The sequence below is a fragment of the Staurois parvus genome, unplaced genomic scaffold (genome assembly GCF_062004578.1).
Source record: "Staurois parvus isolate SC_StPar_1 unplaced genomic scaffold, SC_StPar_1.0 ptg000114l, whole genome shotgun sequence".
Taxonomy (NCBI): Eukaryota; Metazoa; Chordata; class Amphibia; order Anura; family Ranidae; genus Staurois; species Staurois parvus.
In genome coordinates, this window is record NW_028317910.1 from 167,935 (window position 1) to 240,023 (window position 72,089).

General features: G+C 42.1%; 1 protein-coding gene across 1 annotated transcript; it reads left to right on the forward strand.

Moving 5' to 3' along the window:
* The first annotated feature begins 12,487 nt into the window (after window positions 1–12,487).
* On the forward strand, window positions 12,488–60,104 carry SSPN (sarcospan). The gene is made up of 3 exons (XM_089671683.1): window positions 12,488–13,957; window positions 48,678–48,764; window positions 58,866–60,104. Exons 1-3 carry the CDS (start codon window positions 13,664–13,666, stop codon window positions 59,229–59,231), a joined length of 747 nt encoding a protein of 248 aa, XP_089527809.1. The 5' UTR covers window positions 12,488–13,663; the 3' UTR covers window positions 59,232–60,104.
* Window positions 60,105–72,089: the final 11,985 nt, after the last annotated feature.

The window sequence follows — 72,089 nt, forward strand, 5'->3', positions numbered from 1 at the left end:
CAGTTGCCTCCTTCAGATGTCCACCAGGCACTCTTCAGTGAGAGAGAAACTGAGCTCACAATACCACAGAACAGCTGGACACCCTCCTCCAACTTGGGCCAGAGGGTTCCTACTGTTGGACTGGACCCAGAACCAATAACCCCCCCCCCCCCATTTTCATTGCTCCAGGTTTCAGACATTTTATGGGTTCTCCAGCCACCAACGGAGCACATCTTCCCAGGGAATGTCTGGGTACCCATAAATAGTCACACTGCTTTTCTGCCTTTCCTCCCACTGTGATTCTGGAATCCTTTAGAACAGTGTTTCTCAACCTTTTTTCAGTCAAGGCACCCTTTAAGATTATGGACAGTCCCAAGGCACCCTTTAAAATTATGGACAGTTTTGAGGCACCCCATTCTAAAATGGGGTGCCTCAAGACTGTCCATAATTTTAAAAGGGTAACCCATTCTAAAATGTGAAAAGCTATTTTAATAGTCGTATATAATGCAGCAACATCCCCACACGTAGGACACCCAACATTAGAAGTGATTTATTCTTCCAAAGCAAATAAATGTTTTCACACTGATACGGAGTAGTATTCCAATGTTTCTCCTCTCCCTCAGTTTTTCTCCATCACTGAGCTAATGTGACCCCAGCCCTGATGGAGAGGGATGGGGGGGGGGGCGGTCAAACTAGGATGTTGTGCAGGCAACTGACATCCTCCTTATCAACTGATGATGTCACTGGTTGTCAGGACGCTGGCAGCTAGAAGGTAGTAATGATGCACAATGAAAACCTGTGGCTTTGCGTAACTAAGAGGCAGGCTTATTCCACCTGCTGGCTTTTTTAGACATTTTGCCAAGGCACCCCTGAAGGAACCTCAAGGCACCCAGGTTGAGAAAGGCTGCTCTAGAATGCAGGGGGGAATAGTCGAACAAGCAGCCTGTAAAACACTGAGCAGGATATAACAATCAACAACACCTCCACTGACTATGTAGCACCCTCCTAGGAAGGTACTAGGGTTAGATAGATAGATAGAATTAGTTGTGTTTTTTAATGATAAATTTAGTTGGCACTCTGTAGTCAAAGTGGCTGTAATTATTTGTTAGGTAAAAGCATAGTTGGCTCACTACACTTGGTGAGCTGTGATTGTTTACTTAGGTCTGCTCTGTGTGCTCAGGTGCTGCTAATCTGCCTAACATTCTCTGCATCCAGGAGACTGTGGAAGTTTCTGGATGATAGGTGTGGTGTTATGCAGATGGCAGCATGAATATAGATACAGCCTCAGCCTATCCCAGAGAGCCTGGCTCTGATGGCATGCTGGGTAACTGCATATATTCAGTGAGCATATCGGTCTCTTGGACTTTCCCGTATAGGATCGTTCCAGCCTGGGAGAGTGCACAATGCCCTCCCGGGCAACTGCTGACATCCCGCCTTAGGTGGACGACTTGAGGATCTGAATGCTGAGACCCGGATCCTACTATGTTGACTGAGGGGCTATCTACTGAAGATCTGGTCTGGTATCACAGAGGAAGGCATCCAGCTGCTTGTGGGCCTTGTGAGTACAGGCATCCCTAAAGGAATGTAGAGTGATGTTTAACCCCTTCTGGTGCTTGGAAGTCAGATTTGGGTCTAGCAAAGGGAACAGCGGCTTCTGAAGAGCTCTGTCCACTTGACCTACTCCTTAATGGGACACTGCTGTGGGGTTTTAAAGAGGTTACTGTTACTACTACTACTACTACTACTAATACTACTACTACTATGGCCCGTGCTATGTGGTAGTAAACTCATTTTTTTAAATTTACCTACAGGTAAGCTTATAGTAAAGCTTACCTGTAGGTAAAATGAATATCTCCTAAACATTCACCATGTAGGAGATATTCTCTCTTTCCTAAAGCCGGTGCATGCACTCTGAAGGAACGGCATACCCGTGATGTTCCTTCAGAGTCGTGGTCCGGGATTTCTAGTGTGCATGCATGGGAGTGACTACATCGCAGCCCAACCTATCAGACAGCCGGAGATCACAAACCCAGAAGAAGGACCGGGTGAAGATGGAGACCTCTGCAGCAGTGGCATTCGCCCCTGGAGGGTTTCATTTTAAGGTAGCTTTTACATAATGTGCTAGTACAGTATACAATGCATACTAGCACATTATGACATTTCCTTGCAGGGGACTTTTTTCGTTCTTACAGTATACTACCGCCTTAAGCTGAAGTCCACTGTTTGATTCAAGCAAGCTCTCCAACATAGCTTATAATAATAATTAAAGTCCTCAATGTACATCATTCCTATTTTTGGAGTATCCCACTCACCTCTCTCATCCCTATCCAAGTTTTCCAAAAATAAAAACAACAAAAATAACACCCCTAGACTGGTTATTGGAGAAACATGTGAATGGGCCTATGTGCCTGACTTCGGGGCAAAGTTACTGGGGAAGACCTGGACAGTATTCCTGCAGCTCCTGTGGGAGTACAGCTACATATATACTGGGAGCATGGTGACTTACAGTCATGACAAAAAATATTGGAACCCCTGCATTTCTGTCAGATAATGTTGTTATTGGAGAAACATGTGAATGAGCCTATGTGCCTGGCTTTGGGGCAAAGTTACTGGCGAAGACCTGGACAGTATTCCTGCAGCTCCTGTGGGAGTACAGCTACATATATACTGGGAGCATGGTGACTTACAGTCATGACAAAAAATATTGGAACCCCTGCATTTCTCTCAGATAATGTTGTTATTGGAGAAACATGTGAATGAGCCTATGTGCCTGGCTTTGGGGCAAAGTTACTGGCGAAGACCTGGACAGTATTCCTGCAGCTCCTGTGGGAGTAGAGCTACATATATACTGGGAGCATGGTGACTTACAGTCATGACAAAAAATATTGGAACCCCTGCATTTCTGTCAGATAATGTTCCACTTCGCCCAGAAAGTTTTTGCAATTGCAAATGTTTTGGCATTTTCCTGTTTATTTCTTATTTTGTATTTGTGTGACACAAAAAAGTGGAGAAGCAAAAAGCCAAATCTGACACATTACATGTAAAACCCCAAAAATGTACTGGACAAAACTATTGGCACCTTTTCAAAATTGTAAACTCACCTGTATCAATTAACAGGTGCTGACAATATAGAAATCACACTGGCAACCAGTTAAAATGGTGCAAAACTTGACTCAACCTTTCTGTTGTTTGTCTCTGTGTGCCACATGGAGCATGGAGAAGAGAAAGAGCAGCAAAGAAATTTCTGAGGATTTGAGAACAAATATTGTGGAAAAGCATGGATAAACTCAAGGTTACAAGTCCATCTCCAGAGGTCTTAATGTTCACTGTGCACAACATTGTCAAGAAGTTTACAGCCCATGGTACTGTAGCTAATCTCCCTGGATGTGGGCGAAAGAGAAAGATTGCAATGAAGGATTGTTCGAATGGTGGCTAAAGAACCTCAATCAACTTCCAGACAGATTCAAGCTGACTTTCAAGTACAGGGTACAACTGTGTCAGCTCGCACTATACGTCACAGTCTGAATAAAAAAACATGCTATGGTAGGAGACCCAGGAGGACCCCAATGCTGATACAGAAACATAAAAAAGCCAGATTGGAGTTTGCCAAAACTTACCTGAGGAAGCCAAAATTCTTCTAGGAAAATGTGCTGTGGACAGACGAAACAAAATTACAGCTTTTTGGTAAAGCCAAAGTCATTCTACTGTTTTCAGAAAAAGAAATGAGGCCTTTAAAGAAAAGAATACAGTCCCTACAGTCAAACATGGTGCAGGTTCACTGATGTTTTGGGACTGCTTTGCTTCTTCAGGCACTGGATGTCTTGACCATGTGCATGGCATTATGTAATCTGAAGACTACCAGAGAATTCTGGGATGCAATGCAGGGTAGTATAAAACTCTAAATTTTGGCCATGGAACCACAATGATTAAATTTGCTTGAAAAAAAAAAGAAAAAAATTGAAACTGAAAAAGAAACCGACCTTGGTTTCACATTCCCTATTGGCTCTGATGAATTTATCCAAAATGGGAAAAGTTTTCCAAAATGTTCTGATTTTGCGCTGACATTTTTTGGAAATTAGAATTCTCAGTTTTGCTCACCCTTACTCATTGGGGGTCAAGGATTGCATTCTCAGCAGGGGCTGTCAATTAAAATTCATTGGGAATCATGGATTACAGTGTCAGCAAGAGTCACCAGTTACCATTCATTGGGACTCAAGGATCAAAATCTCAGCAGGATCTGTCAATCAGCATTCCAGAGAGGAACAGTGCTTACTTGCTCACATTACATGTCTTGTGCTTTATTAGCCTACTGTTTACCAGGACAAGTAAGCAAAATCATCTGTTCTAGTCAATTTGTCCTTGAGCTACTGCTAATGCATTTTTACACAGTCATGTTGTCTTTTTCCCTGAAATCATTGCAGAGTTGTCCTCCTATCACTTTGCATTTGGTATACTTGACAAATAAGGTGAGAAACATTCCTGATGCTCCCTCTTGATGACTTTTACCTATCAAAACTCTTTTTAATTCTCACCCAGTGCGAAATTTCAGCATGAAACAGAATTATTTGGGAAAGAGCCGAGGGAAACGGTGACAGGGAGATTCTGAAATCCGGTTATCACTTCCCGCACACCCACTGGCATCATTCACCCTGAGAAAAACTGGAGCGTATCACTCTGTGAGGATTTATTGTGACGTTATTTTATGATCATTTTATAATGATATTCGCGGGTCGGTTTGAGCCACCAGAACTGCTTATATCCTAGTGCCACAATCCTTAAAGTTGAACTCCAGGCAAACAGCTCAATACACAGATGAAATGCAAATTGGAGAGCTGTGTTTCTGCTCTGCTTGTTTTTAAAATTACCAGGCTCTGGCAGGGCAGGAGACCTGATTTGTATCTGCTGCTATTATGTAACACTTACAAATCTTGTCCCTCTCCCAGTCTGTGACTGGACAGTGAAAGGAGAATCTGCAGACTGATGAGCTCATCACACTGTCACTTTGCTATCTCCTCCTATCAGCATGTTCCTTGTTGACACTGCAGCACAACTTATTGGCTCATTTAATGATGTATTAATGAGTGCATTAGAAAGAATAAAGCTGATGCTTCTAATATGCATACTTGTTCCAGGTCATAGACTAAGAAGTACTGAAGCCATTGGATCTGGCAGGGCAGGAAACCTGATTTGTATCTGCTGCAACTATATAATGCTTACAGATCTTGGCCCTCCCCAGCCTGTGAACGTTTTGTGCAATTCTAGAGGTTTCTTGTCATCTTCACACTTGGACCCACCTTTCCCACTTCACAAGTCTATCTATTGGCTGTTCTCCTGTCTCCTCACCTGATGTGGTGGACCCCTTAAAATAATCAAGGTGGTCAAAAGCTCCTTTGAGAAGGCTTGAAGAGGCGATATGGAGATAAGGAGGACAGAACTTGTATAACAACTTCATGCTGGGAGAGGCCAGGCGCCATCTTGCTGAGCTAACAGATCTACACTGTGTATGTGCATGCTGTGAATAGACCCTTGTACAGGTGAAACTCAAAAAATTAGAATATTGTACAAAAGTTTATTTATTTCAATAAAACAACTTAAAAGATGAAACTAATATATGAGATAGACTCATTACATGCAAAGCAAGATAGTTCAAGCTGTGATTTGTCATAATTGTGATGATTATGGCTTACAGCTCATGAAAACCCCAAATCCACAATCTCAGAACATTAGAATATTACATACAATCAATAAAACAAGGATTGTACATAGAACAATATCGGACCTCTGAAAATCATAAGCATGCATATGTACTCAGTACTTGGTTTGGGCCCCTTTTGCAGCAATTACTGCCTCAATGCGGCGTGGCATGGAAGCTATCAGCCTGTGGCACTGCTGAGGTGTTATGGAAGACCAGGATGCTTCAATAGCGGCCTTCAGCTCTTCTGCATTGTTCGGTCTCATGTCTCTCATCTTTCTCTTGGCAATGCCCCATAGATTCTCAATGGGGTTCAGGTCAGGCGAGTTTGCTGGCCAATCAAGCACAGTAATCCCATGGTCATTGAACCAGGTTTTTGTGCTTTTGGCAGTGTGGGCAGGTGCCAAGTCCTGCTGGAAAATGAAGTCAGCATCCCCATAAAGCTCGTCTGCGGAAGGAAGCATGAAGTGCTCCAAAATCTCCTGGTAGATGGCTGCGTTGACCCTGGACTTAATGAATCACAGTGGACCAACACCAGCAGATGACATGGCTCCCCAAATCAACACAGACTGTGGAAACGTCACACTGGACTTCAAGCATCTTGCATTGTGTGCCTCTCCATTCTTCCTCCATACTCTGGGTCCTTGGTTTCCAAATGAGATGCAAAAGTTGCTCTCATCAGAAAAGAGGACTTTGGACCACTTAGCAACAGACCAGGTCTGTTTTTCTTTAGCCCAGATAAGATGCTTCTGATGTTGTTTGTTGTTCAACGTCAACAAGAGGAATACGACATTTGAAGCCCATGACCAGGATACGTCTGTGTGTAGTGGCTCTTGATGCACTGACTCCAGCCTCAGTCCACTCCTTGTGAAAGTCCCCATCACTTTTGAATGGCCTTTTCCTGACAATCCTCTCCAGGCTGCGGTCATCCCTGCTGCTTGTGCACCTTTTTCTTCCACACTTTTTCCTTCCACATAACTTTCTATTATTGTGTTTTGATACAGCACTTTGGGAACATCCAACTTCTTTTGTAATTACCTTTTGAGGCTTTCCCTCCTTATAGAGGGTGTCAATGATGGTTTTCTGCACAACTGTCATGTCAGCAGTCTTTCCCATGATTGTGATTCCTACTGAACCAGAATGAGAGACCATTTAAAGGCTCAGGAACCCTTTGCAGGTGTTATGGCTTAATTAGCTGATTAGAGTGGGACACTTTGGGGTTTATTTACTAAAGCTGGAGAGTCCAAATTCAGACTCCCTTCTGCATAGAAACCAATCAGCTTCCAGGTTTCATTGCCAAAGCTTCATTGAACAAGCTGAGGTTAGAAGCTGATTGGTTTCTATGCAGAAGGGAGTCTGATTTTGGACTCTCCAGCTTTAGTAAATAAACCCTCTTGTGTCTAGAATATTGCACCTTTTCACAATATTCTAATTTTCTGAGATTGTGGATTTGGAGTTTTCATGAGCTGTAAACCATAATCATCACAATTATGACAAATCACGGCTTGAACTATCTTGCTTTGCATGTAATGAGTCTATCTCATATATTAGTTTCACCTTTTAAGTTGCATTACTGAAATAAATTAACTTTTGCACGATATTCTAATTTTTCGAGTTTCACCTGTATGTGTCTCTGTACATTGTGAGTGTTACTTCTTTTTTTCTTTTATTAAAAAGTTACTGGCAATACTACACTATTTGATCTCTTTTGCATATACAAGGTGGTATCAAAAAGTTTTGATATTAACTCAGTTTACAAAAAAGTACTTTATTTATCTATATTTGCACACTATTACCTTCAAAATAGTCCCCTTGCGCAGCAATGCAGCGCCCTCAGTGTTCCTGCCACTTCTGAAATGTGTCCTGGAAGTCTTCTTTTTGAAGCGTGTCAAGCACTTTCTACTATTCACGCTGAATCTCCGAAATGTTGTCAAAACGGTGATCTTTGAGCTGGATCTTCATCTTCGGGAAGAGGGCCACAAGAGCCAAATCTGGCAAGTAGGGTGGGTGTGAAAGTGAGATCATTGCAGCCTGGGGACGAACTTGGCAGCAAAATGGCACATGTTCAAATCACACTTGAGGATTGCCTAGACTGTCCCGTACGACACACCAACAATGACAGCAATGTTGTGGATTGTTCTCCGATGATCATCATGCACAAGTTGCTGAATGGTTTCGACATCAGCCTGCTCACCACTTTGCTCTCCTGATGGCGGTGGTGCAGAGTTGTGAGCAGGCTGATGACAGTTTTAACAAAGCGCAGAGTGTATTTTATTTTCTGGGGTGTTTGAATACATTTTAGAAACGGAAAGCGCTATGTCTTTGCCTTTCTATTTCATGTGATCTATATTTGGTGATATATGAGCACAATTGATATCAGAATGTACGATTACCCTGAATCAGAAGTGAAGTGAGGAGTTTTTGCCTTAAAAGCTGTACCGCCTGGATGATACAGATGAGCATGTTTAAGTATATTTAAGGTGAGCAGGTTTCACCTGTTTGGTGGAGGTACACAAGTCACTGCAGGAAGAAGTGAAGATAGATCATCACTAAATTCAACTGGGGCGTTTTGGACTTATCTTTTATTTTATTTTTATTATTTATTTTTTTATCTTTAATCTTTTTTTTTTATTTTGTCTGTGTTCTATTCTTAAATAGGGACTGAGTGATTATCACAGATAATTCATTTTGAGTTGAATTTGTACATGTATTGATATTGTTGCACTTCACTAATTTTGATATATTGACAAATTCACAGTCATCTGCCTGGCAAGCATTGGTCTCCAGAACATTCCCAATGCCACTGTGAAGCTTCCTGGATCCAGAGATCCTAGTTCTAGGCTGTACACAGGCCAACAACTTCCCTTCAGTTCCAGCTGTTTTAGTTCACATACCAGCTTTCCAGATTTCATACCCATTGTCCAGTTGCAGTACAGCAAAGTGGATTCCCCCCACCTCCATCTCTACTATCCACTACTAATTTGCCAGCCAGGTCCTGCCTTTTGTTTCAGGAACACTGACAGCAGCATGTGTGTGAATAAAGCCTGTAAAGACTGTTTACAGGCTTTAGTCATAAATATATTTGTTAACAATTGTTGTGAATTACTTGCAGACTAAGGACAGAACCAAAAATTCTACAGAACCTCCCTCTAGCCCAGTGGTTCTCAACCTTTCTAATGCCGCGACCCCTTAATAGAGTTCCTCATGTTGTGGTGACCCCCAACCATAAAATTATTTTCGTTGCTACTTCATAACTGTAATTTTGCAGTGGGAGGACTAGTGCCACATCATTGGTGTCAGTGGAAGGAGTAGTGCCCCATCACTGATGTCAGTGGGATGAATAGTGCCCCATCGTTGGTGTCAGTGGGAGGAATAGTGCCCCATCGTTGGTGTCAGTGGGAGGAATAGTGCCCCATCGTTGGTGTCAGTGGGGGGAATAGTGCCCCATCGTTGGTGTCAGTGGGAGGAATAGTGCCCCATCGTTGGTGTCAGTGGGGGGAATAGTGCCCCATCGTTGGTGTCAGTGGGGGGAATAGTGCCCCATCGTTGGTGTCAGTGGGGGGAATAGTGCCCCATCGTTGGTGTCAGTGGGGGGGAATAGTGCCCCATCGTTGGTGTCAGTGGGGGGAATAGTGCCCCATCGTTGGTGTCAGTGGGGGGAATAGTGCCCCATCGTTGGTGTCAGTGGGGGGAATAGTGCCCCATCGTTGGTGTCAGTGGGGGGAATAGTGCCCCATCGTTGGTGTTAGTGGGGGGAATAGTGCCCCATCGTTGGTGTCAGTGGGGGGAATAGTGCCCCATCGTTGGTGTCAGTGGGGGGAATAGTGCCCCATCGTTGGTGTCAGTGGGAGGAATAGTGCCCCAACATTGGTGTCAGTGGGGGGAATAGTGCCCCATCATTGGTGTCAGTGGGGGAATAGTGCCCCATCATTGGTGTCAGTGGGGGAATAGTGCCCCATCATTGGTGTCAGTGGGGGGAATAGTGCCCCATCATTGGTGTCAGTGGGAGGAATAGTGCCCCATCATTGGTGTCAGTGGGAGGTATAGTGCCCCATCATTGGTGTCAGTGGGAGGAATAGTGCCCCATCATTGGTGTCAGTGGGAGGAATAGTGCCCCATCATTGGTGTCAGTGGGAGGAATAGTGCCCCATCATTGGTGTCAGTGGGAGGAATAGTGCCCCATCATTGGTGTCAGTGGGAGGAATAGTGCCCCATCATTGGTGTCAGTGGGAGGAATAGTGCCCCATCATTGGTGTCAGTGGGAGGAATAGTGCCCCATCATTGGTGTCAGTGGGAGGAATAGTGCCCCATCATTGGTGTCAGTGGGAGGAATAGTGCCCCATCATTGGTGTCAGTGGGAGGAATAGTGCCCCATCATTGGTGTCAGTGGGAGGAATAGTGCCCCATCATTGGTGTCAGTGGGGGGAATAGTGCCCCATCATTGGTGTCAGTGGGGGGAATAGTGCCCCATCATTGGTGTCAGTAGGGGGAATAGTGCCCCATCATTGGTGTCAGTGGGAGGAATAGTGCCCCATCATTGGTGTCAGTGGGAGGAATAGTGCCCCATCATTGATGTCAGTGTGGTGGAGGGGGAAATAGTGCCCCATCTTTGGGGTCAGGGGGGGAATAGTGCCCCATCGTTGGTGTCGGTGGGGGGAGGAATAGTGCCCCATCATTGCTGTCAGTGGGGGGAATAGTGCCCCATCATTGGTGTCAGTGGGGGGAATAGTGCCCCATCATTGGTGTCAGTGGGAGGAATAGTGCCCCATCATTGGTGTCAGTGGGAGGAATAGTGCCCCATCATTGATGTCAGTGTGGTGGAGGGGGAAATAGTGCCCCATCTTTGGGGTCAGGGGGGGGAATAGTGCCCCATCGTTGGTGTCGGTGGGGGGAGGAATAGTGCCCCATTCTTGGTGTCAGTGGGGGGAGGAATAGTGCCCCATCGTTGGTGTCAGTGGGGGGGAAGAATAGTGCCCCATCGTTGGTGTCAGTGGGGGGGAGGAATAGTGCCCCATCGTTGGTGTCAGTGGGGGGGAGGAATAGTGCCCCATCATTGGTGTCAGTGCGGGGGGGGGAGGAAATAGTGCCCCATCATTGGTGTCAGTGGGAGAAATAGTGCCCCATTGTTGGTATTAGTGACACAAATGATAGGGCACTATTCCTCCCACTGACACCAATGATACTTACCTTGCTGACCCCTGCTCCAGCCTGGGCTCGCTCTCTCACTTACCTGTCAGCTGTCTTCCTTCTCTGGCCGCTCTCCTCTTCACTTACTCCGGCAGTTCCCTCGATCTTCTTAGATCTACGCGCGCTGCCGCTCGGCTCCTCCTCTCCAAGCTCCACCTCCTCGCCGGTGATTGGCCGCCTGTGTGCCTCTCCTGAGCTACAGTTCCGGTGGCCAATCAGCGGCGAGGAGGCGGAGTTGTTGAGGGATCCCGGAGGTGTGGCCAGGTGACAGGGCAGCGTGTCATCCCGCCCACACATCGACTGAGTCAGAGGAGCGGTGTCTCGGTTCCTAAGACCATCGGAAATATGTGTTTTCCGATGGTCTTAGGCGACCCCTGGGAAATGGTCGTTCGACCCCCAAAGGGGTCGCGACCCCCAGGTTGAGAACCGCTGCTCTAGCCTAAAGCACAGGATGTGCAATCAACTTATGATCAAATGGCAAATTTTTCAATTTGAGCACTTTTATCACAGATTTTGAACTGCCTTTTTCCGCCTATCCTATATTGCCAAAGGTTTCTGACCACTTGACCATCACATCTATCAAAATGCCCAGATGTAGACATCCTTCCAAATGAGTTGAGGTGTTTCTAGTGAAGAGGACTGTTGATGTTACAGAATACAAAGACATTTTGGACAATGGTGCTCTTCCAACTTTGGAACCGCAGTTTGGGGAAGGCTCAAAATCCATGATTGTATCCTATTGATCAAAATCCCCTTCCCTGTGTGTGGCATACCAAACAAATGGGTTGTTGACTATAGATCGACTTTTCCTAACAGAACAGATCATTCGGAAAAGAAATTGAGCATTTATCAAAGTGTGCATGGTCACCATTAATGCAATGTCCCAATAAGCACATATAATTGTGATGGTCAGGTGGCCACAAACCTTTGGCCACATAATGCATCATTCGACATTTAACATTACAATATGCCATTTAAATTTGTTCTAATTTGGGGAGTATAGTTGCAGAAAAACAGTGCGGCAGTGCGAGAGCAGCGGTTTCCTCAATCCAAAGTGGTCCAATAATTGGGTATATAGCGTGATAAGACATTATTGTGAGCAGTTTGCTTTTAATAAATTGGCAGCTGGGCTATCACGCACCCTGATGCGAGGGCCTGTTTGCGTATTTGATTATGTACGTGCATCTAATAACACGCTCAGCCTACACGGGCCTGTGGTGTTTGTTTTGAAGTGTCGGGGCTTAATATATGATTATATCAGGGAGGACCCAGCTGCCAGTTCCATCACCCACCCTCTGCGTGATGGCAATTTGTGTGCAGTCAGTTCCTGTCTGGCCCCAATGCTCAGAAAGGCCTCAGGGTGCTGAGCTGTTCGGGAACATTTCCTTGGGCCTACTGAAATATTTAAGCCTTGCTTGTCACGTTTTGGTATTCTGCATTTCATTAGCCCCTGCCGAGCCAGCGTTCATTCCTGTCACACAGCCGAACGTGAATCCATTTTTTCACTGGGCCCTGGCGGGTTGGCACTCCGCTAACCCCTCAAAGCCCCCCTCTGCTTCCCTTGCCTATAAGTGGCATTTAAGGGCTGAAGAATTTGCTCCAAATGCTTTCCATATTAGTTCAGCCCTGTGATTCCCAAATACCAGGATCCCTTCACGGCTTGCAGGCAGCCAGGGTGTGCACGAGAGAGACAGAGAGAGAGAAGAAGAAAGAAGAAGAGACAGTGAGAGAGAAAGGGTGAGAGGGAAGAAGAGACAGTGAGAGAGAAAGGGTGAGAGAGAAGAAGAGACAGTGAGAGAGAAAGAAAGACCAGATAGAAAGATATAGTGGAAGAAGAGAGGAAGAAAGAAGAAAAGACAGTAAGGTAGAGAGGAATAAGAAGAAGTGTGTGGAAGATGAAGAGACAGTGAGAGAGAGTGAAAGAAAGAAGAGATAAGAAGATATAGACAAAGAACACAGAGAGAGAGAGAGAAAGACAAAGAGAGAGAGAGAGAGAGAGAGAGAGAGGAAGAGACAGCAAGAAACGAAAAGAAACAGAGAAAGAAGAAGAAACAGCAAGAGACAGGGAGAGAATTAAAAGAAAAAGGGAGAGAGGCAGGGAAAAATAAAGCAGTAAGAGAAAGAGAAGGAAAAAAGAGAGAAAGAAAGAGATAGGTGAGGGGGAAAAGGAGAAAGAGAGAGAAAACGGGGGGCAGAAAGCGAGAAAGGGGAGAAAAAGATAAAAGAAGAGTGGGCTGGAGGGGAGAGACAAATGAGAGCGAGAGCTAGGTGAAAGAAAGAGAGAAAAAAACGGGTGAGAGAGAGAGAAGAGAGGAAGAGTAACAAGAGCAAAAAGAGAGAGGGGGAAAAGGGGTAAGAGGGAGAAAAAGAGAGAGAAAAAAACAAGGGGAGAGAGAAAGCAAATAAGAGGAGAGAGAGATAAGATCAATAAAGAGAAGGAGTGAGAGAGAGAGAGAAAAGGAGTGAGAGTGAGAAGAAAGGGAGAATAGAGAGAACAAAAAGAGAAAGAGAGAGAAAAGAAGAGAGAGGGTGTGAGATAGAGAGAGGTAAGGTAGAGACAGCAGAGAGAGAGAGGGGGAGATAGTCTGAGAGAGAGAGTAGGGAGAGAAAAGAGAGGAGAGAGACAGTAAGATAAAGAGAAGGAAGAAAGGGAACAAGCAGAGAGGTGGGGATAGAGTGTGAGTGGGACAAGAGAGGAATAGGGAGGGAGGGAGAGAGAGAGTGTGGGAGATAGAAATAGAAAGGGAAGAGAGTGAGAGCGAGAGAGACACCAGTCAAGCCTGATTTCACGCACTCAGCATCCAAATGGGAGCGGACAACAAACACAAGCTATCCCCAGCCAGCCAAGAGCAGCCGGCCAAGGGCCAAGGGGAAGGCCAGGACAAAAAAGCGGACCAGAAAAAGCAGAAAACAGAGAAGAAAGTCGCCAAGGCCGGACAGCAGGATGAGGCACACACTTGCTGCGGCTGCCGCTTCCCTCTTTTGGTGGCCCTGCTCCAACTGACCCTCGGCGTGTCCGTCGCCACGGTGGCCTTCATCATGGCAGCGAACTGCTCCTCATTACTAGTCAGAGACACCCCACACTGGGCCGGGATTATTGTAAGCAAATCTGGTTGCTGCATGATCCAGCAGGCAATAACCCCATGTGCATGTCACGCTCACTTAACCTCTTCTGCACCAGCGCACTAACAAGGACGTGCAGGGCGGTGGGCTGCCTCAGGATCCGGGTGGAGTGGTGGTTGGTGGGGGGGTACGGATAACAGTGGGGCCTGCGAGCAAAGAGATTAGGTGATGCACCCGGTTACCCTTTGCAGCAATGAATAGCCCCGCTCCTGCAAATTGAAGTGGAAAATGTCCCAGACGCTTTGCAATTAGCAAGCGGATGGTGTGTGCCGTTACTACGGCAACCAAATTTAAAGAGCCAGCCGGGGACCCCGCTGTGCATTGCAATTCAATATTTTCTTGGCTAGGCAGCAGCTGCAAAAGGGGTTAATGGCGACATCCATTGTGAACCTCAGAGCCCTGCAGTTCTGGGAATACCCATCACCCCATCCCTGTCCATTGTGCTCCAACACAAGTGTTTGCTAACCCTTTCACTGCCACGTGCCCCGTCTCATGCCTCTGTCTGTGTCACCCAACATTTCGAGGGTTCTTCCCTGATTCCAAAGCTTTATCCCACATAATCTTGTTCCTGGAAGGGGGCCTATTTATAATTTTTAGGAATGGTCATATTGACACTTTTTTGGCTGTAAAGATTAATTTTAAAGTTTTAATTATAAAAGTTTAAGCTACAGTTTTGTTTGTATTTTTAATCACTTAATTTGGCGCTTTAAATTTTACCTTATTTTTTTTTTCTTTTATTCCATTAATCTCACTGTTCATATAAAGACTTCACTCACAAAAATAGTATTCCACTTTTAAATGGCATGTGCGAGTGCTTGAAATGTGATCCTGACTCCTTTTTTAAAAGCTTAACTCTAGCTAAAACTTATTTAGGTTTGAATAGAACAGGAAAGGGTTAGAGGCTCAGGTTTTTTAGTTGCTGTATGCTGTTTTTCAGTTTCGAGTGAACTTTTTTGTTGCCATCTGTGCAGATTTTCCCTCACAATGAATGGGCTCAAATCGCACTGCAAATAATCGCATGTGATTTGAACAGGAATGAAGTGCGAATCCTGTCCGAATCACATGCGGTTTCCCTGTGGGAAATGAATGGTTCAAATCGCACTGCACCCACAGGGAAACCGCATGTGATTCGGACTGAATCGCACCGCATTCCTGTTCAAATCACATGTGATTCTGTGCAGTGTGATCTGAGCCCATTCATTTTGTATATGCTCAAATCACACCTCAAAGGTATCGGTTTTAGGTATCGAAGCATTTGCACGGGTATGAGTACTCGTGCAATTGCTTAGTATTGTCATCAATACGGGTATCGGTATCGGTGCAACACTAGTTAGAACTTCTAGAAATGTTTTGTCTCGAAGGCAACCACTCCTCTATTTCTAGCATGGACATAACAAGGATAAGAAATGGTGGAAAATCTCCCCAGTAGGGGTGACAGACAAAAATAAAAAGAAGAAATTTTAAAGTTGAACTCTGGGAAAAAAAACTTTCTTTTAAGTATATTCTCCAATAGCTACAATGATTTAAATCCTCTTTGAGTGTACCAAATGTCTTTTCAAATCCAGATATTTTCTTATGAAAGTAGAAGTGACACTACTACTGTGCTGTACATAGCCTGTGCAGAGACTAGAGCTATGGGAGGATCCAGCAGGCTCCACCCACTACAAACTGCCTGCAGAAAATTACAAGGAGGGGTGGAGACAAGACCAGTCACCCTGCACAAGAGAAAGCAGTTGTGATTGGTCTTTATTACAGGAAGCTCCTGCATAGATACAACAGTTAGGACTGGATGGCTGCACAGATCTGGGAAAAATTCACAGAGGACACCAATATACACTGCAAAGGCCTCTCATATTTAAATAATATTTGCTTATCCCAGGGTTCAGCTTTAAAGTTTCCAACTGTGTCCAAAACTAAAAAGAAAGGCATTATAATAACTGTTCATTTTGCAATCTTTTGTTCCTGTCAGGCTTTTATAATATGCACCAGTTCCTATTCAACTTTTTTATGAATCAACTTGGCTCTCCAAGCCACAGCTTTATAAATCTCAGGGGATAAACCTGTCAAAAGCCCAGAGAAGCAGGGAGCTGCACAACAGAATCTGATTTCAAATGCTTTTTAAAATAGGCCCCCGAAAGGTTCCAGGTTCCTTGCTTGATTATCCTTACAATAAAATGATGTTGTTTGAAATGTTTATATCAAGTTCCTGCTGTCTGCATTGTCTTTACTTTTTATATTAAAGCAGGTCAAACTAACAAGATAGAAGTTAGTAGCTCATTAACCACTTGACCTCCAGAAGATTCCCCCCCCATGACCAGGCCATTTTTTTGCAATACGGCGCTGCGTTACTTTAACTGACAATTGCGTGGTCATGCAATGCTGTACCTAAGTGAAAAATATAATTTTTTCACATAAATAGAGCTTTCTTTTGGTGGTATTTGATCACCACTTAGTTTTTTATTTTTTGCTCTATAAATGAAAAAATGAAAAAAAAATGTTTTTTAATTTTTACTTTTTGCTATAAAACACTTCCAATAAAAAAAAATTGAATCTAATTTCTTCATAAATTTAGGCCAAAATTTATTCTTCTACATATTTTTAGTAAAAAAATCGAAATAAGCGTATAATGATTGGTTTGCTCAAAAATCAAGTTTTTTTTTTAATACTAGTAATGGTGGTGATCAGCGACTTATAGCGGCACTGCGATATTGCTGCGGACATTCTGACACTTTGTAGGAACTAGTGACACTAATACAGTGATCAGTGCAAAAAAAAAGCACTGTCACTGTACTAATGACACTGGATGGGAAGGGGTTAAACATTTACTGCGATCAAAGGTTTAACTGTGTGCCTAACCAGTGTTTTGTTTACTGTGTTAGGTGTTTTTACTAGGCAATCTGCTGGATTTTCTTTCCCTCTATGTTTACATAGACAGAGCTGCGTTCTGTCAGTCTCCTCGGCAATCAACGGGTGCCGGCGCTCATCTATTGACCGGAACCTGTTGATCAGCTTCTGCTGTGTCAATTACAGCAGAAGCGGCACACTGGCTGCCCTTGCAGCAGAAGTGCAAATCACATTTATATATGTGATTTTGCACAGAACGTCCGCTCTGTAGCAGTAAATCTGCTATAGGGCGGTGGTCAAGCAGTTAAAATAAATAACAAGATCAACTTTTGCTGCAATATTCACCTTCAATCCAGAGATTTCTACCCATGTACTTTTTCCACTGTCAGCATCAGCCAACTCACTTCCGAGCCCAGGTCATTATAGGCCCGCCCCCAGCCAGTGACTGGGCAGTGAAAGGAGCAGCAGCATAGTGATTGGATTGTGTCTGTCACTCTGCTCTGTCCTCCTATTAGCATGCTTCTTGTCAACACATGAATTGATTGGCTCCTGCTGCTGCTTCTTCCTCTCATTCTCCAGCACTACTGTACAGGGACTGCAAGGCTCATGCCAGGTCAAATTCATGTTTTTACACTGTTTGCTTTCTAAAAATACATTTAATTATGTATTCATGAAAACAGAGCTGCTTTCATTTGTGTATTTTATATCTGCCTACAGTTCAGCTTTAATATATTACTAGAATGGTGCTTGAAACTGCATGACACTGTTTTCTGTCACAGGGCTGTGAGTGTTGTTCTGAGAAAAATGACTTGAGCAATAAACTGTCATGTTACATACAGAGAGCAAACATGTAGTTTCAGGTGGAATGGGTTAGACCCCTAGTCAGTTTTATTGCTGTCTGTGTCCTTGCTAGCACACCCCTCAGTTTGTCCACAGTCCAAAATGATAGGAGTTACAAAATGTTACAGCTGCCCAGGGGCGGGCTGACAACTCATGGGGCCCCCGGGCAATAGGGGATCATGGGGCCCCTGTGTCCTTACCCAAACTCAAAAAAGCCTATAAAAAAGGTACCAGGGGTATCTCATGGTGCCCCCTACTGACCCCGGGCCCTCGTGCAGTGCCCGAGTTTCCAAATTGTCAGTCCGCCCCTGCAGCTGCCATTAGAATAAAAGAACAAGAAGTGAGGAAAAATCTTGCAATTGGACTCAAGTTCCATTGACAACTTTGGAGAGATTCCCCTAATTCCTGTTGTGTCTCAAGAACAGAAACTGAACAGAACTTTCCCCGTATGGTTCTCAGACAGCAAGTAAAAAAACTTGACTGGCATTCTAAGGCCCCTTACATACGATGGGAATATCAGACGAATGATCGCCCAGTTTTATTTTTGCATGCCAGTCTCATATCACAAGTGGTTACTAAAGTATATAATAAAAATTAGAAAGTGATGTAATGTATTGTATTTGTATTGTATTTTCGGAAGAAAACTGTACTGATCAAACAAACATCGTGTACATTCTGGTACCGTAAAAGAAACATTTTCGTGCTTGTCCCTTTGAATAATTTGAGACAAAAGCTATGTACCAACAATCAGATTATCGTACGATCTCTTCAAAAGTGGTATTTTTCAGACGATTTTCTGCTTTTGCAGTTAGCAGTTGCTACTCTATCCAAAACTAAAAGAAAATGTTTGGCTTTAGATATACACTGCTCAAAAAAGTTATAGGAACACTATGAAAACACATCAGATCTCAATGGGGAAAAATATCATGCTGGATATCTATACTGATATGGACTGGGTAATGTGCTCATCCTTTTCTTCCTTGCACAAAGGAGCAGATACCAGTCCTGCTGATGGGTTAAGAACCTTCTACGGCCCTGTCCAGCTCTCCTAGAGTAACTGCCTGTCTCCCGGAATCTCCTCCATGCTCTTGAGACTGTGCTGGGAGACACAGCAAACCTTCTGGCAATGGCATGCATTTATGTGCCATCCTGGAGGAGCTGGACTGCCTGTGCAATCTCTGTAGGGTCCAGGTATCGCCTCATGCTACCTGTAGTGACACTGACCCTAGCCAAATGCAAAGCTAGTGAAAAACAGTCAAAAAAGATGAGTAGGGAAAAAAATGTCAGTGGCCTCCACCTGTAAAACCATACCTGTTTTGGGGGTCGTCTCATTGTTGCCCATCAAGTGCATCTGTTGTTAATTTCGTTAACACCAAAGCAGCTGAAACTGATTAACAACCACCTCTGCTACTTAACTGACCAGATCAATATCCTAGGAGTTTAATTGACTTGATGCTATACTCTGATTAAAAAGTGTTCCTTTGGGTTAGGGTTAATTTTTTTGAGCAGTGTACAATATCTAAAGGGCAGTGACTGATGACAATCAGTCGGAATTTATCTTGCTCTGGCCTGACTTCAGCAGACTGAATTGTGGTTGGTTGTTGTGGGTTACCATACCTATAAATCTGCACTGTGCCAGTTGTGTCCCTGGATAATGTTAAAATATTGGCAGTTGTGAACTACCAATCATGGTTCAAACCACTGTTAATCACAGTTCTCTCAATCCTCTTACACAATTATCTGAGAAAAACCTCCATCGCTAATAGCAGCCAATGGAATTCCTCCTTTTATGTACCATGCACATTATGGGAAACTTAAAGGGAGTATCTCATTGGTTGTTGTCAACATTATTAAAAACAGTTCAGCAATGCCTTCAGTACCTTCTGAGTCACAACCCAGAACAAACTCTGAAGCCAGAGACAGCCAGGAACCTAACATTTTCAGAAGGAAGTCAACAGTAGCAGTCTATGCACTGACCTCAGAACTGCATAGTTGCTGGCTGTTTTTAATTCCAAGGGACTTTGAAAAGTTTGTCACTGGAAATGCTGTCCTAAAATGATATTCCCCTTTATTACAGCTAATTACACAATGATTTCCTCACCCTCCACCAAACTTAATAGCCATCAGGGTGACATTACTATTAGTAGAACAATGTAAATGCACCAGCACCATTGGCCTATAGGAGTAAAAAATGGCCCTATGTTGGTGGTCATTGGGAGCAATGATGCCTCATCTCTAGTATCAGTAGAAGAAATGTTGCCTCATAGGTATCAGTCAATGAAATGTAGCCCCATTGGTTGTTGGTGTTAGTGAGAAGAATAATGCCCCATTGATGTCAGTAAAAAGAAGAATACCCCATTGGATTCAGTCAGAGGAATGTTGCCCATTTTTGGTGTCAGTGAGAAGAATGGTGTTTCATCAGTGTCAATGGAAGGAATGGCGCCCCATCAGTTTCAGTTAGAGAAATGGTGTCCTATTGGTGTAAGCAGAGTCAGGACAAAGGAGGGGGGGAGAGCATGTACCCTGGGTGCAGTGTTGATATGTGGGATGGGGGGAGCACTGGTGGCTTGAACCACTCTGTTCTCCTCACTGACAGGAGTGACAGCAATGTCAGAAGAAGCAGGCATCTCAAAAGCTGCTGGAGGGAGGATTTTGAAGGAACCTGCTGCTTGCGGAAGAGAGCCGGCACTCACTCAGAACACACCTCAGTCTCAGCGTGACACTGCAGGGGAGTGAAGGCAGACTGTCTTTCTTCCTGGCTCCTCTTGTCATGTGAAATATCATGTCATCAGAAACGGGAAGAAGAAGAAGCTGCCTTCACTCCCAGTGGGTATTACACTGGGAAGGAAGTCAGAAGTGAAGTACACAGAGGGGGGGGACTCAGCCTCTCCTCTCCTTCTCGGAACCCCCCAAGAGCCCCTTAGCCTCTGCCCACTCATAGAAACCTTCAGTCCCCCTTCCTTACTCAGAACCCTCCAGGTCCATTTAGTTCCATGCACCTCACAGAGCCTACATCCCCACCCTTCCTGCATCCCACTGACACAGATGCCAAAGCAGTCCTCCTCAGACTGACACCATCAACATAGGGGCATTTTTTCCTTTCAGTGACATCTCCAAAACAGTGACATTTTTACCCCTCCAGTGACACTACAGACACAGAGTTTTTTTCCTTACAATGACACCATCAACGCAGGGACAATTTTTTCCTTCCAGTGACACCAACAATGCTGAGAGATGTTTTCCTTTCAGTGACACCACAGACACAGGGTCATTTTTTCCTTTCAATTACATTAACAATGCGGGGATATTTTTTTCTTTTTAATGATATTCCCAATGCAGGGACCTTTTTCCTTGACAGTGACACCACAGACGCAGGGATGTTTTTCCTTCCAGTGACACCAGGAACAATTTTACCTTCCAGTAACACTTATAATGCACACTTTCCACTTTTCCATCCAGGGACACCACAGATTCCAGGACGTTTTTTTTCTAGGGATGCCTTGTCACAGGGACATTTTCAGTTGCACCACTAATTCACAGACATTTTTACTTCTAGTGACACCACCAATGCTGGGACATTTTTTTCCTTTACCATTATTAGCTCCATATTTGTGCATCGGTTTTAAACTTTTCAGCTTGCTGCAGTGTACCATAATTGTATAGGCAATTTCAGCACATACCAGAAACATTAGATACATTTCAACACAGCGCACTGCGTGGTGCGCCTCTATTAGCCTCATCTCCTCCACCTCGGAGGTGGGGAGGGGGCAGTTTGCCATCTTTGCTCGGGGCTAATGGTGTCCCAATGAAGTTAATGCTGCCCCATTGTTGGTATCAGTGAGAGGAATAGTGTCCCATTTTCAGTGTCAGTGAAAGGAATACTGCTTTATTGATGGTGTCAGCGGGAGGAATAATTTTCCTTGTTGGTGTCAGTGGGAAGAATAATTTCCCTATTGTTGGGGTTGTGAGAGGATTAGCACCCCATGTTTGGTGTCAGTGGGAGGAATAAAGTTGACTATACATTGGTAGAATTTCAAATGAACAATTGTACGAATATTCGTACAAACATTCATCCAAAAATTCTTTGTACATTCAATGACTGGGTGAATGTCGTTTGAAAATACTTCAAAATGTCATTTGCTTTCAACATTCGATTTTGAAATGAATGTAATTCTCCAAATGAAAACCACATACACTGCTAAAATATTGTTTGAGAAAAATTTTCCATCCTGTTCTTTCTTTACATTTTGTATGGCTCATATTGCACTGCACAGAAATCACATGTGATTTGCACAGGAATGCGGTGTGGTTTCTATGCGAATCACATCCGATGTGCCGCACCGCATCAGTGTGAACCCAGGCTAAATCATTTCTGGACTTCATTTTACAGTGTTGACAGTGATGTCTCTTTGCCTTGACAATTACATAGTTAGTCTGGCTGAAAAAAGTCCATCCAGTTCAACCATTAAAAAAACAAACAAAAAAAAACAGTTATAATCCTATAGCCACAGTTGACCCAAAGGAAGGCAAAAAAACCCAGCAAAGCATGATCCAATTTGCTCCTGCAGGGGAAAAAAATCCTTCCTGATCCCCCGAGAGGCAATCGAATATTCCCTGGATCAACTTTACCTATAAATGTTAGTATCCAGTTATATTCTGTGTATCTAAGAAAGAATCCAGGCCTTTTTTAAAGCAATCCACTGAACTGGCCAGAACCAACTCTTGAGGGAGTCTATTCCACTTTTTCACAGCACTTACTATGAAGAAACCTTTCCACGTTTGAAGATTACATTTCTTTTCCTCCAGACGTAAAGAGTACCCCCTTGTCCTCTGTGATGACCTCAGGGTGAATAGCTCTACACCGAGTTCACTATATGAACCACTGATGTATTTATACATGTTGATCATATCCCCCCTTAATCTCCTCTTCTCAAGAGAGAATAAATTCAGTTCCTCTAATCTTTCCTCATAGCTGATCTCCTCCATGCCTCTTATCAGTTTGGTTGCCCTTCTCTGTACTTTCTCCAGTTCCCCAATGTTCTTTTTGTGAATTGGTGTCCAAAAATGAACTGCATATTCCAGATGAGGTCTTACTAATGATTTGTACCGGGGTAATATGATCTCTCTCTCTGGAGTCTATACCTCTTTTAACCACTTGCCTACCGGACGCTTTCACCCCCTTCCTGTCCAGGCCAATTTTTAGCTTTCAGCGCTATTGCACTATAAATGACAATTGTGCGATCATGCAACACTGTACCCATATGACATTTTTATAATTTTTTTGAGATAGATAGAGCTTTTTTTTGGTGGTATTTAATCACCACTGGGTTTTTTATTTTTTGATAAACAAACCAAAAACAACTGAAAATTTTTTTTTTTAAGTTTTTTTTTATAATCCCAGACCCTATATTGTTTATAAATATATTAAAAAGTAAGGGTCCCAACACTGAACCTTGGGGTACATCTTTGACAACCCTAGACCATTCAGAGTATGAATCATTAACCACTACTCTCTGAAAACGATCTTTTAGCCAGTTTTATAGCCATTTACATTTTCCAAGCCCGTAGACTTTACCTTACACATTAGCCGTGTGCGGGGAACTGTGTCAAACGCTTTTGCAAAATCCAAGTATACCACATCCACAGCCACCCCTCTGTCCAAGGTTTTGCTCACCTCCTCATAAAAAGAAATCATATTTGTTTGACAATTTCTGTCTTTCATGAATCCATGCTGTCCGTTGCTTAAAATATTTTTTTCCAGCAAGAACTCATCTATTTGGTCTTTTATTAAACTCTCCAGTATCTTCCCAACTATAGAAGTTAAACTGACAGGTCTATAATTACTTGGTAAAGATTTTGACCCCTTTTTAAATATTGGCACCACATTGGCCTTACGCCAATCCAGCAGTACTATGCCAGTCCCTAAAAATTAGAAACAATGGCTTTGAAATGACAGAGCTCAATTCTATAAGGACCCGTGGGTGTGTGCCATCTGGTCCAGGTGCTTTATTCACCTTTATTCTGTCTAAATATTTTTGGATCATATCGTTTGTGAGCCAATGTGGATCATCTGGGGCTGTGTCAATACCATGGCCATTATGGACAATTGTTTATTTTGTTGTGTGATCAGAACTGTCACGAGTCCATTAGCTAAGAAAATATTGGAAACCACCAGCATTGTGTCTTTCGTGATAAGGCTTGGAGTGGCAACATTTGTATTGTTTTTCAGTTCTGCTATTAGTCATGGGCTCATCTGAAATGTGAAATATTGTGTGCAGAAAAGGTCACTAAAAATAGGACATATCAGTCATAATGGTTTCCCAATATGCTGGGAACTATTTATGTATCGATGATCATTTCTAGTCTAGCTGAATATCATCCGACACTTCGGGGTTTATTTACTAAAGCTGGAGAGTCCAAAATCAGACTCCCTTCTGCATAGAAACCAATCAGCTTCTAACCTCAGCTTGTTCAATGAAGCTTTGGCAATGAAACCTGGAAGCTGATTGGTTTCTATGCAGAAGTGAGTCTGATTTTGCACTCTCCAGCTTTAGTAAATAAACCCCTTACTATAACTATGAGATTATTTAAAAAAAGGGGAAATGGTCAGCTTTACACCTTTTTATGCTTTTTTTTTGTGTATGTCTTGGAACAAAATGACATATATAGTACACCTCTGCAATACATTCCCATAATCTGTTCCTTTAAAGACCTGCAAGTACAGAAATATGCTTGTTAATCTGCCAGAAATGCATTCAGCTGCTTGAATTTTTGATGGTAATCATTTAAAGCGGGGGTCCGCAACCCATCGATCGTGATCTACCCATTGATCGCAGGCAGGTTGCTGACCCCGGAATCTGGAGTCAGGAGGGGTGGCAATTAGTGGAACCAATGGCTGCATTTTCCTCCCTGCAGCAGCTGAATGGATGCCCGGAAATGCCCGCTTCTCCTCCCCTCCCTCCCACCAGTTGCTGCAGGGAGGAAAATACAGCCACTAAATGCTGTCCCCAGCACCCTCTCACTTGAGGTTCCTCTTCCTTGTGTTGTCTGTCCCTTGACCCCCCCCCTGCAGCTCTGCTGGGTTCTTCCTCACCTATTCCACCTGCTGCTGCAGGGATGGAGAGCGGGGGAAGGGTTCAGTAAATATGTAATTCACCAGCTCCTTCTTTTTCTCAATGGACAGTATCTGTGATACAGATCACTCACTGTGTTCATACATAACTGAAGCATAGTAAACACAGTTTACTATGCTTCAGTTTGTGCATGAACAGGATGCCCCTCAGCACAGAACATTTCCCATTCATTCACTGCCCAGTGCAGCTGAGGCTGTAGAGAAAGGGACTGGGAAATGTATGTCCCCATTCCCTTTCTCTGTCTCAAATGTGAGATATCAGAGGTCTGCTTAGACCTCTGATATTTTACCAAAGCCTCCAACAGGGCTCCTAAAAATTGTAAAACATTATTTAAAAAATAAAATTGTAATTCAAATTATTATTTAAATTATTTAATTAAATATTAACTGTCTGCACTCAGTGCTGCCTTCTTTTATTCCTTTTTTACATGTGAGATTGGATATCTGCTTCTGCTCTACTTTGGAGGCTGCCTTGAGGTACTAACCGTTTCGTGGTCTTTCTACTGGATCCACCAAGTGGCCCTTGTTCCCCTCTCCCTCTTCCCCTCCCCTCCATCGTGCCCCTTTTTACCTTTCACCCCCCCACCCCACCCCACCCGTGGGACTATGGACCTGATTATGGACATCTAACTTTGCGCCAACTCACCCCATGTATCTACTGACACCGTCCACTACTCTACTGACTAACACCGTCCACTGCTCTACTGACTGACACTGTCGAGTGCTCTACCAACTGAAATTGTCCACTGTGCTACTGACTGACACCGTCCACTGCCCTACTGACACCGTCCTATGCCCTACTGACACTGTCCACATTCCATTCACTGCCCTACTGACACTGTCCACTAATTTACTGACTGACACTGTCCACTTTTAAGGTAGTCTAACCTTATATTTTTACAGTAACATTTGTTTTATTATATTTTTCTAATTTTGTCTCACTATTTAGGTAGGCCTTGCTATTTAATTTATTTTAAAAAGAAAATGGTGTTGAACCCCGGTGATCTTTGATCTCTTTCATGTTGTTGAGGTAGATCTCCACCTCTAAAAGGTCGCCTTACCTTAACTTCCTAACTTAAAGGGTATGTCAACCCAAAATATTATATTCCTGACATGTGTGCCTGCTGTACCATGTACTTGTATGAAAATGTATCCTGTTTTCTTTTTATTGCTTTGTTTGTGTGAAATCTCTGGTGTTCCTGCCAGTCCCTCTGCTTTCTTATTAAAAACTGACCGCACTTGGTAGGAGAGCACAGCATGGTCAGTTTTCTGGCTGTGCTGAACTCAGCCTGTTCTCCTCCAGTGATCAGACTGACACCCTTTCAGCCCCTCCCCCTTCCCCACACACACACACACAGCCATTCACTGGGAAGATCCGTGTCCTGCTGTTTCTCCTCCTCCAGTTCTCTAAGCTCCTTATGTAGCTGAGAACAGAGGGTATGTGATTATTTATAAAAAAGAGGGAAAACAAGGTATTTACAATGTTTTTTTATATCTATATGCAAATGTTCTATTTTAAACTGAAAGGATTGTTTTACAAGGGGAGGGTTCACAAACTGTATACTTTAATAAACTGCTGTTGTCTAAATGCTGCCTTCCCACAAAATCCTGTTTTCCCCAGCACCTTAGTTAGTCAGATTGACTGTTTCAGGCAGTTTATAGCAACCTAATAAATAAAGGAATAAAAACTGCCAAGACCTCGTGACTAGAGCCACTATGATCCTAAAGGCACTAAATACCCCAGGTCATAAATGGGGTTAATTCATGCCAGGCTGGTCAGCTGATATTGTCAGGCTGTCGTTGGCTCTATGCAGCCACGTGCTAATTTCACTGCAGACTAGCGTGAGATCTGCTCAAGGGAGTTGGTGGACTCATGGCACCAGATCCCTGCCCATCCCTGTGCTGTAATCTGTACCCTGACCCTTAATCTCTAATAATACTCCCTGTGTCAGTGCCTCGAAAGCTAAATTTAAATTACAAGGAAAACGGTAGTCTGAAATGCAACATTTAAAGGGAAACTATGGAGTATATTTTAATTATATCTAAACCCGAGAATGAAATTTGTAATATATTGCACATTATCAGTCCTTAGATGTGGTGGTTGCTTTTGTTTTCTTATTTCAGAATTATTTTCCTTTACTTTTACTTTGTGACTTCCCCTCTATTACTGTGACCATTGTTAAAGAGGACCTTTACTGTGGAGACTGTGCTGAAAAAGGCGAAATACTAATCACAGTTAATTCCTAGCGTCTTCCTGCAGCTAATCATTTCTTCATTACTGACTTACAATGCCTTGCTCTGTATTGCCTATCTGTTTTGAGGCAGCCATCCCAGTATAGGAGCAGGGCTTTACTTTCTCATGTCAAAGATGCCCCCTTATGAGGAATGGGATCTGGGCTTTTTTCAGTGGGAACGTGGGAGAATGCAGTTTTGGCACCTCCAGTACTGAATGTATGTAATGGCAAGGGAGGCTGGAGAGTCTATTGATGCTGGCTGCGAAAGGATCTATTGTCATTGGAGGGGAACTATTTTTGCACGATGGTCTATTGTTGCTGGGTGGTCAGTTGTTGCCGGAAGGGATCTACTGTTGAGGGAGAGGTCTATTGTTGCTTGCTGATAGGAGATCTGTTTTTGCTGGAGTAGGATTTGTTGTAGGGGTCCATTGTTGTTGGGGGATTCTATTGTTGCTGGGGGGCTGTTGTTGCTGGCTGAAGGGGATCTATTTTACTGTTTTACTGGTTATCATTAACAAATTCCATATAAAAAAATACTTGACTGCATTCTCTAAAAGGTGTGGTACTGGGAGGAAGGTAGGGGGTGGAACCAAGAGACGGTGTTCACAGATTGGTAGGGGTGTGGAAACAAGGGGTGACTCAGAAGGGGGGGAGTTCCTGCACCTATTTTCTGAGAAAAAAAAAGCCCTGAGTGGGATAATGGGATAAGCACAGAATGGATAAGGCACAAGCCTTAGGTACACCTTCCTCTCCAGCAAAGAGAACAGTGAGCAGGACAGTAGGGAGATCACTATATCTTATTCAAGCCTGGTTAAACTAACAGTCAGAGGCAGCAGTGCCTTAGGTGATCTTACACTGTAGATATACTGTACAGCTGCTCAAGGCACAGGGGTGCCTAGGCAGAGGAAGTGCATGAATAGGGCTATTGCACAAGCGAATGGATGCAGAGAGTAAGTTATTGCTGTTGTGGCACCCACACAAAGCTGCAGTGTATTTTTGCTCATAAACATGCATTACAAAAAATGTCCAGAAATACAGGAAGCTGCATACAGTTGTATTTTTAAAGCTGTTTGCAGAAAACTATAGGAGGGGGTGGAGACAAGACCAGCCACCATGCACAAGGAAAGAGAGCAGCAGTAACTGGTCTTTATTACAAGAAGCTCCTGCAGACAGGTAAAGTTTCACACTGGATTACTGTACAGATCTAGAAGATACATAAAGCACACCAAAACTCAGCTAAGACACGTCTCTTGTATTTGGACAATATTTGCTTATTCCAGAGTAGAGATTTAATGCAGGGGGCCTTAATGCGTGACACCACATTGAGCTAACTCATGTTCATTCATCATCTGAATGGGCCCTCAACCCAATGAAAACCATCCAAATATCCATTTAACAAGCTTTGCTTTTTCCAGCTCGTTTTGATTAAGATGCCCCTGACTGGCAGGAGAATGACTTAGAAAAGTTTGTGATTATGGTAGATCTTGTTCTGTTATGCCTGTACAAGCTAATGAAGTATCAATTTCACCAAGTGAAAGATGTTCCAGTTTTACTGGGAGTCATATTGTCTTTCTGCAGCTGTCTACAGCTATCTACAATGGACTGTGCAATATTACCTCTGTGTGTGGCCACTCCCCAGCCCTCACACACCAGGCTGAATAGGTCTAAAGTGGTTAAAGTAACATCCGCCTTTAATTACAGTTCTTAAACCTCCAGTGGGTGAATGGCCATAGGTTTGAAAAAATGTGATTCAATGATTTGCATTGCAAAACTTTCCCCTTGTAGTCAACACACATTTGTTTTTTTTAATGCTTTGCGACACAGTGACAGTATTGGATAAAAATAATATATTTGTAATCATAGGCTGTCTTCTGATCCTCATTGATAGCTGCCTGTTGGCTTGTCTGCCTGTCTGTACGGGGAATTTGTGAATGAAGCAGATAGAGGTAGGGCATTTGTTGTATATTGAGTGAGATTAGCCTTGACAAAATTCATAGAGCATAGGGCTTCCCAGTGATTGGCTGTCACAGTGATCACCTGATCAGGAGCCTACCCTACTGGTTCCCAATCATATGAAGTGACAGGGATGGATTGGTGATGGGGCTGAGGATGCCCAGCACAAACTAGAGATGCCAGCTTTATACATATAGGTATGTTTCAGCTTGGTGGTATAGCCCACCACCATGCTGCTACATATATTTGCATTCAGCCAGCATTAGGGATTAAAGTAGATGTACACTCTAATTTAGTGGTTGTCAAATTATGAAGTATAGGGGGCTCAACTATAGCCCCTTACAATTCCACAGGAATAATATTCCAGTAATATCCAATAAAAGACAAAAGAAGACCGTCAGAGACTTCAAACGTATATAGCACCCTCCTAGAGTAGTGCAGGTTGATGTATACATTTAGTTAGCATCCCTGTAATCAGTGGAGCAGGGGTTGATTATTTAAGTCTTCTCAGTGTCTCACAGGTGGCTGCTCTGATTGCTCCCCCCTGTATTCTAGACAATTCTAGAAATATAGTAGGAGGCAGAACAGGGTAAGCAGGCTGAATATTTATGGAACTCCAGCCAATCCCTGGGGATGTGTGTGCAGAAGGTGATGGGAGAGCCCATAAACAGTCTAAGGCCTGAGACAGGTGAACAGAGTTCCTGATTGGAGAAGACCCGTGTGCAGGGGCTCTGCCCTGGAGCTGGAATTCTGGAGGTGCCATTTAGAAGAGATCAAGACATCAAGGTCCCAGCTGAACCTTCAGCTGGGGAGCCTATTCACAAAACCTAATCTAGGAGTTCATTTGGGTCTGGAGAAACTCACTAGAAAGTACCAGGAGAAAGTTGGGGAAAAGGTGTCCAGCTGTACTATGGTGGTGTGAGTTCGTATCTCCCTCACTGGAGAGTGCTTAGTGGATATCAGAATGAGGCAACTGATGATTCTGCGGCCATGTGAGTAAATATCCCCGGTGTGATAATTGTGCGAACAGATATGGACAATGACAACCATAATTTAAATCATTCTCTGCAAATGTCATTCTCACTCCAAATCAGTCCCCCTCCCTTTTTTTTGAATGGCATGTGGTGTGTGTGTATGCTGGGGTCACAAGGGCATCGGGCACAGCTGGATACACTTCATGGTTGTAAAACCAATTAGCTGGTTCCCTGATGTCTGTCAGACCCTTGCCCTGGCCTGGTCGTAAAGCTATAAATCAGTCCGTCACTGGACATGAAAGCATTCCAGAGTGGCAGTAAAACATACATCCCACTTGAAACCACTTTTTCATACAATTTCATAAATCCCGGCAGGAACAAGGTACAATAAAACAAAGCATATATTCAGATAGGTCAGTTTAAGGCGAGTCACCTGATACCTTACACCCCTAGATAACGTCTACCAGAGAGTAGAAAGCGATATCTTGTTATCCGTCACAGCCGCATATGTCATATTTGGTGTCTGGACGTTCAGAATATCATTCTGCATATTAACCTGCCAGTGGCTAGGCTGCTGCATGCACCTATGGAAGGTTATTGACCATGGTATAAACTCGCGAGGGATTTGGGTCACAGCCTGGGTCTCCCCCTAACCCCCCCAACCCAAATGAGGCGATTGGCCCTTGGCTTTAATAGACACCCCCTGCTGGGACACTAAAAAAGCTGTCATGCCTGGAGAGAGAGGGTTGAAGAGATTCTCCCTTTTAACATCAGGAACCAACTTCGGGAGAAAAGGTACCCTTTTGTTCAGGACACTTGAACTCTGCTTAAACCAGGACTTCTGCAAGTATTCTACCTTCTTAAACTTCTTCCTTTATCTCTCTGTTGTGTTATTGCTCTATGTATTTATATATATATATATATATATATATATATATATATATATTGGTTACATCTTTTCTGTAAATATTTTTATTGCACCATTTTGACCTTTTTAGTAATAGATCCTATTTTCTGAAAAGTGTTGAATTGTTTCTAAAGCTCTTTAATGCAACTGTGTGTTTTAAAACCTCTGGATACATCTGTCTGCGGTGACAGGTTGTATACAGACGCTTATTCAAACATCATAGTGTTACTGCTAAGATTTGAGTTTCCCCCTTCTCTGTAAAAAGGTGGTGGTGGCAGTGTGAAGGGTTAATTGCATAATTAACCTGACCCAGTAACAATCGCTCTCAGGCTGTTGGCACCTAGATTGGGGTCCAGTGAGCTGGAAAATCTTTGTGCAGGGTGCAACTGAGAGTGGCATTGTTACGCAAGTGGCAGCGCAGTTTTAGATTGGCTAGTCCTTCGGTCACAAGTTGGTGAGAAGGGCTGGGGTCTGAAGCCGCACCCGTCACACCTGGTTCTATAAGTTAGTGACTTAAAGTGATTCTAAAGCTTAATTTTTTGTTGTGTGTAAAATAACAAACATATCTATACTTTCCCGCTGTCTGCAGTGGTTTCGCAAAGAGCAGTCTGGATCCTTCTCTTCTCAGGTCCCCCGCAGGCTCTCCATGCTCCTGTTGTCTGTTGGGCGCCCCCACAGCAAGCATGCTGTGGGGCACCCACTGCTCCGTGTGTCCATTCACACATGAAACTGCAGCTTGACCCCACCCCCTCTCTCCTCATTGGCTGACAGGCTGTGATTGACAGCGGTGGGAGCCAATGGCTCCCACTTGCTGTTTCAGCCAATGAGGAGGCAGAGACCCGGGACAGCCGAGGTTGTCATTCACATCGATGGATCTCGATGGGGTTCAGGTAAGTATTGAGGGGGATGGGGGTTTTTTACCTTCATGCATAGAATGCATAAGTGGTTGTGAATCCTTCACGACCACTTTAATGTAGCTTTTGGACTTTTGGGAAAAGTCCCGGTCACCTGTTAGTTTAAGAGTGTCTAGGGGACAATTTTGTGCAAGATAGAAGAGTCCTCAAAGTGTGCAGTTCTTTTGTTTTGAGGTATCCCATGCTCCCTTCATCCCATCCAAGCTCATCATTACAATAAAAATCCTAAAAAGACAGCCCTAGAATATTGATCCAGTGGAAGAGTGAGGAGAATGCTGTGTGCCTGGTTGTGTGTGCATTAATTTGGGGAAAAAGCATCAGTTTCACCAGCGGCTCCATAGGTAGTGAGCCACACATATTAGAGGAGATGGTGAAAGACTGCAAGCATGCAACAGGTGCAGATAGAGACTGTAGACACATGTAGCACTACCCTCTTAGGAGTCGCTGAGTTTTTGGGCCCCCCTATAGTCTTGCACAGCCAGGCAACATGCATTTTCTTCAACGCTTGCACACTGGAGACAGCAAACAGTCCCTGAGCTTGTTTTTTTTTTAGTTTTATTAAGGTGTACTGAACTTGGATGGGGTTGAGGGGTTTATGGGATGCCCAAGGGAACTGTGAACTTGAGGACAAACTCCACAGCAACTATATACAAGTCCATTAGAAACAGCCTCTTGTAGTCTCCATCGGAAGCCTGCGTAACAGGGTGATAGCGCAGAAGCACAGATGGGATACAGGGACAGAACGTTGTCACCCCATAACAGGAAGTATCTGAACAAAGACTTTTATGCCAGGGTCACCTGAGATTTTATTTAATAACAGCTGCAGATTTATAAATACTGATGATGGCTTACATGAGCGCGTCAAAGCTTCTCTGAGATTTTAGTGATTGGGCTTACATATAGGCTCCATGCACGCGGGGCGTTTTAATAACCCTAGTAGCGTTAGCTGTGTAAAGTCACGTTAAAAATGCAAGTTTTTCAGCGTTTTTTTGTGTTTTTGCATTAGCGTTTAGCCGCGTTTTTTCTGCATTTTTCCACATTTGCTTTTATAGCATTTTTACCAAAAAAAACATCCAAAAACACCAGTTTGCCTCATTTTACCACATTTTTCAGCATTAGAGCATTACAGCTAAAAAAACTCCTCTAGAAACCCACTAGTTCTGGGGGTTTTTTTCCAGCCAAAAAACGCCCCTGCTAAAAAACGCTGATTACAGCCTAAGTGTGCATGGACACATAGGATAACATGTTGGGGAGTTTACTAGCTGTAGGAAAAAAACGCCAAAAGCCAAAAACAGCAGCTGTAAAAATGTCCAGTGTTCAATGGCCAAAAATATTGGCACCCCCACATTTCTGTTAGATAATGCACCACTTTGCCCAGACAATTGTTCCCATTACAAATTTTTAGGCATTCTCGTGTTTATTTCTTTTGTTTGTATTGGTATGATACAAAAAAGTGGAGAAAGAAAAAGCCAAATCTGACACATTACACACAAACCCTTCAAAATGGACTGGACAAAATTATTGGCACCCTCATTTTAATATTTGGTAGCACACTCCCTGGCCTGTCCCTTTCATTCATTGTATTTCAGTTGTTTTAATCATGGAGGCTCAGCATCACATAAGGTGGTCTGCTCTCATTCCTTCAGACTGACATCCACCTATCAAAGCATTTTGATATTTGCATAACTCCTCCCAAGAGCCAGCTCACTGCCTGCATCAGGACTGAGGGCTCTTGAAAGGAGGACTGAGGCCAGGTGCTGTGATGTTTTCAGGAAGTTATGTACAACACACACCCCTCCTACCAGCCATGGTCTGCTTACATTGCATAGAGAAGCACAGAGATACATTGATTGCATCATTTGGTCCAAAATAGGGTATGTAATGAAAACAAAAAGGGTTTTATTTACAAATATCATTAGCATTTTGATAAAGGGGGAAATTTGGAACCAGGGAAGAAAAAATATAAGCATTTTAAACTTCAGCTTTAAAGAAATAAACGGGCCAATTGTTTGTGATACACAGTGCTTTAGCAAAAGTAAATGTCAGAAAGGAATTAGATCTACTTTAAGGTTGTTTTTTGGTTGTTGTTTGTTGTTAAGGATAATGTTCTTCCAGAGGTGCAAACTCAAATCATAAAAGATGTGAAGCCATGGCTCCTTCACCAGCTTGTGGTGTGTGACTTTCAATACCTTCCTGCATTTACCCCAATTCCTCCACTGATATGTACACCCTCCTCGTGGCTCCCTGGGGGAGCCTGAGTGTTTATTTCTTTCTATCCAGCAGCGTAAGAATTTTAAATGGTGTCATACAGAGATATGTCTAAACGCTGACAAACTTGTGACATTTGGGCACATGGCAGGACTTTAAATTTACTTGAATTTGACAGGCTTCTGCCGTAGGTAGAGCACAACACAATAACATTTGTCAGAGGAAAACTTCATTTTTACATTTATAATATAGACCAGGGGTCTCCAAACGTTTCAAACAAAGGGCCAGTATACTGTCAGACTTTAGGAGGGCCGGATTAGGGCCAGTGAGGATAGAAACATCCTGGTCCCAGCATCAGTGGGAATAAACATGGCCTCAGGGTTGTTGGTCAGTAGGAGGAGGAGTATGCCCCATCATTGGTATTAGTGGGAAGAATAGTACACCGTCATTGGTTGCATAGGAAGAAGTACTGTCCCCTTTTTGGTCTCAGTGGGAGGATAAAGGGTAGCAAAGGGCCACATCTGGCCCTCGGGGCGCAGTTTGGAGACCCATCATATTGACAGACCTTAACAGATAATTCAATTATCCAGGATCCTGCACTTCATAGTTACTAGCAGGGAGATTATACAATCTGATTGTATAGTGTAAAGTGAGCTTTAAAAATGAACCACATAGTATTGGGCAACTTGCTAGATATAGGGGACCTTATCCTGCATATAATATTCTGCATTACTAATGCAGAAGATTGCCAGATACAGCGCTGAGCGAACCATTGGCGCTTTATAAATACTGTATAATAATAATAATAATACTGTTGACATGCTAGAGAAGGTGGTTAGAGACTGGGGACATGGAGGTGGTCAGAGACGGGGGACATATGGTCAGCACAGTGACTAAATGGTTAGCACTTCCGCCTGACAGTACTAGGGTCATTGGTTTGAATCCCAGCCACGGCACCACCTGCCTGGAGTTTGCATGTTCTCCCTGTGCTTGCGTGGGTTTCCTCCGGGTACTCCAGTTTCTTCCCACACTCCAAAGATATGCTGGTAGGTTAATTGGATCCTGTCTAAATTGGCCCTGATATGTGTATGTAGGAATGTAAGTTAGGGACCTTAGATTGTACACCCCTGGAGGGTTAGGGACTGATGTGAATGTACAATATATATGTGTAAAACGCTGTGTAAATTGACGGTGCTATATAAGTACCTGAAATAAATAATAAATAATACTACAGGAGATTAATAGAGAAGGTGGACATACTACAGCAGATGGTCAGAGACTGGAGGCATGCTACAGAAGATGATAATAGACTGGAGGCATTCTACAGGAGATGGTTAGACCCTGTAGGCATGCTGCAGGAGATGGGCAGAGACTTGAGATATACTACAGGAAAGGATTAGAGACTAGGCGCATACTACAGAAGATGGACAGAGGTTGTGGACATCTTACAGATGATGGTCTGAGATTGTCAGCTTACAATAGGAGCCATGTTATATAAGACTGCTAGAGATCACTATAATTACATATCAATACTTTCACTCAGGGCTGCTGATAAGGGGGCACCGCAGTATTTCTACATGGGCCTGGCCAGCTGGGGAATTCGGATGTGGGCAGGGTGAGGGAACCGATGTATGACTATCTCTGCAGGAGCTGAAATCGTGCTTCTCTTCCTCTCTCTCCATCCTGCTTTCAGCTGCTGTAGAGTTAGCCATACAGGGGTCTGTTCCAGTAATTGCCCCCCCCCTTCCCCCGCCACACCAATCACCCTCCCAGTGCACCATCCTCTTCTCTTTGCTGCCTGGGCCTTTCTGTGTGCAAACCTCCCCCTCCCTTGCAGCGGTGCTGGTTTTCCTCCTCTCCCTCCCTGCTTCTGCAGGCACACGGGGATGTTTCAGGATGGAAATCGAGGGAAGGGGCTGGTAAGTATGTCATATACAACAGCATCTTCCTTACCTGAATGAACACAATTAGTGATCAGTACCGATCACTTATTGTGTTCATTCATAATTGAAGCAGAGTAAACTGTGTTTGTTCTGCTTCAGTTTGTTAATGAACAGGAGCTTCTGTACAGAGCACTTTCTGTTCATTCACTGTCAAGTACAGCTGAGGCTCCAGAGAAAGGGACTGAGCAATTTATGTTCTCAGCCCCTTGCTCTCAAAAGTGAGACATCAGGGGTCTGTGTAGACCCCTGATATTTCACAAAACCCTTTCCCCCAAAAACATTGTGAAGAAATAAATAGTACTTCAAAGTTGTAAAAAAATAACTAAAAGTATAAAAAATTATTTGAAAAAAATAAGGGCTCATTCACACTGGTCCTTTGAGCCATACAGTGTGAATGAGTTGTTTGTGCAGCTGCAGCCACCTGTTACTATATGAGGAAACACTGACTGTACGAACACAGCCGCAGGTCCTAATTTGATAGTTGTACAGGTGTGGCTGAGTGACCCTGAATGCACACTGTCTGTTTTTGGATCTGTGCACCTATACCCACGCGCTTGTCAAATTAGCACCCGTGACTGTGTTTGTACAGCTGCTGTGTCACCACAGTGGAACATAGGCTGGCTGCACACAATTAAAAATAAACCCTCCTGCGCTGCCAGTAACCACCCTCTGTGTATGAGTTGCAGAAAGCACCTAATAGTGTTCCCACCAATAAATCATTAATTTAAAAAAATTGATTCTGCACTACTCAAAAAATACCAAATATATATTTTAGTAAACACCCCACAGGGCACTAAACAAATATGTATTAATAGTGACAGATAAAATATTCATGTAAGCATAATGGACCTGCAGTGATGTAAATGAATAAAACAATAAAAAAATCCCAAAAAGTAAATAAAAATATAAACATAGACATCTGGCTGCCAATAAAATGTGCAAAAAGTGACTGAGCAATACAAATATCCAGAGTATTGCATAAATAAATAAAATAACCAGAAAATTAGCCTGTAAAATCATCAAAATGACTGAAAATAGTGACAAATGACTTGAATGTGCCATAAAAATCAACTGAACCCTCAAAGTGAAATCACATAATTTTCATTAAAAAGTCCCAATATGTGCAATAAAACGAAATCTTCAGTAATCTGTGAATCCACTGGTGAGCACCGCTTGTTCTCCTCCACCAGCTAGCAAGCTTGCTCACCTCTAACTCTGACTCATAAAGGGTCATACACACTTTAAATAAATACACTAAGCGGTATTATCCTTTGATGTCCCCTCCCTGATGCTTCAAAGGAATTCTCTCTTATGGACCATGATAAATATCCGGGTCCACAGACCTATACAAGCATGTGTAAGTTCAAATGATAGAGATGGGTGTATCAAGATGGCGACTGCCCTATGAAACTGGAATTGACGTCACTACGCTTCCGTCCGAAGCGTTGCGTCATGAATTACGTGACTTCCTCAGGGATAAACATCACAGGATGCACACAGCTCCAGCGACACAAAAAAAAAAAACGCTGACACTGTACAGGACACAGCACTCTTGTGAATGACCCGCAAAACCACATTCACACACACAGCTTTATTTATTAACTCAATACAGATTTATCTTTTAGATTTAGCAGGACTGTTGTAAGTTATGTTCTGTTTGTGTCTGCTAATCATGATTTTAGTATATTTTTAGAAAAAAATTATTTATTTTATTTTGGGGGGGGGGGGGATTTTTAACAGCAGCCCTGCTCTCACTCCCCAAAACTACATAATAGTTACCAGCCACTCTAATGTACAGAAAAATGAGAACTGTCAAGGCGATCCGGAAAAAAAAGGAGGACAGAATGCCTAGGAGAGATCCGTATAAGTGTAGTAGCATACAGGCTAGGATATGACTAAATCAGAGTAATATTGGTGTGTAAATTCATATTTGTGAGGTTGCAAGAAGCCTGGTCAGGGATCAAGCAACTATTTTTAAGCTTGTGGAGAACATATCTGTCTCCTTGTGGATACTGACTGGTCATCCTTGAAGCTCATTGGGATGTTTTCTGCATGATCAAGTACTAAGCAGTATTGGGTTCCTGATATGAAATGCTGAGAGAGGTTAAGAGAGGCCTCTGTGATGGAAGAAGAAACTTTGAAGTTTTCTCTTGAGAAGGAAGATATTTATTGTCAAACCACTGAAGAAAAAAAAATATAAGTGAAAAATAAAACAAAATATATGCAGATGACAGGCCACTCAAATATCAATTTATGAGTTATACAGCATTAGTAGTGATAGACATTTTATTTTTTTTATAATATATAGCATACATAAAAAAATATTTGTTATAAACTATGTAACTGAATAAATCAATAGCTATAAATAATAAATAATCATATAAATAATGAATTCACTGGCTATGGGAGTGAAGCACAATGTACATGCCATTGCAGAGGTGGAATGAAATTGATGGAAAATGATAAAGATTATATTTCAGATGTGCATGAAGTTTGAGCTTGATAGTTGTGAGTGGGGAAAAAAAGAAGTATTCCAGTGAAAATAAATGATTCAAACAGTGGCATAGCTAATATTTGAAGGATAATAAAAGTTTTGGTTGATTATAAAAACAGTGAGGCGTTAATTTTTAACAGCCTTAAGTGTTCTGAAACAGCAGGCCACACACACACAGACTTAAGTGTATATAAACCTTAACAATTAACGTCTTATATTTGCTCCCTTTTTGTTTGTTAAATGTATTATTGAAAGTGTGTGCTTATATCTGTTCAATACATGAAAAAATACCCTTAGATCCTACCTGAAATCCAGTGATCCCCTAACTTCCTGTGCTTTCTGCTGCGTAATCTCAATTACACTTATCAGCCCTGCATAGTTCTCCCTGTGAACTACAGGACATCTCTCCCTATATGTTCTGGAGATTGAGAAAGGGGTGGTATTCTGTAGTCCTAACACATTTTCTGTACTTGGGTGATAACGCTACTGCTCCATAGACAGTACAGTGAGTGAGCATTATCACCTTAGGACAGGAAGTGTGTCAAGTCAGGTGACAATAAGCACAAAACCCTGAAAAAAAACCTAATGTAGCCAGCACATCCAGGGGGAACTGGTAAGCTGACAGATATTACATTTTTCTTCTAGGGTTACACTTTAACATGGAGAACATGTGCGCCTGTACTACTTCCGGTTTGTTGCATTCCAGCAACTAAGCCTGCAGAGTATACAGGAGCAGTCTGTATTAGACTAGGGGGGGGGGGGGGGGCTGCAAATGACAGGATGGTTTATGTCACACCATACATGGGGAAGTGAAAGGTAAAATGGATAATTAAAGTAACTAAATAAATATAGCTGGGAGTGGGTAGAACATGGATATTTGTATATTAGAGGGGAAGTATTTTTGTGATAGTAGCAACTTTTTATACGGTGAAAGTCATAACGTTATTGAAAGAAAAAACACAAAGTACCTATTATTGAATAAAATGAGCACATTAAACTCAGGATACTGAGAGAAAACATTAAAGGGTGGTACTATATAATAGAAAAAAACCTGATAAAATATAGCATAATATAATAAAAGCACAGCAAAACAGCATAAAAAAAGCATAATAAAACTCTGATGAAGAATATGCATACAGAATAATAAACATGAAACCTTTAATATTGAGAGGAACATAAATAGGCAGGTCTATTAATATATACCAATATATATACACCTACTGAGCCTTTGGTCTCCTTTTCCTGCCATATTGTTCTGAGATCTTTGTGTTCTATGAGGATTACAAACAGCCATTTTTCAGATTTTTCATGAAAAAGAGCATAATGTTACTTAAAACCTTTTGTTATATTTGTTGGCCACTTCTATTTTTCAGTTTTTGTGTGGTTCTTTTCACATACTGGAGGCCATATAGGCATTCCAACATATACAATTTATAATCGGTGGCACAATCCACAAAGAATTTGATATGATAAGATGCTTGCAAGTTTGTGGAGGTGAAGGTTTTAGCAACAATTATTTAGCTAATTGCAGATGAGACATCTTGGATGATTGCAACCTTAACTGACTGTTAGGACGTTGTCAAAGAGGTTATAAATCTCATTGTTTTGGCTTTTAAAGTACAACTAAAGATAGAGTATGGGTCAGTTATAACCTTTGGCAGTTTTTTTCACCCCAAAAAAGGAAGTGGGGTGAAATCCTTCCAAAGTGATGGAATCCCTGATTGTCACAAGTGTCCCCATTGGAATATTTACTCCATATAATGTCCTGATGAAATGGCCATTACAGCACCACAAACCCATTGATGGTGTATTTTTGACAACGATTACCTACTTTTGCCAGATAAAATGTCAAAGCTCCTGCTTTCACCATGTATTCTACTGCTGACCTAACATCCATTTTTTGGGGTACAAGGCTCCCTCTCTAATGCAATACAGAAGATTGTCAGAGACTGTGAACTGCAAGAGTTGGTCATAGACTTAGGGTGTACTACTGGAGATGTTCCAAGGCTGGCAACAATTTACCAGAGATGGTCAGAGACTGGGGACATTCTACAGGAGATGGTTATAGACTGGGAACATAATACAGGAGATGTAGTACAGGAGATGGTTATAGAATGGGGCATATTACAGGAGATATAGTACAGGAGATTGTCAGAAACTGGGGACATTCTACAGGAGGTGGTTGTAGACTGGGGATATAATAAATGAGATGTAGTACAGATGATGAACATAGACTGGAGCAGGGGCGGACTGACAACTCATGGGGCCCCCGGGCAATAGGGGATCATGGGGCCCCTGTGTCCTTGCCCAAACTCAAAAAAGCCTATGAAAAAGGTACCAGGGGCATCTGGCAGTGCCCGAGTTTCCAAATGGGCAGTCTGCCCCTGGACTGGAGACATTCTACAGGAGATGGCTGTAGATTAGGGACATTCTACAGAAGATAGTGAATGGGGACATAATACAGGAGCTGTAGTACAGGAGATGGTTGTAGACTGGGAACATTCTACAAGAGATGGTTGTGGACTGGGGACATAATACAGAAGATGTAGTACTGGTGGTGGTCAAACACTGGGGACATTCTAAAGGAGATGGCCATAGACTGGGGACAGACGATCAGAAAGTTTTGGCATATTGCAGTAGATGGTAAGAGACTGAGGGTGTAGTACAAAAGATGGGCAGAAAAGCTGCATATACTACAGGAGATGGTCAGAAACTGTGGACATACTATAGTATAGTATAATATAGTATACTATACTACAGAAGATGGTCAGAGTATGAGGATATACCACAGGAGATTATCACATTCCATGAACATACTACAAGAGGATGGTGAGAGAGTAGAGACAACATCAGTGTGGTTGGCAACTGGACACATGGTGCTGGAGATGGAAACTAGAAACATGTTACATGAGACTGCTAGAGATCACTATCATTGCAGCCCCTTTAGATATCTGTGCTCCCTCTGCTGGTTACTGGGGTCTTTCGCCACACAATAGGTATAAAAAATAAAAGGGCCCTGGAACCATCCACATCAGTTCCTGCCTTGGATGCAGCAAAAGGAAATCAATGGAAATCAATGTGATCGAATGAGACTGCCGACAACATCAGGTCATTCTCAAGCTACTGAATGATAGCAATTTTAAGTAAAGTTCAGGTCATAAATTGGATTTGTTTTGTAAATATTTGCAGCAGGAAAGGACATGGAACTAAGTCAACACTGTCTTTATGCAGAATGAGACTCTCTCTCAGCTTGTTGAAATATTGAGATATAAAGCTGTTTTTGGTGTTGGTTAGCTAAGAAGAAGCCAAGAAATAGCAATCATCTATAAAGTAGATCTAGCACCAAATATATTTGTGCATGTTAAGTGCATGCATAAATTATTAGGAAAAGTCTTAAGAAAATTCATACAAAAATTCTCAGACATTCAACTGTTTGCAAGATTTCATTTGCATTTAATATTTGATTTTGGAAAGAACGGACTTTACTGATCAAAAACCATGCAGACTGTTAGAAATTTGTTCATTAGAGAAAAATTTTCCATCCTGGTCAATTTTCTTGTCACTGCGGTTGAAAATGAGCGTCAATTTGACCCACTAATGATTAGAAAAATGAACAAATTTTCTCAAAACATTCTTTTCCTAAGAAAAGAATTTTCATTTGAAATTCTTGCCTTCTTACCTCACCTTCAGTGTGCCCATCTGCTTCCCAAATGCTGACAGTGGCCTCCCAAAATACTTTTAGATCACATGACTAAACATGGTTAAAGGGAGACACCATAAGTGGACTTTCATTGATCACAATTCCAGAAATTTCCAAGCAGCCATAGCAAGTTCATGAGGATGAGGAAGGACTGTGACTTAAAACAAAATGTGGCTTTTATAATGATTTACAGATATTTACATTTATTTTACAGAATTGTATTTATGTTTTAGCATTCAGCTCCACTAGAAGTACGCCAAAAAAAAAGAGGTGCAGGGTGTGCAGTGAGAGTGTGATGGGGAAAAAATGTGTGCGAGGTGATGGGAGTTTTAAGTGAAATCATTCTTTATTGACGGGAAAATGTCTTTCTCGCTCCGAGTCACATTTATCGCTTTTACGAGCCGTTTTCAGGACATGTGCGGGAGACGGCGCTTCTTATAGATGAAGCTTTTGTCGAGTCCTCATGTCAACAACATAATGAACAGTGAAAGAAACAGATTCAAAGCCGTGTGATTGTCACAAGACCTGCCAGTGATGGCTTTGATGTTTCGGCAAATAACAGCCGGAGAAAAGTATATTTGGAGTGCTAAAAAGTCTAATATTAGTCTATTTGTTGTGTTTTGTGTTTTATCTAGGACACATAGGGACATACTTAAAGGGAAATGCAGGTGAAAAAAAATCTTCTCATTCAACTCTAGCTGGCAGAGAACTTGCCTAAATGTAAAATCTTCTCTTTTCTGCAGTGTATTTGAAGCCTAAAATGTTTCTGTACCTATGGATAGAGTAGGGAAATGGTTAAAGTGTTACTAAACCCACAACAGTAAAATCAGTCTGTATATACAGTAAAGCATGCTTGTTATACTCACTGTGGAACCTAAGGGGTTAATCCTCTGCATTGTGTATAAACACTGTTTGATCCTGACTTCTCTGAACCTCCCTTTCTTCTAGTGTCCCCCTCTTGTCTCCTAATAAGATATATTGTGTGGAGTCACTCTGCACATGCTCAGTTTGGTGTGTATTGCTAGAGAGGGTTTTTTTTTTCTTGGGAGAGTGCATGTGATCAGCACAGGGCCAACCAGCACTGTCCAGACAGAGGTCAGGGGCCCTGTATCCTCCTAGAGCAAAATGAAAACTCCTTCTACAAGCTTTAACCAGTCCTCTGCTGGACACTGATAGAAGTCACAAGACTGCTCTAACTGCTGATGAGAAAAGGTATTTAGCAGTTTATAATTACTAAAATAATTGCACTTCCATGTTCTGTGTACTGTGGGAGACCAGATATAGTGTATGCAGGGTCCTGGGTTTAGTAACACTTTAAAGTGATTCTAAAAGCTTGTTTTTTTTAAGAAAAAATAACAATCATGTCTACACTTACCGGCTCTGTGCAGTTGTTTTGTACAGAGTAGCCTTGATCCTCCTCTTCTTGGGTCCTCCGCAGACTCTCCTGGCTCTCCTGGGGCCCCCATAGCAAGCTGCTTACTGTGGGGGCACTCGCTGCTCCATGTGTCCTCGAGTCATGGCCCTGCACCCTCTCTCTTCTCATTGGCTCACTGGCTGTGATTGACAGCAGTGGGAGCCAATGGCTCCCGATTCTATCTCAACCAATGAGGAGAGGAAGTCCCAGGATGGCCAAGACTCCAGTGCACATCATTGGACTGAGAGAAGGCTTAGATGAGTATTAGGGGGGCTGGGGGTGATTCTGCACCAGGGGCGGACTGACAACTCATGGGGCCCCCCGGGCAATAGGGGATCATGGGGCCCGTGTCCTTGCCCAAACTCAAAAAAGCCTATGAAAAAGGTACCAGGAGCATCTCATGGGGCCCCCTACTGACCCCGGGCCCTCGGGCAGTGCCTGAGTTTCCAAATAGTCAGTCCACCCCTCTGCTGCACACAGAATATTTTTACCTTCATGCATAGAATGCATGAAGGTAAAAAACACTGAGCCTTTATAACCACTTTAAAGTCCCATCAGGTTGTTTGCTTTTGTTTTTCATCTTAATTTCCTGTCTTAACGCGCAAAGGGAATTAATAAATCTCTTTAAAGCAATAGGTTGTCCCTTCTATGACTGTTGTCACAAGAGCAGGAGTCCCAATTGGAAGATTATACATTATTGGAAGATTATTGCCTGCTTGCCAATATGGTCCTGATCCCCAGGACACTGTTAACCCTACAAACACAAATGCTCCTGCACTTGGGGATGGACTCGATGCAGGCTACAACCACATTAAGAATGTCCTGGAACATGCACACCTTGCTGCCCTCAACAGACCGGGGGAATCCAAATATACTGAATGAGGAAAGAACAAACAGAGGGCGCACAGGCCTAGTGCATTACCATAAAAATGTTTAATAAAAAATAAAGTAGGTGTTGTACTCACAAACGACAATATAGTCAAGGCACATCATAAAGAACAGCTGGGTCAACACCGCGCTGAGTAACCGTCCGCAATGGGCAGTGTAGACATCCAGTAGGTTGACGCGTTTCGAGGACTTTCTTCTTCCTCAGAGCCAACTGACCAAATGTCTGCTCCCTCTTTTATATGCTCACTACTAGTTGAACCAAAGGTCACATGGGCCGTCCTGGACACTCCCCTATGCAGGTGGAAGAGTCACAGGGGCAATTGACATAGTATAAGTAAACACAAAAGATCTATAAACTATATAAATATATATGTATAAATAAAACCATTGAAACTAGTGACAATCATAAAATCATATGAACTATCAGAAGTGTGCAAATGAAAAATAAATAAGTAGAAAGTTACACATATACAGTTAGGTCCATAAATATTGGGACATTGACACAATTCTAACATTTTTGGCTCTATACACCACCACAATGGATTTGAAATGAAACGAACAAGATGTGCTTTAACTGCAGACTGTCAGCTTTAATTTGAGTGTATTTACATCCAAATCAGGTGAACGGTGTAGGAATTACAACAGTTTGCATATGTGCCTCCCACTTGTTAAGGGACCAAAAGTAATGGGACAGAATAATAATCATAAATCAAACTTTCACTTTTTAATACTTGGTTGCAAATCCTTTGCAGTCAATTACAGCCTGAAGTCTGGAACACATAGACATCACCAGATGCTGGGTTTCATCCCTGCTGATGCTCTGCCAGGCCTCTACTGCAACTGTCTTCAGTTCCTGCTTGTTCTTGGGGCATTTTCCCTTCAGTTTTGTCTTCAGCAAGTGAAATGCATGCTCAATCGGATTCAGGTCAGGTGATTGATTTGGCCATTGCATAACATTCCACTTCTTTCCCTTAAAAAACTCTTTGGTTGCTTTTGCAGTCTGCTTTGGGTCATTGTCCATCTGCACTGTGAAGCGGCGTCCAATGAGTTCTGAAGCATTTGGCTGAATATGAGCAGATAATATTGCCCGAAACACTTCACAATTCATCCTGCTGCTTTTGTCAGCAGTCACATCATCAATAAATACAAGAGAACCAGTTCCATTGCCAGCCATACATGCCCACGCCATGACACTACCACCACCATGCTTCACTGATGAGGTGGTATGCTTAGGATCATGAGCAGTTCCTTTCCTTCTCCGTACTCTTCTCTTCCCATCACTCTGGTACAAGTTGATCTTGGTCTCATCTGTCCATAGGATGTGGTTCCAGAACTGTGAAGGCTTTTTTAGGTGTCGTTTGGCAAACTCTAATCTGGCCTTCCTGTTTTTGAGGCTCACCAATGGTTTACATCTTGTGGTGAACCCTCTGTATTCACTCTGGTGAAGTCTTCTCTTGATTGCTGACTTTGACACACATACACCTACCTCCTGGAGAGTGTTCTTGATCTGGCCAACTGTTGTGAAGGGTGTTTTCTTCACCAGGGAAAGAATTCTTTGGTCATCCACCACAGTTGTTTTCCGTGGTCTTCCGGGTCTTTTGGTGTTGCTGAGCTCACCAATGCGTTCCTTCTTTTTAAGAATGTTCCAAACAGTTGTTTTGGCCACGCCTAATGTTTTTGCTATCTCTCTGATGGGTTTGTTTTGTTTTTTCAGCCTAATGATGGCTTGCTTCACTGATAGTGACAGCTCTTTGGATCTCATCTTGAGAGTTGACAGCAACAGATTCCAAATGCAAATAGCACACTTGAAATGAACTCTGGACCTTTTATCTGCTCGTTGTAATTGGGATAATGAGGGAATAACACACACCTGGCCATGGAACAGCTGAGAAGCCAATTGTCCCATTACTTTTGGTCCCTTAACAAGTGGGAGGCACATATGCAAACTGTTGTAATTCCTACACCGTTCATTATTTGTTTGGAATGTCTGTGGCATTATTGTGATTAGCGCAACATCAATTTTCTGTTTGTTGTTTTTTGCTAGTGGTATAGCCAGGTGTGTGCTGCTGTGCCAATAGTCCCATCTTTTCTAGTAGCAGCGCAAAAAGTTTTTTACATATTTTTTACAGTTTGAAATAGATTTAATGGACTGATAGAATAAATGTGATCACGTCAGAATCAGTCAAAAAACAGGAACCCCATCAATCAATTTAATAGAAATCAACTGGATTGTAATCTGGATTTCTAAAAATCGTTTACTGAGTTGTTTGTCAAATTATTTGTTTTTAATTGGGCAATGGTCAGATCACTTCGTGTATGGCCAGTTTTTATCAGTCTCAATTTTCTGACCACGTATAGTATGGGTTTGGTTGTATTTGGGTGGAGTATAGAGTGTTCCACTTTTTTTCTTTCTACAATGTTGAGAGGTAAATGAAACAACATGATTTGCCTTCCTACCATTTTTGCTTTTCAGTCATGTTTGTTCTTGATGTTGTGATTGTCTTGTAGAGTTTCTGATTTTGTCACAAGGGAGTCAGCAGACTGTCAGCACAAGAGAGGTCATCTTGGTTCAGGAATTATCGTCAGAAAAATGTGTGTTCTTTGTACATAGGGCAAGGTTGTATTTTAACCAGGAATATCCAGGATCCCGGACGTGTGAACTGTAAACACACCGTCGAGGTTTGCCTTAAAGGACACTTGTCACAAAGGTAGAATTGCACAGCACAAAGTTCAAGTTAGGTAGAAGATTTACTTTTTTTTTTTTTTCTATGTTCACAGAGAAGCATTTAAACACTTCAGGAAGCTATCGCAGAAAAAGGCATGTACTGTAGAAGATATTAATGATAAAGGATAGATATACCAAACAGACCTTTGAGATATCCACCACACATTCCTATATGGGTATCCATCATAGGCCCATAGAAACTCAAAAATCAGATCTGCAGCTCTGATCACAGGTTATTATCATAGCCAACCCCTAACTAAGGATTCCACATATGCACTACAGGTGAAAGCATAGAAGAAACAAGTATTTTAAATGCTTCTATTATGTAAATTAATTTGCGCTACAAGAAATCCTTAGGCCGCGCTGTAGTAGTCATCGGGTACAGCCGGAGGTGGAGATGAGGCCTTCCAAATGAAAAATTCTCTCCTAGTTAGTGTTTGGCTGTCCCCTGATGATGTCACTATGGTGAAACGCGTAGGACGGATCTTCACTGTCTAAGAATATACAGCGTGGAATTCTATGTGTTGTCTGCTTGCATTGCTTTCCTCTCAGTGCAGCTAGGCTTTATATGAAACCAGAACCTGAGGGGAGGTGGCAGCTTGGCACTTGATGTGCCTGCTACTGAAGCATGTAACTGTGAGTGTGTATATGTTTTAAATCAATAAATCTTTAATGCGGTTTACACTATGAGGCTTTTTTCTCTTCTTTGAGCAAAGTTTGAGCTGAGGGCTGTGTGATGTCTATTATCAAATCCATTGATCAAACACACAGGCATCCGCCTTGATCCAGATTTTCGGTTATATAAAGCTCCAGTTGCCCTAATATATTAGGGTCCATTTGAGAGATGAGCATACACCTTTGGGGATCCTCGGTGGTGGCTTTCACGGTTGTTCTGGATATGAAGTTGCACAATTGTTCTGGACACTCGAAGTGGACATTTCTTTTTGGTTTATGTGCTGGAAATGTGGTCACAGACTTTATTGTAGTTTGCATTTGGCACCTTTTAAATGATTACTTGCAGCTTTTTTTCCTTTCCATAAATGATTTTTATTCACTTTTTTTTCTGAACTTACGAGAAAAATTTGACTTCTTCAGGAAGTGTCAATACCCTAGGATGTCCCTCTCCCTCCTTGCACACCATAGCCCTCTCTTCTAGGAGTGTCTGATTTGTTAACCTTTTGTCAGGCAGCAGAGGAGGGAAGGGGAACACTAACCACTAATGACCTAACCACACACACACATTGCACGATTTCTGTAAAATCTCCTTTAGGTTTTCTAACTTCTGTGCAGCACGAAGGCCTTCCTAAACAGTTAATTTTATATATAACCAGATATATATGGTTAATATAAAGGAGACATACAGAATTTGCACAAATTGTGACTTTTGTGGCTTGTTTTAGAATAATGACTGTAAACAAGAAAGTGTTTTCTGAAGGAATTCTTTATTCTTGTTGTTTTTTGGAAGGCATGGTTTCATTATTTAGAGGAGTGGAGTATTCCTTTAAGTGAATCCTTTTTCCTTTCAGGTCAGTGTGGTGGCCATTTTAGGCTTGATATTGCTCTGCCTCCCCTATCAGCCGGATGAGAAGACATCCGGGCAGTTTGCCTTAAAGGTAAGAAGAGTACAAATGATCCTGTAATAAAAAAATATTGATATGATTTATGCATGTTAAAGGTTTGCTGAGTATGATAAAGATAAGCTCCAGGTAAACAGCTACACCATCAAAATACATGCAGTATATGGGAGTTGTTTTACTTGGCAAATCAACTGTGTTTTTGTCCATCCAGTCCTGAGATTTGAGAAGCCCTGCTATACAGCAAAACCAATCTAGTGACCTGCAGTTAAAGCGGAACTCCAGTCACTGGTTAAAAAAAATAAAAGTCAGAAGCTCCAAAAAAAGCTACTCACCTGTCCTAGGATCCAGCGTTTTCCTCACTGCAGCTGGGTTCACAGGATTTCCTGTGTCCTCGGCGCCAGCATCCTGAGTGTGGGCACCCGGCTGTGACAGCATGTGGCTTCACAGCCGGGTGCCTGCTGTGCATTGTGAATGGTCCTGCAGTCCTCTGGGACCTGTCAAGTGCACAAGAAGACTGTGGGGGGGGAGAGAGCTTCTGGCGATTCGCAGTGGAACTGGGAGCAGTTAATGTCAAAATCAGGTACCCGCTCCCCAAAGGTGCCAATCCCTAACGGGGAGCAGTGGACAAGACCTTAAAGTGGAACTTCGCCTTTTGGGTGGAACTCCGCTTTAAGCAACACAGCTTGATCAGCTGCCCACCCCCAGCCTGTGATTGGTCAGTGAAGAAACAGCAACAGACTGATAAGGTCATCTCTCTGCTTTCTCCTGTCAGAATATTACTTGTCAACACATACGAATGTAGAACACTAAATTGACCTCAAGTACTGCCCCCCTCCTTTTCCAGTCCGGGTGCTGCCAAATTCAGATACTTACACTTGCTGCATTGAAAATACATTTACTGATCTTTAATAAAGACACAGCAGCCGTCAGCTTGGGGTGGAGTTTAGCTTTTCCAGAATGCATTGATCCTATTATTACAAACTGCGGGATCTTAGGAGGAACACCAGGCAAACAGCTAAATGGACCGATGTATATGTACAAGGGAACTGTTGTGCCTGCCAAAGGATCTCTATTTTTATCCATTCACTCCTAAAATGTACGCAGCTCTGCCACATAGCACAGTCCTGTTTGACAGGGAAGAAGATATGATTTTCTCTGATGCATTTTAGCAACATGCACACGGGGTGTTTGCTCAGCTCTCCTAGATGCCTTTTCTCCTGGCAGCGGTGTTTTGGCATAAAATAATGCATTTGGGAGCATCAAGCGAGTGGGCGTTAATTCATTTCAGTGGCCGGGATAATAATTTATTCTGGCCACTGAAATGAATTAACACTGAAGCACTAAACTCACCTGGCGTTAACGCGCGTTTACACATATTTACACACAGCAAGTGTTTTTTCTGCTAAAACACTGCTGCTCCTTAATACGCTGGCAGTCAGGTTCTTTTTTCTGCTTCTAAATGCCCCTGCTTCTAAACTCCTCTACATGCCTATGTGGTCATGGACTCATTGGCTAACATGCAGGTTCGTTTAGAGGAAGGAACAAAAAAGCCAGACATCCCTAACATCAGTGTTAAAAATATCTAGTGTGCATGAGCCTTACAGATTGTGTGCCTCCCCTCGCTTATGACTGGACAGTGAAAGGAAAAGCAGATGATGGGTGAGTTCATCTCTCTGTAACTCTTTCCTCCAATCAGCTTGCTCCTTGCGCTGCAGCATAACTGGTTCCTTATGTTGCTTGTCTCCCTCTCCCAGTCTTAGCTCTGCTGTACAGGGCCAGCAAACAGCTAATACCAGGGCACATTCAGGTACTGCTTGCATTTAAAAAAAATAAATTTAATGATGTATTCATGATTACAGAACTTCATTCGTTTTGTGACTTTTGGATCAGCCTGGAGTTCATCAGGACCTGCTGCCACTGCATACAGCCACCCACTGAGGTGCAGTAGAAGAAGTGGCTGTATGCAGTTGTGCACTGGGGGTTATATAAAGCACCATACTCCAAATTATACAGACCTTCCTCTGACTGCAATTCATTTTTCTTGGCATCAAAACCCCAATGCAGTGTGAACCTATAGCTCAGCGGTCACTAAATGGAAGACCACGGACCGAGAAGGGCCCCAACAGCGCTGCTGCCCGGACTGCCAGCTCGCAATGACAGATCCGCCACTGAGCAGGGCGGTAGTAACGGCAACATGACATCACATGTGCACCCTGCCCCTTTCAGCTCACTGTCTCTCCGGCTCCCACTCTCTCCCTTTACAAAAGTGTCCAGCAAGGATCCCGGCACAGCTCCTGTCTGCCCTCAAGGTAGGGTGTGGTCTTAGAGGGGCACTCTGATGGGCACAATGAATGTTAAGGGGAAAAACATAGAATGTGCCCATCAGAGTGCCCCTTAACATAAAATGTATGCAGCAGAGTGCCCCTTAATATAAATGTGCTCATCAGAGTGCCTCTTAACATAAAATGTGCCCATCAGCATTCCCTTTAATAGAAATTTGCCCATCAGCATGCCCTTTATTTTATGTTAAGGGGAACTCTGATGGGCACATTTATATTAAGGGACACTCTGATGGGCACATTTATATTAAGGGGCATGCTGATGGGCACATGTCATGTTAAGGGGCACTCTGATGGGCACATTTATATCAAGGGGCACTCTGATGGATACATTTTATGTTAAGGGGCACTCTGATGGGCACATTTATATTAAGGGGCACTCTGATGGATACATTTTATGTCAAGGGACACTCTGATGGGCACATTTATATTAAGGAGCACTTTGATGGGCGCATTTATATTAAGGGGGCACAAATGGGCACATACTATGGAAAGGGCCACTTTGATGGGCACATGTGATGGAAAGGGGCACTCTGATGGGGAATATGATCTAAAGGGGCACTCTGATGGGGAGATATGATAGAAAGATGTACTTTGAGTGTAAGGGGGGAACTCTGACGGGAATACCTGATGTAAGGTGGCAATGTGATGGGGATACCTGATGTAAAGGGGCACTTTGATGGGGACAACTGATGTAAAGGATCACTCTGATGGGCACACCTGATGTGAATACATTATGTAAAGTTGCACTCTGATGGCGGCACCTAATGTAAGGGCGCACACTGATGGGCACACCCTATTCAGACCTCGGCCAGAAGAAAATTTTAGTGATCGGACCTCCTTGAATTTGAATTGAATACCCCTGCTATAGCTGCTGCAAATCACTGCTACAAAATTGCATGGGTCTTACACCAAACATTTACTTGTCTGCTGGTAACACAAGGCAGGCTAGAACACTGTACATACTGATTTTTCTTTCTCTCTTTCTGCTTAGTTTATATCACAGTTTTATTATTGAGTTATTGTTGACAGTCCATGCTCTTTGTATCTAGAAGGCACTTGCAAGCCCTTCCCAGGGAGAACAATATCATAAAGCTCCATTTATGATCATACTATTACGTTTTTGTGCTCCCATTCCAGTTTATTGAGCTAAGTGAGTATATTGTTTTTTCTTTTATAGTGATTAGCAAATCCTCTTTCTGGTAATGTATCCAACCCTTCAGTCTTCAGAAACCCCCTCCCACACTTACACTTAGAGGAAGACTGGGCTTGAGAGCAGGGGGGTATTTACCCACCCAGTCAGTACTAATAAAAAATGCAGAATTGGTGGCCCAAAGTGGAGATACTTCACCAACCAGACATCAATTAGAGCAGGACCCACAGTCAGTGACACTTGCTGGGTTGTTATATAGCTACCTGCTCCCTTTTCGGATCTGCAATCACAGCGTATGGCAGAGGGAAGCCTTCTAAAAACCAGCTTTCATTGCAGTTCTTGGATTTGTCATGTGACTGAATGCAATGGAAATTGTTCCTTGTGTCACAGCAAACCTCATCCTTTCAGAATGCCCACCTTTCATCATCCCCACCAGTCAATGAGGCACCATACACACTTTGAACAGTACACTTCATTTGGCCCACAGACATCTGTCAATAGCAGGAAACTACCCTTTAATTTGTCTCCCATCAGATAGGCTTTAATACCTAAAGAGGAACTTCACCCCAAAGGGGAATTTCCATTTTATGTCCTCCTCCTTTTCTTTTATTAGAACTTGTTTTGGGGGGAGCGTACCTAGTATTCTCAGGTATCCGCTCCTACTGCTAGGCGATTTCACCAGAGGCCCCCCCCCTTCCTCCCCACCGGTAACCTTCTAGGACACATCACATATCCCAAGGGGCTGTGGGGCCACTACACAGCACAGGTCGCAAGGAGTCATAGCCGGCTTCCAACACTAAACATGTCGGTGCCGGGGATGCGAAGATTGGCAATGAACCAGCCAGGGTGAGTATGGCGCTGGATCCCAGGACAGGTAAGTATTTGTAGCTTCTGACTTTTAATTTTTTTTTCAAACCTGAGTGAAGAACCACTTTAATAAGCATTGGCAATTCTCAAGGACATTGTAAAATCAGATTGTCAGCTTTATGGGTGCACCTTTATTTGGACCTAAAGATGAAAGGGAGCTCCCAAAATGCTTTATGCCTATTGACCCATTTAGTTGGTGAGCAGTGGTTACATGAGCATAGACAAGGTATTAGGTAGTAAGCAAGCTAGCAAAGATGCTAAAGGATCAGGATGACAAGACAGGGAACACGTAGCTATTTCACTTGCGACAGGTTTGTATTTACAAAAAAAAAAATCCTGTCAGTTAAATTCATTTTATGGTGTTCTTTTATTATGTCATTAAATAAATCTTTAATCTACCAAGCGGTATTAAAATATCCCCTCAGGGCCACTAAAGTGAAATGATTTGTAAGTAAACCAGCTGACCAAAAAATGTCACCTTTGTAATAAAACCTTATCCAAGAAGCAATTTTCAGGCCAAAATGTGATTTATACATGTTTCATGTCCTAAAACAATATTGTTATTTGGAATTTTGCAGTGTTAGGTACACTGCAATATTGTGAAACTAGGAAAACATTCTAGTTTTTGTGCTTTAATTCACAAAATGATCTCCCTCTGATACAATGTTACAATTTATTTTCATTCCTGAGCTCAGAGGAGAACATTTTCACACTGATACACTACGGTTGATTTACTAAAACTGGAGAGTGCAAAATCTGGTGCAGCTGTGCATGGTAGCCAATCAGCTTCTAACTTCTGCTTGTTCTATTAATCTTTGACAATAAAACCTGGAAGCTGATTGGTTTCTCTGCAGAGCTGTACCAGATGTTGCAGTCTCTAGTATTAGTAAATCAACCCCATTGCATACTTTTCACTTTCTAGCCAGTGCAGAGTTCCTGTAATTGTTATTTTGTACATTTCTAAAATACACGTGTGTGTTTTTTTATTAATTGACTTTAACAATGTATCTGTATTTATCTCATTATGTTGTATTTATCTCACTATTTTAACAAATGTACGGTATTTACCTCACATTTGATATTTTACTTTGATGAATTGAATCTTTTGTTATCTCATTCGATATTTCCAGAAAAGGAATCACGTGACCTTCATATCGCATGTGATAACCTTTTGTGAATTGACCACATTATGACTTAATGACTTCCTACGTAATGCAGAACATAAGAACATCATCAATTTTCTATTGTATTGTGCAGTCTGTGCCATTACTGAGGGGCCTGTTAATTACTTGAACTTTGATTAAAGCCAAACAATATATCCCAGCCAAGCGTGCTTACAATAGTCGGCTTTTATTCATTTGGTTTAAACCTGTTTCCAAAAGAAAGAAAAAATTGTTGTTGGAACCACCTAAAAAGTATTAGCTTGAATTGGGCATTATTTGTCTGTTACAAGCTACATGTCCATCCAAGACTTAAGTTGGGTATACACTAGTAGAATTTCAAATACAAATTTGTACGAACATTTGTGTGAAAATTTTTGATGCATTTAAATGTTGTTTGAAAGTAATTAATTTAATTTACTTTTAACTTTAGATTTTGGAATTAATGGGCTTTACTGACCAAAAACCACATACTGCTAGAAATTTGTACATTCAAGGAAAATGTTCCAATGTGCTCCTTCAAATTTTCTCAACCGAACGCTGATTTGAAAATACGTTCTTACAATGAAAAATGTTGAAATAAATTCTACCTGTGTAACTTAAAGCGGAGCTCCACCCAAAAGGGGATGTTCCGCTTTAAGCCTTTGTCCCCTGCTCCCAATTAAGGATTGGCACCATTGGGGAGCAAGGGGAAGTGGGTACCCAAATTTGTCAGGTACCCACTCCCACTTTTGCTGCGATCACCGATCAGAAGCAGAAGTTATCCTTCCCCCCTCCCTCCCCGTTGTCTTCTGTCCCAGAAGATTACAGGGCCATTCACAAAGCGCAGCGCTTCTTGCGCATGCACAGTAGGCACTGTGAAGCTGCAAGCTGTAACAGCCGGGTGCCTACACTGACAATGCCGGCGCCAGGGAGAGAAGACGGCCGGTGAAACCAGCGGTGATGAAGACACTGCTGGACTGAGGGACAGGTAAGTGTCTGTATTTTAAATGTCAACAGCTACAGTCTTTGTAGCTGTTGACTTTTTTTTTTGTTTTTTCAAGTGGAACTCCGCTTTAACAAAGGGGGCAATACTGCAGTGTGATTTCACTGCAGAATGAACATCGTTGTCACTCTTTTGAAAGAAGTGAAACATAATGGATCTACTGGCAGGGTCTTCTGGTAATAAAGCTATGTTACAAGGGGACTCAGAAAACCAAAAAATGCTGTATTAAAGTGCATGACCCTTTGTCAGTTTTATTTATAAATCATTTATTTATTTAAGACTTCAGGTAAGTACATAAAATTAGTTCAGTGGCATGAAATTTAAATCGGTATGCCAAGTAATAGTCTGACCATAATGACATGTGGTTTCACATCTATATTCAAAAAAAGTACCTGCAGAAAGCCAGGTGCAGGGGCAGACTGACCATTTGGAAACTCGGGCACTGCCCGAGGGCCCGGGGTCAGTAGGGGGCCCCATGAGATGCCCCTGGTACTTTTTTCATAGGCTTTTTTGAGTTTGGGCTAGGACACAGGGGCCCCATGGTCCCCTATTGCCCGGGGGCCCCATGAGTTGTCAGTCCGCCCCTGGCCAGGTGATTATGTTTCATCCTTATACCTTTTAGTCTTGCACATCAGAAATTTAGATAGATAGATAGATAGATAGATAGATAGATAGATAGATAGATAGATAGATAGATAGATAGATAGATAATGCTAAGCTAGGTGTGCTTCCCCTCCATGAAGTGTCATCTGGCTATCAGAAGGGAGAGGGTAATGGGATAGCAAAAAAGGAGAGGGTGTGTAGGGCCAATGCAGTTGGGGACAGGGGTTGAAAGAAGGTGTAAAAGATGGCTAGTTAGCAGTTATAGAAAGAAGAAGAGACATGGGGCAAGGTTTCCCTTCAACACCTTTGTTTTTATTGCTGTCCATGTTCCAGCTGTGGAAATTCATCCCTCTATATGTCCTGGTGACCATACATTTTGATTTGTCATCAGAACATCCTCCAATTCAAACAAATGTTAGAATGCCAACTCTCCAAATTAGGAATTTTTTTCACTTTTGGGAGATTTCCTCCCATTTCCTGTGTAAATAAGTCAATAAATGAAGAGAAATGCCCCAACTGGACAAAGGAATCATAATATAAACCAATAGAGGTTTAAACCTTTCTCTACTCTAGAACTTTAAAAAAAAGTTTTGACTGGCATACACTTTAATGCTAGTGACAGACTTCATCATATATATATGTCAGTTTTGATCCTCTTAAGGCAAATGGTAGTTTTTATATAAAGTAGGAGTTCATATGCTTTGCCAAATGCTTCTGATGGAAGTGGGGGCCCACACACTAGTCATATACAGGGACCAATTACTATCTTTGTTCAGAACTGAATACATAACTCTAATAAGGTCATGCAAGCTGTTTAAGAATGATACAATTCATCAAGGACCTAAAAGAAGATGAGGGCCCTTAAAAAGGGACCTCCGCAACTATAGCAACAGAAGGCAGTAAAGCGGAGCTTACAAACATGGTAACTACAATAGCTCTGCAAATGTGAATTACATTTTGAAATAAGTACTGAAAAAATCAGGAGGGCTTCTATTGCTGATCTGCTTCTGAAAATAATCCGGTCCAATATTCTCTGTGTCACTGATCCAAAATTTGAATACATGTATACTCGTTCTAGGTCATTGACTATTATTTAGTCATATTCACAAGGAAGTAACAAAAGCAGCCTACACATATCTAATAGTGCAGTATCCTGCACTATTAGATGTATTGCACATGTTACATAATTACATAGTTAGTCTGGCTGAAAAAAGATAAAAGTCCATCCAGTTCAACCATAAAAAAGAGAAAAAAAAAGTTATAATCCTATACCCACAGTTGATCCAGAGGAAGGCAAAAAAACCCAGCAAAGCATGATCCAATTTGCTCCTGCAGGGAAAAAAATTCCTTCCTGATCCCCCGAGAGGCAATCAGATATTCCCTGGATCAACATTACCTATAAATGTTAGTATCCAGTTATATTAGAAGCAATCCACTGAGCTGGCCAGAACCAACTCTTGAGGGAGTCTATTCCACATTTTCACAGCTCTCACTGTGAAGAAACCTTTCCGTGTTTGGAGATTACATTTCTTTTCCTCCAGACGTAAAGAGTGCCCCCTTGTCCTCTGTGATGACCTCAGGGTGAATAGCTCTACACCGAGTTCACTATATGAACCACTGATGTATTCATACATGTTGATCATATCCCCCCTTAATCTCCTCTTCTCAAGAGAGAATAAATTCAGTTCTTCTAATCTTTCCTCATAGCTGAGCTCCTCCATGCCTCTTATCAGTTTGGTTGCCCTTCTCTGTACTTTCTCCAGTTCCCCAATGTTCTTTTTGTGAATTGGTGCCCAAAACTGAACTGCATATTTCAGATGAGGTATAACTAATGATTTGTACAGGGGTATTATGATATCTCTCTCTGTAATAATCCTAATGTTCCAAAATTGCAACAAAAATGTTTTGTGCTAACATAATCCATATATAACAAAATACATTATACTTCACTCCTAAATCATATATTATATATTAATAATAAACTATCCTTCCTTTCTATTTACTCACTTTCTTTCTTCTATCTATCTATTTCTCCCCTAACACTCTGTCTTTCTCTCCTCAGGCCTCATGCACAGTGCCAGAACTAGCCTGTTCTATGTGGAGGTGCAGTAAAAAATGTCAGCAGGGCAGAGGATGGGAGGTCAGCAGGGCAGAGGAAAGGGGTCACTGCTGGTTGGGCAGAAGACAGGGGCACAGCTCATTTTCCCATCCCTGAACTGCACACAGCCTGGGCATGGCTGTAAATGCGCCTAAGGCGCGTTTTGTGCTTGAGCGTTAATTCATGTCAATCCTGAATAAACACACGTCAGGCATTTTTTCTGCCAAAAAGCTGCTGCCAGGATGAGGCTTCTAGGAAAGTTAACAAAACGTCCTGTGCACAAGGGGCCTAATTTTCTGTTTTTCCATCCCATCTCTCTCCCTCTTTCCCTCCTCTTACCCACTCTCTAAGTCCTCATGCACACTGAACATTTTTACAGCTGTAAAAATACTGTAATGCTGAAAAACGCAGCAAAACTCAGTAAAACGCTGCAAACTGGCGTTTTTGGACTTTTTGAGCAAAAAATATTTGGGGGGTTAAAAAAAATGAAAACTGCGAAAAAAACATGGCAAAATGCTAATGCAAAGAGGCTGAACACCGCTGAAAAACTCACGTATTTAACGTGACTTTACACAGCTAACGTTACCAGCGTTATTAAAATGCCCCGTGTGCATGGAGCCTAACTGTATGATATATCAAAAGTAAAATAGAGCTATTCCTCACAGCAACCAATCAGAGCTTTTACTTTAAGGGAAACCCTCACATCAGCAGACACTCTTTGGTTCATGCTCTTGATGATTTTTAGTGATGTGGCTGCCCCAGATGGCAGGGAGGGAGTTTATTATTCAGGTGGCAGATTCCCTTCCATCTGCTGAGTAAAAATAAGGAACCTTCTTGATGATAACAATCAAAAGTTCAGTTTTCTCTGCTCCACTTTTTATATATCTTCTTTTTTTTTTTAGAAAATTATTGTCTTTTTTTTTCTGTTCCAGCTCCTGTATTTCCTGCTGAGCGCCCTCGGCATTATCATCTGTGTCCTAGCTTTGGCCTTCGCAGCTCACCATTATACCCACATCACAAAATATTCCTGCAAGATGGCAGATGACTCCTGCCAGTGCACATTGGACCCTTCCGACCCACTAAGCCGCACTTTTCTTTACCAGACTGTGGCCGACTGTGACATGGTCACCACCACTATCAAGCTCTTCGTCCTTCTGCAAATCACACTGAACTTACTGCTGTCCCTGGTCTGCCTTGCTGCTTGCTTTGTCATGTGGAATGATCGTTACCAGGTGTTCTATGCGGGCACCTGGTTTCAAGGGTCAGCCACCAATGAGGCCCGACAACAAAAAGTATAGCATCTTGCACACAGGATCTAAGAATTCTATAAACCCACCTTCCTGCAAGAAATGAGATTATGGCAGATTTACACAAGAAATGAGATTACAGCAGGCAAATAGACTGGAGTCCCATTAAAGAAGAGAGGACCCATCCAAACGTAATATTTGAAGAAGATTCCTCCATTTTCTGTGACCATCAAGTAACTGACATTTGTAACCTCCCTTTAGCTTTTTGGCCGGAGTTTCAGCTCTGTCTCTGCAGGAAGGGCAGCATCTGTTTCTTGGTGACCACCTATGCCTTATTTTGCCATGGACAACCACTAAAACTGCAAAAATAAATCCTACGCTCATTTCTGATAGAAACCTCTTGAATGTAACATAGATCAGGGGCTTTGGTGTTTACACATCTCCAAACCAAGCTCTCATTTTCTGGGGAAGATGCACCTTTTGGACTTCCTGAAAGGACAGGGTGTTGAAAAATGGGAGAGATTTCAGATGAATAAGGCTGTGGATAAAAAGATTTGTGAGGGGGTCTGAATGTAAGGTTGCCTTCAAGTTGCTAATTTACCGGCCTGGTTAATAAAAATGGAACTTGCATTCCATTTTATTAAAAAGAGGCCATAAAATAGTTTTTTTTTCAGTGTGGTAACCTTGTGTGGTGAAATTTAAAACTGAGAAGAAATATGTTTATTTGAAGCAAAACAATGTGTTTTTATTTACTTTATACTCATGGGAACCTTAGTGTGAATATTGAAGCCATATCTATGCTCTGAATTGTACGCATGGGATATCAACAGGGTTAGGTCAGCCTGCTGGGTGCCTTAACCAAAAGGTTTGTTGGGCGAAAAATTGCTGAAAGTTACCGTAATAAACATGTGATTTTTCAAATAAGTGATACCTGTTTTTTTTTTATTGACACCCATCTACAGCCATTTTTTTTTAGTTTTTAGTTTTGGATGGCATTTTGCCATTGAGACAAGATTCTCCAAAGTGAGAACAGACAGCAATAAAATGCTGACAGAGATTCTAGCATTTCTCCACTCTACCATTTTTTATTGGTGTTGTGCCCACTCTGGACAATAGCAAGCAGGACAAATAGAAAAGATGAATAAACCTGAAAAGAGTTTGAACCATTCCAAACTCCTTACAAAACTAAAAAGCTTTATGCTAGAGGTATACTTTAAAAACAGACAAAAAGGGTTTTTGGAAAAAATGTAAATAACTCGACCAAAATTCACCATGGTGTAATACTACAGATATGAGATTATAGAAATCCTCATGTTTATTCATCCACAATTGCAAAGGTATAAGGGTTAATCCTCACGTGATTGGTGAATATCTTCAGGCATCCAATCAAGATCCCAATCACGTGAAATTCGACCTGAGAGTATGTCATTCACGGGTGAAGGGTCCAGAGATAAACGAAGGCCGCAATTAACGCCAATCAATTGTGACTCACTCCTGGCAGGCCTCTGATAGGAGACAACAGTTATGTTGTATGTTGATGGCAATCTTATATAACATTAGCTAGCGGTACTTAGTCACATTCAGCCTGACCTGTTCTATAATGTAGAAGATGTTTTATAGCTTATCCAATCTACTTCTTCAGCTGTAATATGTGTCAAGAACGTACTCCAGCATTTATGTCCACCCAGGTAACACAGATACCTTAATACAATCACTATGGAATGTGTCAAGGCAGATGTTGATTGTCCAAGAACAGGATTGTAGAGGTAAAAGATGTGGAAGCACCCTATTCTAGTAACAAATTCCCATCGTTGGTGCCAGGAGGTCTGCATAGGTGTAAATCTCAGAGACCTGAAGACAAGAACTGTGGTGATGGGGAGACTGTATAGCCTTTGTACAATCAGCCTGGAATGTAGCTTCTTACACACAGAAATCCTGTTTTAGTACTGGAACTCAGAGTCCGCCTATCTACTGTGTGCTTAGTCCCTAGCAGTTTATAATCTGACATGCAACTGAACCTCTAACAATCAGAAGTGACTGTCAAATACCTAAGCCGGCTCTAGCCTATGCTGGGTATTGAGCCCTGAGGTAAAACTATCTATAGAATCCCAGACCAGAAGGGACAGGGTTAATTAACATAACAGGAGCTGCATAAAAACTCTATTGCAATAAACAGGTTCACCTACTAATATACTGGAAGCTGACCGCTATAAACATACAGAAGCACAGACCTAGTTATCTGACATTGTGCATGTGAGATAATAACAATAGGACAGAGATACTCTGTCTTTCACAAAGATTCTCATACACAGTGAAGAAGCTATGGGCAGCTGCAGTTAAACTATTAGAACATGCATAATAGTCTCTGCTTCCGGTCTGGGTGAAATACAACATGAGCAATGGCTCCTGTATGTTTAAGGTCATGTGGCTCAGTTTTTCTCTCTGTCTCCACATTCCCTTCTTCTGGGGTTTTTAACACAGCCCCACAGAGTCAAGAAGTGATGTTTACAAAGAATTCACAGTACAGCCACCTACAAATACAGACAGTTGAGGACAGCAGATCCCTACACAAGTCATTGGAGCAGGTCTGTGGATGATGTGCTAGTCAAGATTAGAGCATGGGAAATACACACTTTTAGAGAACACATAAACACAGTATACAAAAACAACAAGGGCAACTTACCTTTTTTGAACTGTGTGTTGCATGTCAATAAAAGGGTGACTTTGACATTGAAGTCTACAGGAAACATACCTGCACAGACCAGTATCTTTGTTTTGACTCCCACCACCCACTGGAACACAAACTGCTGGTTATTAGGACAGATAGACATAGAACTGAGATGGTAATAACAAACGCAGAGTCTAATAACAAAGAATGCAGGTGTACTTTAAAAGCTTTTTACTATCCAGACTGGACTTTCGTTAAAATATCCACAAGGTCAAGCAAAAATTTTGATTTGATTGACTTTACAACAATTCACATCTTCAGCCATATGAGTTGAAGAATTACTACCTATGTTAACTTCCTGACACCAATGATGGGATTATGTAACTAGAACAGGGTGGTTCCACAACTTTCACAACTCCCATCCAGTTCTTACACAATCAAGATCTGCCTTGACACATTCCATGGTGATTGACTTAAAGCAGAGCTCCAGTCTCCTGTAAAAAATAAAAAGTCAGCAACTACAAAAACTGTAGCTGCTAACTTTAAAAAAGCAGCCACTCACCTGTCGTCACCCCAACCGGGTTCACCGGCTGTCCTCTGTTCCCGACACTGGCATCTTAAGTGTGGGCACCCTGCTGTGACAGCTTGCGGCTTCACAGCCTGCTACCCACACTGCATGCGAGAATGGTGCTGCACATTGTAAATGGTTCCTCAGTCTTTTGGGACCTGTCACATGTTCCAGAAACCTGCAGGGGGGTCAGAGCTGAAGTGGGAGCGGGTACCTGTCAAAATCAGGCACCTGCTCCCCAAAGGTGCTAATCCTTAACAGGGAGCAGGAAATGAGTAATTAAAGCTCTGCTTTAAGGTGTCAGTGCTACCTGTGTAGATTTCATTGTTGGGGAATGTTCCAGACACTCACTAGAACTGAAGAAGTGGCTTGGATAAGCTATTATTATTATTATACAGGATTTATATAACACCAACAGTTTGCTCAGCGCTTTACAAAATGAAGGTAGACATTACAGTTACAATACAATTTGGTACACGAGGAAACAGAGGACCCTGCTCGTTAGAGCTTACAATCTATGAAACATCTCCAAGATTACAGAAGTCCAGATCAATGTGCTACTATCTATACCATGGCCTGAATATATGAAAATGATCACAGACATCTATAACACTCTTTTTGCATTAGTTGTGCCAGAAAACTCCCTTTAAAGAGAACCGGTGATAGAATAATAGAAATACTGGCGATTCTTCATACCTATATCTGATTGGAGAGGGATATAGATGAGGCTGCATGAGGTGTGTTTGAGAGCTCCTTACCTGCATTATAAACAAATCACCAAAGAGGTTCCCAGAATTATGACAAAAGGCAGGTGGGTAGACCATTGCACAACAGTGAAGCTGGTAGACTGTGCTTCCTGCAAGCTTTGTAAAGAAGAATTCAATTCGTCAATTTAACCGTTTCCTAAAACACTTGCATTCAAGGCATGTTGGGAATAATAGCTGTTATAGTTGCTTGTGTTGTCAACTGAACTGCCAAGAATTCAAATGGCTGGTGTCATAACTGATCACATGTGCCGCACCATGGCAACTGCAGCTTAAACAGAGGCTAAAATGCAGCTGAATAGGAGGGTTTAGTTCCACTTTAAAGTGTATGTAAAGTCAATCCTGTATGAAAAGTGATGGCAAAACCAAAAATGTTTGAGTTGACACAGGAGTGAGAATATAGAAGAAATCTTCCAATGGTGACGCCTGTTCTGTAGATAACTGTATACAAAGGGATATCTCTTGCTTTGAAAAGATCTCTTCTTACTTTCAATTGTGCCTGTGGGACAGGGAGTGAAGATTAACCTCCCCAGCGGGACACAGACCTGAACAATGAAAAACGGGCCTTAACCTTTTCCCATTATATCCACAACTAACAAAAAGGTTGGGCTATACATATACTTTTATAAAAATGTAGCAGAAACTTCCCCATAATGAAGAAGAAAAGTATTGCATGAACACGTGAAGGAAATGCTATGCTGAACAATATGATCATTTCATAGAACAGTGTCCGTGCGGTTGAATCATGTCTTTCTGCAACAATTCCATGTACTATGAATCATACCAATTCACTAGCCCAGCATGAGATCTGCACCTTCCATACATCATTTCCTGGAAAGAGATAAAAATATACTTGCATCTTTTGTTTATTTTTTTCTAAATAGAACTGGTTCTTCTTTTCTGGTTCTGATAAACTATGCAGAGACTGCGGCTGTTTCTGCTTTTTTTACTTACAGTCTGGAAAAGAGTCACGTTTTAGATCTCAACTGTCAAACCTCACAAAATGGAACGGATTAAGTCTTGTGTCACTCTTATCTGACCCTCACAGCGGGCACTTACAAAATAAAGATTATTTTGTTTCCTTTAACCTCTTCATTGCATGCGCCATATTGCGCATTATTGCGGCTAGAAGACTATATATATATATATATATATATATATATACAGTGGGGATCGAAAGATTGGGCACCCCAGCTAAAAATTTGTATTAATGTGCATAAAGAGGCCAAGGAAAGATGGAAAAATCTCCAAAAGGCATCAAATTACAGATTAGACATTCTTATAATATGTCAACAAAAGTTAGATTTTATTTCCATCATTTACACTTTCAAAATAACAGAAAACAAAAAAATGGCGTCTGCAAAAGTTTGGGCACCCTGCAGAGTTAATATCTTGTACTGCCCCCTTTAGGAAGTATCACAGCTTGTAAACGCTTTTTGTAGCCAGCCAAGAGTCTTTCAATTCTTGTTTGAGGTATCTTTGCCCATTCTTCCTTACAAAAGTCTTCCAGTTCTTTGAGATTTCTGGGCTGTCTGTCACGCACTGCTCTTTTAAGGTTTATCCATAGATTTTCAATTATGTTGAGGTCAGGAGATTGTGAAGGCCATGGCAAAACCTTCAGTTTACGCCTCTTGATGTAATCCCCCGTGGATTTCGAGGTGTGTTTAGGATCATTATCCATTTGTAGAAGCCATCCTCTCTTTAACTTCAGCTTTTTCACAGATGGCATCAAGTTACCATCCAAAATTTGCTGAAATTTTATTGAATCCATTTTTCCTTCTACTCGTGAGATGTTCCCTGTGCCACTGGCTGCAACACAAACCCAAAGCATGATTGATCCAACCCCATGCTTAACAGTTAGACAGAGGTTCTTTTCATTAAATTCTGTGCCCCTTCTTCTCCAAACGTACCTTTGCTCATTCCGGCCAAAAAGTTCAATTTTAACCTCATTGGTCCACAGAACTTGTTTCCAAAATGCATCCGGCTTGTCTATATGTTCATTTGCAAAGTTCAAACAATGATTTTTGTGGTGAGGACGTAGAAGAGGTTTTCTTCTGATGACTTTTCCATGAAGACCATATTTGTACAAGTATCTCTTTATAGTGGAATAGTGTACCACAACTCCAGTGTCTGCCAGATCTTTCCGGAGGGATCGTGCAGTCAAACGTGGGTTTTGAATTGTTTTTCTCACAATCCTGCAAGCTGTTCTGTCTGATATTTTTCTTGGTTTTCCAGATCTTGCTTTAATTTCCACTGTTCCTGATGACTGCCATTTCCTAATTACATTCCGAACAGAGGATATTGACATCTGAAAACGCTTTGCTATCTTCTTATAGCCTTCTCCAGCTTTGTGAACGTCAACTATTTTCAGTTTCAGTTTTCTAGACAACTGCTTAGAAGAACCCATGGTGCTGATTGTTGGGGCAAGGTCAGATGAGTCTGGGCATTTAAAACCTTTGAGATTGACATCACCTGGTCTTCCCAGACGATGATTGAGAACAATCCATGACACTGGCAGGTCTCAGCTTTGCAAAGGGGGCACTGCATGCTATAAATTCTGCAGGGTGCCCAAACTTTTGCAGACGCCTTGTTTTTGTTTTCTGTTATTTTGAAAGTGTAAATGATGGAAATAAAATCTAACTTTTGTTGACATATTATAAGAATGTCTAATCTGTAATTTGATGCCTTTTGGAGATTTTTCCATCTTTCCTTGGCTTCTTTATGCACATTAATACAATTTTTTAGCTGGGGTGGCCAAACTTTTGATCCCCACTGTATATATATATATATACACACACATTGCTCATCATAAATGAGTACACCCCACAGATTACTTTCCTTTCAGAATCAACATTTTCTATAGGACACTATACTACAAAATACTGCCACAAATGCGGGCCATTGCCTGCAAACAAGATTTGTTAAATTGCACATATAAAAATGTATTTTTTCCTAACAAATTCATTCAAGACCATGTTGCAAAAATGAATACACCCCAATGAAAGTCTTGGGAACAATGCTGAATTCCGGATTAACAAGAATTAAACTACAGGTGAGTCTAATTTGAGTAAAACTGAAGATTTTGTAATCTAAGTTATATTATTAATCTTACTTTCATGTAATGAAAACAAATGTTCTATAAAACTCAGTTTTGTCAAAATTTTGAAAATTGTTCTTGTGTTCATTAAGATATTGATTAAAATCTTATTTTTCAAAAGAGGTGTACTCATTTATGCTGAGCACTGTATTTCTCAATAGCATGTGAAATGTAAATGTTATTTGAAAAACACCTTTAGGCTGGGTTCACACATATGTGGTGCGGTATATCGCATGTGATTCGCACAGGAACTGCACCGCATTCCTGTGCAAATCACATGTGAATTGTATGCAGTGCGATTGAAGCCATACATTTTGTATGGCTCCAATCGCACCGCATCTGCACCAAAAAGGTTCAGGACCCTTTTTTTGGTCCGCACTAGAATCGGATTGCATGGGTATTTACACCCAGTCAATACAATTCTGTGCATTGCACCGTATTTTGCAGACTGATTTTGAAGTGTTGTTAATACATACCTGCAGCGGTTCGCATGAACGGGGTGCGATACTGATGCGGTGCAGAATTCGCACAGAAAATGCTGCAAATTCCGCACCGCATCAGTGTGAACCAGGGCTTAATAGTGTTATGGGCTCAAAGTTTAGCTGTCTGTTATTGACACTATAAATATAATAAAAAAAACACAAGTTTAAACGCCCATGGAGAACATAAGCATTACAAGATGACAAAGAGAGAAAAATCTTATGGAGCTTAACAAAAATGTTAAAGTTGCAGATCAGAGAGGAGGCCCTTTGGAAGTCTGTGGGGGATCAACCATGAAGGGGTTACCAAGGCTTAAAAAGATTTTTCAAAAGGATGCAGTCCTGTATCTTTGCCTAGGCAAATATGATGCCATCAGACAGCTGAAGGCAGGAGAAAGCATTTCCTCGGCTGCTTCTGAGGAAGTCCGTCAGGACGCAACACGTAAAGTCGGTAAACCTATTGACATCCTCATGCTCGGGATAGAGCTGGTACACGCAGAAATTTGCTGTATAACCAATGGATGCTGAATGATCTACTCTGTTTATGTTAAGTGGTTTTATCTTAACATACAGTACATGCAGGGGCGGACTGACCATTTGGAAACTCGGGCACTGCCCGAGGGCCTGGGGTCAGTAGGGGGCCCCATGAGATGCCCCTGGTACATTTTACATAGACATTTTTGAGTTTGGGCAAGGACACAGGAGCCCCATGATCCCCTATTGCCCGGGTGCCCCATGAGTTGTCAGTCCGCCCCTGAGTACATGTGAGTGCAATCTTTTCTCTTAATAATGAAGACTGTGAGGACAGAAAGTATTAGATGGTCAGTTTTTGTGTTTACGGGTTCATGCAGTTTGATACCCTGAGAGGGGATTATAAAGTAGATTGGAGAATGCCTAAACCCTAAAGAAGTTGAACAAGAGACCTCCCATTGAAGTGACCTATTAAGAGAAGTTGCAGCTACCTTTAAGATGTGATGTATGACCTCCTATAAGCTAAGAGGTCAAAAAATAGGGGTAAGCATGTGCAGTCAGGTCCATAAATATTGGGACATCGATACAATTCTAACATTTTTGGCTCTATACACCACCACAATGGATTTGAAATTAAACGAACAAGATGTGCTTTAACTGCAGACTGTCAGCTTTAATTTGAGGGTATTTACATCCAAATCAGGTGAACGGTGTAGGAATTACAACAGTTTGCATATGTGCCTCCCACTTGTTAAGGGACCAAAAGTAATGGGACAGAATAATAATCATAAATCAAACTTTCACTTTTTAATACTTGGTTGCAAATCTTTTGCAGTCAATTACAGCCTGAAGTCTGGAACGCATAGACATCACCAGACGCTGGGTTTCATCCCTGGTGATGCTCTGCCAGGCCTCTACTGCAACTGTCTTCAGTTCCTGCTTGTTCTTGGGGCATTTTCCCTTCAGTTTTGTCTTCAGCAAGTGAAATGCATGCTCAATCAGATTCAGGTCAGGTGATTGACTTGGCCATTGCATAACATTCCACTTCTTTCCCTTAAAAAACTCTTTGGTTGCTTTTGCAGTATGCTTTGGGTCATTGTCCATCTGCACTGTGAAGCGGCGTCCAATGAGTTCTGAAGCATTTGGCTGAATATAAGCAGATAATATTGCCCGAAACACTTCAGAATTCATCCTGCTGCTTTTGTCAGCAGTCACATCACCAATAAATACAAGAGAACCAGTTTCATTGGCAGCCATACATGCCCACGCCATGACACTACCACCACCATGCTTCACTGATGAGGTGGTATGCTTAGGATCATGAGCAGTTCCTTTCCTTCTCCATACTCTTCTCTTCCCATCACTCTGGTACAAGTTGGTCTTGGTCTCATCTGTCTATAGGATGTTGTTCCAGAACTGTGAAGGCTTTTTTAGATGTCGTTTGGCAAACTCTAATCTGGCCTTCCTGTTTTTGAGGCTCACCAATGGTTTGCATCTTGTGGTGAACCCTCTGTATTCACTCTGGTGAAGTCTTCTGTTGATTGTTGACTTTGACACACATACACCTACCTCCTGGAGAGTGTTCTTGATCTGGCCAACTGTTGTGAAGGGTGTTTTCTTCACCAGGGAAAGAATTCTTTGGTCATCCACCACAGTTGTTTTCTGTGGTCTTCCGGGTCTTTTGGTGTTGCTGAGCTCACCAATGCGTTCCTTCTTTTTAAGAATGTTCCAAACAGTTGTTTTGGCCACGCCTAATGTTTTTGCTATCTCTCTGATGGGTTTGTTTTGTTTTTTCAACCTAATGATGGCTTGCTTCACTGATAGTGACAGCTCTTTGGATTTCATCTTGAGAGTTGACAGCAACAGATTCCAAATGCAAATAGCACACTTGAAATGAACTCTGGACCTTTTATCTGCTGATTGTAATTGGGATAATGAGGAAATAACACACACCTGGCCATGGAACAGCTGAGAAGCCAATTGTCCCATTACTTTTGGTCCCTTAACAAGTGGGAGGCACATATGCAAACTGTTGTAATTCCTACACCGTTCACCTGATTTGGATGTAAATACCCTCAAATTAAAGCTGACAGTTTGCAGTTAAAGCACATCTTGTTTGTTTTATTTCAAATCCATTGTGGTGGTGTATAGAGCCAAAAATGTTAGAATTGTGTCGATGTCCCAATATTTATGGACTTGACTGTAGTTATCACACACGAGTGCAGGTGGTGAATGCGTTAAGGTGGAGGTTTCCTCTAAAGAAAGAAGCACAGATTATATCTTTGATTTATTGCAAAGATGGATATGGGACTTTGTTGCTGTTGAGATATATATATTGACTTTTGGGATTTTTGCACAAACAATTTGTTTATCATTGATTTGTTACCTATTCACTTAAGTGGTTAACTTTTCACTGGAGTGTTGCAAAAATGTATTTTTATTAGACAGCGGGGAAAAGAATTATTTGATCCCCTGCAGATTTAGTAAATTTGCCCACTTACAAAGAAATAAAGGGTCTATAATTTTTATCATAGGTGTATTTTAAATGATATACACAGAACATCTTCCAAATATCCAAAGCACACAGTACAAATGTTATAAATTGAATTACAGCTCAGTGAGTAAAATAAGTATTTGCTCCTCTACCAACCAACAATAATTCTGGCTCCCACAGACTGGCTATGTGCTCATGTGGTACACAGATTAGTCTTGTCAATTTAAGAAGGTGCTCCTAATGACAACTCATTATGTGTATAAAAGACACCTGTCCACAGAATTTCTTTCTTGGGCACCACCATGGGCAAAACCAAAGAGCTGGCAAAGGTCATCAGGGACAACATTGTAGACCTGCACAAGGCTGGAATGGGCCACAAGACCATCAGCAAGAAGCTCGGTGAAAAGGAGACAACTGTTGGAGGAACATTTATCCGCAAATGGAAGGAATACAAAATAACCATCAATTGCTCTCAGTCTGGAGCTCCATGCAAGAGTTTGCCTCATGGAGTAAGGATGATCATGAGAAAAGTGAGGGATTAGCCCAGAACTACACGAGAGAAGCTTGTGAATGACCTAAAGGCAGTTGGAACTACAGTCACCAAACAAACCATTGGTAACACAATACCCCACCATAAACTGAAATCCTGTAACATCCGCAAGATCCCCCTCCTCAAGAATTCACATGTACATGCCCGTCTGAAGTTTGCCACATCTAAATGATTCAGAGGAGGATTGGGAGCAAGTGCTGTGGTGAGATGAGACCAAAATTGAGCTCTTTGGCATTAACTCGACTTACAGTGTTTGGAGGAAGAAAAATGCTGACTATGACCCTAAGAACACCATCCCTACAGTCAAGCACAGAGGTGGAAACATTATGCTTTGAGGCTTTTTCTCTGCTAAAGGTACAAGCCAACTTTACCGCATTGAGGGGCCAATGGACGGGGCCATGTATTGTAAAATCTTGGATGAGAACCTTCATCCCTCAGCCAGAACACTGAAGATGGGTTATGGATGTGTCTTCCAGCATGATAATGACCCAAAAGATACCGCCAAGTGGCACAAAGGAGAATCACATTAAGGTCATGGAGTGGCTTAGACAGTCTCCAGACCTTAATCCTATAGAAAAGTTATGGAGGGAGCTGAAACTTTGAGTTGCCAAGTGACAGCCAAGAAACCTTAAGGATTTAGAGAAGATCTATAAAGAAGAGTGGACCAAAATCTCTCCTGAGATGTGTGCAAACCTGGTAACGAACTACGTCTTACCTCTGTGCTTGCCAACAAGGGTTTCTCCACCAAGTAGTAAGTCATGTTTTTCTTTGGGATCAAATATTTATTTTACTCACTGAACTGCAACTTAATTTATAACATTTGTATCATGTGTTTTTTCTGGATTGTTAGTTGATATTCTGTCTCTATCATTTAAAATACACATATGATAAAAATTATAGACCCTTCATTTCCTGGTAAGTGGGCAAATTTACAAAATCTGCAGGGGATTAAATAATTATTTTCCCCACTGTATATGTGATGTGTAGTTTACATGTTACTGCAAGCTTGGCTCTATTTAGAACCAAGAACATTTAGTTTTATACTGCACGTTGATATATATTTTAGTTTTTAATTTTTAGCTTTGTTACCCTGGTATCTATGGACTTAACATGGAAAAAATATACATTTGATGCTAGGTCCACTTTAAGGCCAGATTTCAGGTAGTGCTAGCTGAACTGACAAATTGGTTTATGACTTCTGAGGGAATTCATAAGTGAGTTAGGGCTGTTCTTCTATATTTCACCGGGGTGTTTTTCTCATTAGGCTGCTCCATCTCTGAGCCGTGCCACACCTACCAAGGTTTCAGTAGAATTGTATCCATTCCTCTCTTTTTGAGTATTTTACTCGTATAATAAAGCTGGAGGAAGAGGAAGCAGCTGAGCCGGGGAGGTCAGAAAAAAGTTATTTTAATAAAGCAGAAAGCGGGTGCCAAAAGTCTCCGAGTCACAATACAAACACTCTCACATCCTCTAAGCTCTGTCTTCTGGTTTCGTATCCTGGGCTGTCTGAGAGCATAGATAGTGCTTATCAAAGTCAGAGCTGACCATGGAAAGGAAACCTCTGCAGAGAGAGTAAAGTGTATGAAAACTCGAACAATGAACTTCTGTTATTGGGCTTCCTTTGCTCTGTTAAATTTACCATTGAATGTGATTTGTTATATCTGTTTGATAAGTTCAGAAAAAGTAGCTGCCAATCCTGCCAGCAGTTCAAAGCTGTGGTGTACACACCGCAGTGTTATCTTAGCGCTGCCCAGTTCACCTCTGTGGACTACAGAACACCTTTGTCCTATGTTATGGAGATGAGGGTGAGGTGGTCTG

Coding starts and splice junctions, on each gene's coding strand:
- SSPN (XM_089671683.1), top strand. CDS start 13,664: ATGGGAGCGGACAACAAACACAAGCTATCCCCAGCCAGCCAAGAGCAG. Junction 13,958..48,677: donor CACACTGGGCCGGGATTATT/GTAAGCAAATCT, acceptor TTTTCCTTTCAG/GTCAGTGTGGTGGCCATTTT. Junction 48,765..58,865: donor CCGGGCAGTTTGCCTTAAAG/GTAAGAAGAGTA, acceptor TTTCTGTTCCAG/CTCCTGTATTTCCTGCTGAG.